The 70,836-nt window shown below is 46.1% G+C and overlaps 2 protein-coding genes and 1 long non-coding RNA gene across 4 annotated transcripts; 1 reads left to right on the forward strand and 2 right to left on the reverse strand.

Moving 5' to 3' along the window:
• Positions 1-201: 201 nt before the first annotated feature.
• On the reverse strand, positions 202-5,297 carry LOC138417594 (uncharacterized). 2 transcript variants are annotated; one of them, XR_011248217.1, is made up of 4 exons: positions 4,968-5,297; positions 4,373-4,565; positions 3,007-3,148; positions 202-2,336 (listed from the first exon to the last, which is right to left on the reverse strand). It is a non-coding gene; the product is annotated as an uncharacterized lncRNA (long non-coding RNA). The 2 variants fall into 2 exon arrangements; XR_011248216.1 differs by lacking the exon at positions 202-2,336 and having other exon boundaries at positions 2,751-3,148; positions 4,968-5,288.
• Positions 5,298-6,846: 1,549 nt separating this feature from the next.
• Positions 6,847-17,658, forward strand: CTSZ (cathepsin Z). Its single transcript, XM_069548200.1, has 6 exons — positions 6,847-8,452; positions 8,897-9,060; positions 13,086-13,265; positions 14,998-15,148; positions 15,761-15,923; positions 17,119-17,658. Exons 1-6 carry the CDS (start codon positions 8,307-8,309, stop codon positions 17,227-17,229), a joined length of 915 nt encoding a protein of 304 aa, XP_069404301.1. The 5' UTR covers positions 6,847-8,306; the 3' UTR covers positions 17,230-17,658.
• A 4-nt stretch (positions 17,659-17,662) lies between these two features.
• On the reverse strand, positions 17,663-28,243 carry NELFCD (negative elongation factor complex member C/D). Its single transcript, XM_069548199.1, has 15 exons — positions 28,033-28,243; positions 25,095-25,207; positions 24,764-24,873; positions 23,296-23,405; positions 22,809-22,916; positions 22,164-22,316; positions 21,830-21,960; positions 21,035-21,200; positions 20,612-20,746; positions 20,063-20,202; positions 19,307-19,421; positions 18,883-18,978; positions 18,669-18,809; positions 18,279-18,408; positions 17,663-18,190 (listed from the first exon to the last, which is right to left on the reverse strand). The coding sequence occupies exons 1-15, from the start codon at positions 28,117-28,119 to the stop codon at positions 18,156-18,158; spliced, it is 1,770 nt and encodes a 589-aa protein (XP_069404300.1). The 5' UTR covers positions 28,120-28,243; the 3' UTR covers positions 17,663-18,155.
• Positions 28,244-70,836: the final 42,593 nt, after the last annotated feature.

Raw genomic sequence — 70,836 nt, forward strand, 5'->3', positions numbered from 1 at the left:
TTTCCCTGAGCAGAGAGTGAACTCAGGTCCCCTGCATTGGGAGAGTGGAGTCTTAGCCACTGGACCATCAGGAAAGTCCCAGAGGGTTGGGATTAACAGATAAACACTACTATATATAAAATAAATAACCAACAAGGACCTACTGCACAGCACAGGGAACTCTACTCAATAGTTTGTAAAAAACTTTACAGGAAAATAATCTGAAAAAGAATAGATATTTATTTAAAAAAAAAAGAATCACTGTGCTAAACACCTGAAACTAACACAATATAGTTAAATATATATTATGAAATACACACACACACACACAGAATGAGCCTTTCAGCACCCACGGATGTCACCCCACTTGCTTTTACTCCTTTCTCTTCCCTTGGTGCCCCCACCTGCCCTCCCCGCCCTCCCCCGGCCTGGCAGGCCCCTGCGTCTCTGAGGCCAGGGCAGGAGACAGACCCTGGGGGGTCAGGGACACCCCCCTCCTCCGGTGGCCCCAGAGCTTTGGTGGCACTTTCCAGTGCTCAGCCTTGTTTGCTCATCACTTATATTCCTGCCTTATCTCCCCAACAGCCTGAGACTTGCTGCATCGCTTCACCTTCAAGTCCCCAAAGTGCCTCAGTCAATGTTTGCTGAGTGCAGACCAACAGCTGGGCGAGGGTGAGCAGCCCCACTCAGAAAGGCAAGCTTCCCCAGAGCCAATAATGTGTTTACTCAGGAGTGTGTCCTAACGGGCGGGGCGGGACTCCTCCTTCCCTAGGAAGTGGTCCAGGCTGACTGTTTGAACGGTTCCAGGGAACAGGGATGGTATGTCAAGTCAGCACAGACCTACTTTGGAAAGTTACAGGGGGCAGTGGGGGGCAGAGCTGCTGGGAGGGTCTGAGGGGTGTCCTCCACCTGTGTTTTCACTCCATGCCAGAGGAATGTGGGCGCCCCCAGCCTCCACCCTGGAGCCACCCTCCTTGGGTCACCTGAGTTTGCCAGCATTTCAGATGAGCGCTTAAAAAGTTTTTCTGTTAATGGTGGCAAAAAGGGGGAAGAAGAGGAACCCTGTTTGCTCTGATTCCAGTGGGGCCAGTGATGTTTACTCAGCCTGGGCGGCATGCGCTGTCAGGGGTGGGGGCTAATGGTGAGGGGGTGCAGATTCCAGGCAGGGAGGCTGGGACTGGGGGCCTACCTCCCTCAAACCTGGAAAGCCCAATAGTGGTCCCAAGGCCCAAGTCTGAGGTAAGGACTGAGCAGCGCTCAACCATTGCACCGGCAGTGTTTTTCAAGTCAGCTTCACATGATGGAAGGCAGCGATGCAACTGACTGTGTAGATGCCACTGTCTCCCGGGCCTGGGTCCTGAGCGCCTACTGTGTGTCTGGCCTGAGCTGCTGCTGGCACAGGAGTTAGCATGTCGGGTAGCACCAGGACATGCGGCGGGGCTGACACCAACCTGTCTCTGCCCCTTTGTCCTTATTTATGAAGGTACCCGCTCCCCTGGGGAACACGCAGCCCTCTGGCTGCCAGGTTATCAAGAGCCAGTGAGGCGGTGAAGACACAATGGCTTTCTCAGGCCCCTAGGAGTGCCCCCTTCCTGACACACAGGTGAACAGGCCCCCCTGGGAGACCAAAGGTCTGCGCTCCTGCCAGGCAGAAGGTGACCCCTTGCCCTGAAGCACAGCAAGGGGTTTAAAGCGGCCATCCGTGATGAGTGACAAAGCCATCTTCTCCCCCGAGAAGGGCTGTGACAAAGGCAGGTGACAGTGATAGGGCCTGAACTGAGCTCCAGGGGGGCAGAGGGCAGGAGTCCCCTGCATGCCGGGGGCGACCCCATGCACCTGAGAACCCTGGAGATGATTAAGCACCCTCAGGCCAGCCCTTCATTGTGAGGAGCAGCCCTTGGCAAGATGCTATGGCAGTAAGCCCCTTCCTGGATGACACTCGGGTCTATTATGGGAACAGGACCAAGATGATAAGGAAAACCAGTGTCATCAAGAAACCCCACATCAGCTGCTCCCAGACTTCCTGCAGAGGTGACTCCCGTGGTCAGACAGAGCTCTCCGCATCCTCCACTTGGAAAATGAACTTCAAGTAGGAGAAAAACAAAGTTCTCAGAGAATTCATTGATTTCATCCCCCCCGAGCTTCTACTTCTGAGCACATCAAAGTTCCTTGCATAACTTAGAGAAGACTGGTGAATTGCAATGTTTGCTTGTGATTCAGAGGCAGAAATTTTTCCAAATGTCTTAGTAAGAAAATGACATCGGAGGGGCCATTAGGAGTGACTCAGCGGATGTGGGCAGATCATCAGATGAACTGAGTTCCACTTGCTTGTACTCTCCTCCTCGTGCATTCTCCTACTGTAAAAGAAAGTTCTGGGAGAATGATTAAGTAACTGAAAGGAGAGAAAAAGTAACCAAGAAACTAGTTACTGTTTTTCTTTAAGCCAGGCTGCCCAGCTCCACGGAGGAGTTTGAGACCTTCTCTCCCTTGGGTGCCCCATGCCGACGGCTCCCCATCCCTCTCCAGCCTCACGTCCAAAGTGGGGATGATATGCCGTCTCTTGGGTACATTGAGAATCAGCGTCCTGGGCTGTGGCACCTCTTATTTGCAGGAGGAAACACACATACACACACACTTCCCGTGACCCACCATGATTCTGAGGTGTACGGAAATATTAACCTTCTCGCTCATATCTCTCCCATCTCCCAAGGTGTGCAGCTCCTGATAAGCCATGTTCAGTGGCAGAAAGAGAGATAAGCACAACACGGATGAAATCAAACAAAAATATATATTTCCTCAAGCCCAGTGTTTGTCCAAGCAACCTCCGTTGTACAAGCCTCAGAAATCTATTTGTTTAACCGCCAAATGTTGGCTGAGTACTCTTTGAGGAACTCAGAAGAGCTTGAAGGACCTCAGAAATGCAGGAAATGTGGTTCCTGGCCTCCAGGCAGGAGAGACTCACGTGCCAAACCTCCCTTCTCTGTCCTTTACCGAGTGCTCTGCCACCATCTCTCCTGCTGCACCCACCTCCAGTCAAAGGTCTGTAGAGTCAAAGCTGTGGTTTTTCCAGTAGTCATGTATGGATATCACAGTTGAACCATAAAGAAGGCTGAGTGCCAAAGAGTTGATGCTTTCGAGTTGTGGTGTTGGAGAAGACTCTTCAGAGTCCCTTGGACAACAAGGAGATCAAACCAGTCAGCCCTAAAGGAAATCAACCCTGAATATTTGTTGGAAGGACTGATGCTGAAGCTCCAATACTTTGGCTACCTGGTGCAAAGGGCCGACTCACTGGAATAACCCCTGATGCTGGAAAAGATTGAGGGCAGGAGGGGAAGCGGGGGGACAGAGGATGAGATGGTCAGAAGGCATCACCGACTCAATGGACATGAATCTGAGCAAGTTCCTGGAGATAGTGAAGGACAGAGGAGCCTGGCGTGCTGCAGTCCATGGGGTCACAAAGAGTCGGACGCAACTCAGTGACTGAACAACAAGTCAGGGGATGGTTCTTTCATTTGGTGGAAGAGACTGAAGCTCAGAGAGGGACCTGACAGGTTAACACATGTCCCAGGATGACATGGCAGAACCAGAGATGGTTCTAAAAAGATGACTCCAGGTGTGGAGAGGCAGATCGGCCAGACAGCCTTTAGCCAGGCCTCCTCACCTCTGGTCCATAACTGGGTCCTGCCAGCGCTGCCACCCATCTCAGCATCTCTCCAGCAGAATCAGTGACCCACCACCAGCAGCAGCTCTCTCGCCCACAACCGCAATAGCCTCTAACTGACCACCACCCCCCAGCCTTCCATCCTTCCATCCTTCCTCCCAGAGGGAGCTCATAGAACATAAAGACCTCACCACTGCTCCCCAGGAAACTAGCGGCCACCGGGTTAAAACCACCCCTTTTACCGCAGCTGATATATTGTTCCGATTGATGGGGAAACCCCTGGGGTGAGTGGGAAGCAGGGAGGGAGCCAAAGGAGGCGGAGACACAGGCCTGACCCAAGGAGGGAGGGACCAGGGAGGGCTGGGTGGGACCTGGTGGCGGAGGAGGAGCCCTGCACTTGAAGACAGTGGCCTTTGGGAAGCAGAAAGCTGGCCTTAGATCCCAGAGCGCAGCAGCTGAGAGGTGCGTTTACAACCCAGGGACCTCGCCCAGCCTCCTTCTTCTCCAGCCATCTCTGAGGCCACTTGGCCACGCCTACCCAGAGTGCCCGCCTTTCGAGGTCCTTGCACATGCTTGAAAAGTCCAGCACTTTTCATAGCGGCATCCTCGTCAGTCAATCCCAACTCACAGGATGGCTAAGAGAACCACCCCAGAGCAAACTCCCAGAGGCCCCGTCTCTGAATCCAGCTCTTTCTACTTGGACACCCTTCCTGTTTCCACGTGGCCCCTTACCAGAATGTCCACTCCTGGCAGGCAGGGACTGACACTCCTGTGTCCCCAGGGCTGGGACAATGACGTGGCACATCCTAGGTTCTCAGTGTGCTTGCCAACTTCCCTTCTGGGTCCCAGAAGACTGGATCCGGTGCAAGAGGCAGGCCACGCTCCAAGGGCTCCTGGGCAGGCTCCTGGGTGGGCCTGATGGGACCTGCCGGGTGGACAGTGGGAGGCATGCTCTCAGGGTGAGACTGACAGGCCGGTCTCACAAATGTGACCCCCAGGAGGCGAGTCCCCTCCCAAGCCAGCCTGTGTGACCAGGATGTGGTGTCAATGGCATTTGGGGACCACATTCACAGCACAGGGTCATCTAACTGAGTGACTGTGTGGACAGAGGAACAGCTGGTGAGGGACCCATGCTGCCCACGAGCCAGACATGCCTCCCAGCACACCAGCACCCATCACAATAAAGGCAGTATCCAAGACCTGGCTCAGCCTGGGAAGGTGAGAGAATAGGAAGTGTCTGCCGTCTGCCGTGGAGGGCAGGCAGCATGGTATGAGCCAAGAAGGAGGAGAGGGCTCAGAGGCAGGTCCACAGTAAGTGAAAACTCACCTGTGTTCTTCCTGTGCAAGTGGGCAGGCTGGGTCGGCCCCAGCCTGGCTGTAAAGTGCAAGATTTCTTTATCAGGACAAGGGGACAAATCAACCTTATTTTTAGAAATGAATAGGCTTTTGTGTCATGGCGTTGCATCACGTGTTTGCCAGGAGACTTTATGGGGCAATAAAAAAGAACAGCCTAGATTCAAACTTGCCACCCATGAACCTCAGTCTGAGTATAGGTCTCTCGTCCTCTTTGGAGCCTCAGTCTCCCCACCTGTAAAATGGGTGATAGCATCTGATTCCCACCTCACAGGCTTGTGCCAAGGATCAAAGGAGAGAAGACTTTCCCAGACAGGAGTTTTCTAGACTGACTTTGTATCTGCCTTCAAGCACGTCTGAGCGGCAGGGACGAATCAGTTACTCAGTTACAGGCCGGCTCCCTGAGCCTCTGTCCCAGGCAGATAAGACAAGTCATTATCCACAAAACACCCTCCCAAACACGCAGAGCACTGGTGGCATCAGGAAGAGACAGAGCTTTCATATCCGCAGGGTCCCCAAACCTGCAACTCAGGTGCACCTGCTCTGGGGAGAGACAAGCAGATGGGTGGGGCGGCCAGTCCAGCAACTCCTTCCTCTCTGCAGTCCCAGCAGGTTTTGAGTTTCATCGGTGCACCTTCAGAGAGCTCCTGGAGTCAAATGCCCTCCCCTCACAGCAGTGGCCAGAGGTAGGGCCCCTCCCTCAAGAGACCACAGCACTGAGGGACTCCCAAAGTGACGCGGCCAGCTCATCCCTCAGAGCTGGGAGCCAGGCAGACGTATATCTGTGGACCAGAGCCAACTTCATGGGGAAGAAACGGCCCAGAGGCTTGACTCCACGTGGTGCACGCATCACAGGTGCTGAAGAGGCAGAGCGGGTCACAGGAGAACTCACTCGCTTCTTCTTGCCTTGCAAGTTGTGGTTTCAAATGTCTGGCCTCCCTCCCCGCTCCACCTGCTAGATTTTCCCATCATCCTCTGAGTCTGCATAGCTTCCAGGGCAAGGAAACCCTGGTACACTACCTGTCAGCCTGAGAATGTCACTGTCCCTCCCTTTAACCTGCCTTCTCCAGGGCCCAGTGCGTGACCACTGCCCCACTCTGACTCTTCTTCAGACCCTGGCCTATGGAGGTTGTATCATCAGGCAGGCCCAGCTCCAGAATGTGCAGCTCAAAATGAAAATGGGGGCCTTGGCAGACCAGCATCTCACCAAGTGCTCAGGGCCCTGTTGAAGTCAGGTGTCACACGCCCACGACACCAGCCCTGACCATCATAATACGGATGCACGTGGGCCTCCTACGAGAAGCCCAGAACACCTTCAGAGCATCCAGGTCCCCCAACACTGCAGGAACAGAAGAGCTTATAACCTGGCACATTTCCACCCAGCGTCAGGGATGCAGCCCCAGACCTCATAGCACTCCCCTGAGGTGGGGCCGAGGGGCCATCTGTGTCCCGTGTTGCACTTCTTGGGCCCTGACCATCTGTTGGCACTCGGGAGGTCCCCACAATATTCATCACCCTACAATGACCACTGTGGTCATTCTTCAACAACTATGAGCGTTTATGATTTTTTTTCATGTTTATTTATTTATTTATTTTTGACTGTGCTGGGTCTTTGTGTCGGCTCAGGCTTTTCTCTAGTTGTGGCGAGTGGGGCCTGCTCTCCAGCACATGAGCTTCTCACTTCTTCTTCTCACTTCTTCTCTTGTTGAGGAGCATGGGCTCTGGAGCACAGGCTCAGTAGTTGCCCCTCATGGGCTTAGCTGCCCCAAGGCATGCGGGCTCTTCCTAGGTCAGGGATCAAAACCATGTCTTCCGCATTGTCAGGCAGATTCTTTAACACTGCATTACCTGAGAAGCTCATATTTTTATTTAAAGGAGACCCAAAACCCACCTCTTAGGAAGACCCCCACCTGGATGGTAGATGTCACCGGGGTCACTCAGGGACAACCCCGCTGGCTTGTTTCCTCCTACGGATGGAGGACCCATTGGCTGGTTCACCTTGGCTGTGGAGGAGAGAGGTGAGAGATGGGGAAACACCGACTGGAAACTCCCTTCCCACACCTGCTGCACCCAGGGAAAGGGAAAGGCTTTGGGACCAGGCCCAGGACACATGCTAGGGCAAGCACCAAGGAGCCAGCTATCCAAGAAGATAAAGGACACCTCAGTGGATAGAGGCCGTGTCTACATGTCGCCTCAGAGACTGCCTCTCGGGAGCGGGGACCAAGCCCTACTGGGATTCCATGGGCACCTCAGGGCTTCCAAGGGCGGCCACAGAAATGGCTGGAGGTCCGCAAGGCAGCTACTGTGATTTCTGTGGGCAGGCTTGGTGCCAGCAGAGCAAAAGACAGGGATCAGGGGGAGGTGTCCATGTGGTAAGAGCAGGGTGCCCACATCGGAGGACCCTACGCCAACACTGGACTCTAGGACAAAAAGCCTGGACCCTTTTCTCCCAAGACCAGGGAGGCCCTTCTGTGGCCAGCTCAGGTCACGAGGAGTCACGAGGAGCCGGAGGATGAGGGAACTCCTGAGTTATGAAACCCAGGCCCCTGGGGTCGAACTTCTGCTTTCGGTTGTTTGAAGATGAAATGCTTTGTTAGCAGAAACCTCCCCAGGCAGCTTTGGGAGTTGCCAGGGAGAAAGAAGATTCAGGCTCCACGTGAGACTTTCCTTGAGGGGCCTTTTCTAGAAGGATTCAGTCTTCCTTCTCTATGTAGGAGCAACGTCTCTCCAGAATGGGTCTTAGCCTCATGGAAAGCTAGGGTGCTCAGGTGCCTGGTCATGTCTGACTCTTTTGCAACCCCTGGGACTGTAGCCTGCTAAGCTCCTCTGTCCATGGGATTCTCCAGGGAAGAATACTGGAGTGGGTTGCCATGCCCTCCTCCATCAGGAAGCTAGAATAGGGCGCGGTTCTGCCGGGAGACCCCTGCCCATCATCCCTGGAGGCTGGACCCAGGCGGGATGCGGGGATCCGGGGCATCTCTCCTGACCGAAGGGTCCCAAGACGCCAAGGCTGGGGGCGGGGGGCCCTAAGAATGAATGAGATCTGATAGATCAGAGGCAAGAGGCAAGTGGCGGGGTCGGGGCGGGGTCCGCGGAGGCCTGGCGCGTGACCCGAGCCCGGACGGGCAGGGCGGCCGGGCGGGGCGGGGCCGGGTCACCGGGGGCAGCAGCGCGCCCCGCCCCGGGGGAGTGTCCCGCCGGGCGCAGACACCTTAAGGGCCTGCGGGCCGGGGAGGAAGCCTGCGGAGGGGTGACCGGCGCGAGGTCTGAGTTAGGATTCGATTCGGGGTCCGATAGCACCGGCGAGGGAGCCATGGCGTCGTCCGGGCCGCTGGTGCCGCCGCTGCTGCTGCTGCTCGTGCTGCTGGCGGGCGCGGCGCGGGCCGGCCTCCACTTCCGCCCGGGCCGCGGCTGCTACCGGCCTCTGCGGGGGGACCGGCTCACCCAACTGGGGCGCAGGTCGGGGCGGCTGGTGGGGGGGCTGCCCATCTCCCGGGGCTGCGCGCGCTCTGCCGCCTGGGGAACCCTGCCGCCTCCTTGGGTGCCAGCAACCAGGGCGCCCTGCCTCCCTTGACCTCTGCGGGTCAGGGCCAGCCCCTAGGCTTTGGGAGCGCTTTCTTTCACTTGTGCGGGGTTGGACGGGCCTCACCCGTGCTGGAAGCAGGCCAGACTCACCGACCTGCATTTGGGGCGTTGCTGGCCAGAGCAGTCTTGTTCCTGCATTGGGGGTGGGGGTAGGGGCCAGCTTCAGAGTCTGAGAGGGCGGGGATCTCCCGGTGTGAGATGGGTCGCCCCCATTCCCTCTCACCCTTCCACTGGGGAAGATGTCGGGGCCCCCCACCCCCACCCCTGGAGAGGGGAGAGGTGCCCAGCGCTGATTCTGTTGGTGGTGTCTGTTCCCAGGACGTACCCCCGGCCTCATGAGTACCTGTCCCCGTCGGATCTCCCCAAGAGCTGGGACTGGCGCAACGTGAATGGGGTCAACTACGCCAGTGTCACCAGAAACCAGCACATCCCCCAGTACTGCGGCTCCTGCTGGGCGCATGGCAGCACCAGTGCCATGGCGGGTAGGTCAAGGGCCAGCGAGGCCCATCCAGCTGCGCTTCCTGTCAGCATGGGTCCCGGGGATTCAACCTGGGATGGGGAGGGGGGGTGTCTGTGTCAGGCCTCGGGGAGCGGATCTGGGGCCTTGTGCATGCCCAGCGTTCACAGAACTGAAGCCCCAGGACCCTTATCTGTCTCAAAGCTTGTGACCTGGGCCACTGGGGCCCAAACCACAGACTCACCCAACCCCCTGCTGGAGTTGGGCATGTGAATGTAATGCTGCTTTTCAGGGTAGTTAATATTTGAAATGAATGCTTGACCCAGGCTGGGGCTATTGAGAAAGGCCAGCTTTCTTCTCATCTGGACCTTAGCCACCTGGCCACAGTGAGGGCTGGAAGGCTTGAGGCCTGGAAGGAGGGGACATCAGAGGTTCACATCACTTGAGCAGGCTGCTGGGCCTGCCTGGGAGGGTGGGTTGCAGACTTCACACCAGCCTGGGTCTTCTGGCAACCCAGATGTTCCACAGTAGAATCTATGAAACTCCTGCCCTGAGGCTCTGTGCTAGGCAGACTGACCACACTGTGGCTACTGCCTCTGGCCAACGTTCCATGTATCATTGAAGTTCCTGACTGCCCTGTGATTGCTCCCACTTTGTAGATGAGGAAACCAAGGCTCCTGGCTGAGCGGTCAGGAGACTAGGCCTTTGTGTGAGCGTAAGTGACAGCCGGGACCTGAGCCCAGAAGCTGGGCTGCCTTGAGGGTGAAGAGTTGGGTGGAGGGGTGGGATCTGGACCCCAGGGTCCACCACTGTAGCAGGGGCACCTGGTGGGTCTCCGAGGTGGCCCTGCCCCATCTCTCCTGGGGGCTGGATGGTACTTCTGACTCTTCAGGAAGGAGGAGGGAAGGGGTTGGTAGGCTGAGCCCCATTTTTAGCTGGGGAGGCCCCCGCTGACTGGAATGGAGATGGACAGGGCCCCCTGGAGAATGTGGAGCCAGAGGCTTAATCAAGGAGCTACTGGGAGACGTCTGGGCTGGGCAAGCAGGCAGGGTGTGGGCGGCCTTGAGCTCAAAGCTCATGGCAAAGGCCTGGCAAGAATGGCGCTCACTGGCCTAGAGGAACTGAGAGGGCCTTTGTGGCGGGGGCCTGAGGGTGTGGTAGGGGAAGCTGAAAAGGTCACCAGGGGCCCTGCGCCCAGGGGAGGGGCCTGGCAGAAGCCTGAGGGATCTCAGGAGGGATTTACAAGCCAAAGTTTGTATCTGTAAAGGAACACGGTGCCTGGAAGGGCTGTCTGGTCCATTGACCTTTCCCTGATCAGAGGTCAACCCTCCACTGACCGGAGTGGACCCTCCTGGGCAGACAAACAATGGCTTCCCCCTCCTGACCCTCAAACGTACTCCCTAGCAGCGGACATCCTCTTCCTCTTTCGCTGAGAAAAGAGAAGCCCCCAAAAGGGGACTTCCAGTGTGCTGGCCCAGCTGCCACCTACCACAGCTGGTCATAGTTCGCCTGCCCTCCCCATCCCTGTGTGTCTAGCATCTGAGCCCCTGGACGAGGCCACCCCTGCCAATGCCCACCCCTGCCCATCGCTGAACCCCACTCTGCCTCCAGCTGCTACCCCACTTCTGGGCTCTCAGAGGTGCCTGCAGCCCCCACTTCTTCTCTTACCTCCTCAAACACCTCCAGCCGCACCTCCAGCTCCTTGCCAAGGTTTCCAGCCTGGGGCCGCCATGGGCAGGCCAGGTGGTCGCCGCCTGGCCTCGCCCTGCCTGATTGTGCTTGATCCGTGACCCCCAACCCCAGTGCTTTCCTGGCCTTCAGTCACAGTGGACCCCTGATCTCTGCCTCCCTGGCCCCCATCCTCCTAACTTAACTTCTGAACGTTGGGTCCCCAGGACCCTAGATCTGGACTTGGCCTTCACGTCCACCTGATGCTCTCCCTGTCACTTGGACGCCTGACACCTCAAACCTCACCTGCTTCTCCTTTTCACCACCACCCTCACCCCCAAACCTGTTCTTCCCCAGCCTCCTGATCACTCCAGGAGAACGCCTTCCTTCCCTCACTCTGGCTGAAGTCCAGAAGCACGCCAGCCACCTGCTTTTTACCTTCAGACAATCAGGCCATAGGGCTGGGCTCTCCCTTCAAGGTATATCGAGGATTCTGCTGGAACTGGGCCCTGGCCTCGCTGCTGGAGCTGCCTGACTGGTCCACCTGCTGCTCCCCTGCCGCCCCACCTCAGAAACAGCTCCGACCCAGGCTGTCCTAGGCCCCTTTCTGTCCTGCTTGAAACTATTTTAAGACTTCAGGCAGTTTAGTCAAAACCCTGACTTGCCTGCAGACCCTATGTTAGCTGACTCCTTATTTGGTATTGGGACCCAATTTGGATGTCAAGAGCTGAAGAACGGGAGGGTGCCCTCAGGCCTGGCCCTTGCCCCCTCCCATGGGTGCCCCCCACTGTCTGTCTGTACCCCCATCCTCTCCCCTCTTTTCCTGGCAGCACTGCATCTACTGCTGCCGTGGCCCATCTCCCCAACCACAGGAAGCTCACAGGGTGGGAGCTTTGTTTTGCTCACTGAACAGGGCCTGGCGCACAGCAGGTGACGAGGCGGCCGTGGATGAGTGGGGAAGATGAGGGGTGGAAAGGGGAAGTGCCGAGGGCAACCCTCCAGGGGTGGGTCAGGTGCAGACTGGTTGGGAAACAGCAGTGGGGGTGAAGGGGGCCCTCATCCCACCTTGCCCAGCGTGCGGCCAGGGTGGAGAACCTCCGCGTTCATGGCAAGGGGGCTTCCAGGGTGAGGCTGCAATCAGTAAAACCTCAGTGAGTTCATTTAGGCAGCTGGTATTTACTGAGCAGGCTTCCCAGGTGATGCAGTGGTAAAGAACCCACCTGCCAGTGCAGCAGACACAAGGGACGTAGGTTCGATCCCTGGGTCAGGAAGATCACCTGGAGTAGGAAATGGCAACCCACTCCAGTATTCTTGCCTGGAGAATTCTGTGGACAGAGGAGCCTGGCTGGCTACAGTCCATGGGGTCGCAAAGAGTCGGACACGACTAAACGCATTTATTTACTGAGCACCAACAATGTGCCAGGCAGCTTAGGAACTACGCTATGCCAGCACTGCAGGATGGAGATGGTCCATTAACAAGGGGACTAAGGGGTAGGGCTAATGGCTGAAATGATGTCAGCTGGAGGGCCATCAAGGCTGGGGAGGGATTGTGAGGGTTGAGAGCAGATGGCTGTGGGAGGCTGCTGAGAAGGGGCTTGGGGAGACCTGTGGTGGGGAGGGGTTGGCCACACAGGGCTCTGTAGAGGTGTCTGCAGTAGGGCCCTGGGGGAGTGTGGCCCAGGCACTGGGGAAAGAGCTGGGACACTGCTGGTAACTGGCTGTGGGTTCCAGGAGGTCGAGGGCAGGTTACAGGGGCGGATGTAGAGGCCTGTGGGCCCAGAGCCTGGGAGGTGACCCCAGCGATGTAGGGGGGCATGGGACTGTGGGAGGGAAGGAAGGAAGCGCCTGGAGGGGGCTGCTGGGGGGTGGAGGACCTGGCTGCTTGCTCACTGTAATCAGGGAAAGAATAGGCTTGGTGAGTTCCGACTTGGAGGTGGGATCTCAAGATGTGGGCCGGCGTGGATGGTTGTGGGATCATCACCTCAGGAGGTGGCAAGTGAGGTGGCCAGCTAGGGTAGGACTGGCTGGGGGACCCCAGGACTCTGCGTGTGCAAGGAAAGGGGCATGGCCACCCTCAGCTGCCTGTGGGGTGTATGGGCCTAGGCGCGTGGGGAATGAGAGGGGTCACCCCACCGGCCCCTGGTTTGGACTCCCCAGTGCCCTAGAGGGGGCTGGTCACTAGCAGCCTTCAGGCAGGATACCCCTGGAGCTGTCCTGGTAGTTGGCGGTGGGGGTCGGCATCAGTGTTGAGGGGGGCATGAGGAGAGAGAGCAGAGGCCCCGCGGGAGGAGGGGAGCGTGCTGTGGAGCGGGATGCAGGGGGCCCCCCCAGAACAGCAGGAAAGGGGGTGGGCGCCGACCCATGCGGCTGTTGCCCCTGCAGACCGGATCAACATCAAGAGGAAGGGGGCGTGGCCGTCCACACTGCTGTCGGTGCAGCACGTGATCGACTGCGGCGACGCGGGCTCTTGTGAGGGGGGCAATGACCTGCCGGTGTGGGAGTACGCCCACCGGCACGGCATCCCCGACGAGACCTGCAACAACTACCAGGCCAAGGACCAAGGTAGGCGCCGCCCACCCCACGCACATGGGCGCACGCACGCCTCCCTCTTCCCAGGGCAGGGATGGTCCAGAGCCCAGGCCCACGCACTTCTCAGGTCCTGTGGCCGGCCCTGGGGGAGGATGGGATGGAGCCCCCTGGGTGGGGCTGGGGGATCAGGAAATGGGGGCCTGGTGTCCTTGTTGAGAAAGGACTTGGGGCGGGGTTCTCCAGCCTGCACGTACCGTGGCCAGGCCAGGCCCTGGTGTTTGGATCTGGCATTTTAGTGGTTTCACAGCCTTTGTAAGGGGAACGTGGGTCTAGGGAAGAGTGTTTCCAGGAGCCGGGTGGGGAGAGCCAGCAGGCAGCAGGAGGGCCTGGCCTGAATCACAACCCTGGGCCGAGGGCACTGCATGGACCAGAGGACACAAGCTGGCCTGCTTGTGCCTCCAGTCCCTGGAGCTGGCACGTTCCTTTCAACCTGCTCCCCTTGGAAACCAAAGGAGAGAAAGAGTCCAAACCCCAGACCCACAGTGGGTAGTTTTAAGTGTCCTGTCTGAGCTCCCTCGTAACCAGAGCACAGAGCTGGGGCCAACTCAAAAGGCCTTCTGAGACAGGAAAGGGGAGGATGGGGATGAACAGGGGCCCAGGGAGGGTACTTTTCTGCCGCCCCCAACCCCATCTATAAAACGTGTGCTCCCACCCCTGAGCCTTCTGAAGGCGCCATCCCACGCCCACGGGTGCCCCCACCTTGCCTCCCAGCCATACTCCCAGCCAGAAAGCATCCCCCCAAACTGGTTGAGTGAGTCTTGTTGAAGCGGTAGATGCCACAGGGGTCAGAGGATCAGGGAGAGGTGCCCAGGGTGAAAAGGAGAAGGGGGGCCCCTGAGGGCTCAGAATTGGGGACCCAGGTGGTCTTGCGGCCTCTTGGGGCCACGCTCTGCCCAGAGCTGGTCATGTCCGTCCTCAACCAGGCCCTCGAGCCCACCTAGAACAATAGGGCCAGATGGAATTCACCGGCCCCTGGTTGTTTGCAGTGTGTTGCCTTTGTGTTAGCAAATGTGGCCACAGATCCACCATGTTTCAGGGTGTCCTGGGCATTTGGTGTCCAAGGGGTGAATTAAACCAACAGTTTAATCCTCAAAAGAGTTTACTGTCCTGGGGGGGAGGAATCTGGACAGACATGAAAATTATGGCAGAAATAGGTAACATGAAAGCAGTAAAGAGGGGGCTGCGGGCTCGAGACGGTGTGGAATCTTCCAGATCTAACAGCTGCACTTTGTTTTGAACCCTAATTCTTGATGCCTCCTCAAATGAAGAAAATGCTTACTTTCCCCCTAGATGTGTTGACCTATTCACTAGCCAACAATATAATCTTATTAAAAGACTACTCCCCTTGGAAATCAAAGGAAATTACTAAAAATTATTAAAAAGAATTTAATTACCCTCTATTCTCAGCTATAGGGTATTATGCAAAGGCCTTTCTCCTGGCTTTCAGGAAAAGTCGAGCTTTTGAACGCCTACTTTGTGCTAATTAGTGTTGTCTTTTTGCTGAGAGCTGGGGAAGGAATGGTTATCCTTACTCCTGTAGCTGAAGGAAGAGGGTAATTAAACACCTGAGCATAAGGTGATTTATGTTATTAGCTAGTGGACGGAGCACTCAGCTAGAAAAGTGAAGACTGGGGTCTGGGCGCGCTGCTTTGTTTGCGTGTTAACGAGGAAAAGGTCTCACGCTGCCTCTCCGTTCGGTCCCCAGAGTGTGACAAGTTTAACCAGTGTGGGACGTGCACTGAATTCAAAGAGTGCCACGTCATCCAGAACTACACCCTCTGGAAGGTCGGTGACTACGGCTCCCTTTCAGGGAGGGAGAAGATGATGGCGGAAATCTACGCCAATGGCCCCATCAGGTATGGAGCTGAGACCCCTGCCCTAGTTGGGCGCGCAGGCTTCAGGTCGAGGGGACCCAAGTCATTTTCATCCCTTTTCTTCTGGCCAACTTGACCCACAAGGCTAGAAACAGCTGCCATGGGAGTTTTCTCAAAATTAAGCTCAGGGCTCTCCCAGTGGCTCAGTGGTAATGAACCTGCCTGCCAATGCAGGAGACATGGGTTTGATCCTTGGGCTGGGAGGATCCCCTGGAGAAGGAAATGGCAACCCATTCCAGTGTTCTTGCCTGAAAATCCCATGGACAGAGGAGCCTGGCGGGCTACAGTCCACGGGGTCACAAAAGAGCCTGACACAACTTAGCGGCTAATCAAAAGTAAAGCTCAACAGTCTGTGTGCCCCTGGTAGGATTATTGGGAAGGGGGCACACGTGTGTGGGAAGGTCCCAGGGCACGGCCCATGCTGTGGGGCTGCCAGTAGAGCAACCATAGGGGGGACGCCAGGTGAGTAACAACAGAAGTTTGGACAGAACCATCAGGTGTGAATTATGTGATTTGTTCCTAACCGTGGTGAACAGTGGCTGCCGAAAGTATGCATTCTCTAAAAGTGCGCATTCTCTCCCTGCTTGCTCTCAGCTGTGGCATAATGGCAACTGAAAAGATGTCTAACTACACTGGTGGCATCTACTCCGAATACAACAACCAGGCCTACATAAACCACATCGTCTCTGTGGCCGGGTGGGGTGTCAGCGATGGCATGGAGTACTGGATTGTCCGGAACTCGTGGGGAGAACCATGGGTAAGACAAATCTACTGGGACTGCTCTCACCTGGATGGTTTTGGGGGTTTGTAGCTGAGAACTGCAGCCCTGAGCAGTGGGGCTTCAGGCTCCAGATGTGGGGCTGGGGGGATTCTGTACTGCGTGGTGGGGGCAGGGGGCTTGTTCTGGGCATCTCAGTGTGTTCAGCAGCCTCTCTGGCCCTTACTCATTTGATGCCAGATGCTCCTTCTTTTCCCAGCTGTGACCACCACAGCATCCCCACACATCTCATGGGGGTGGGGAAGACCCTGGCTGAGGAGCCCTGCTTTAAACGTTTCCATTTAGCTTGCTTTATTCCTTTACAACCATCTCATGCTTTCTCTTGTTATATTTTCTGGTCTTCTAAGTAATAACCACAGTTTCCTCAAAAATACCTTTTTTTAAAAAAATTTTGGCTGTGCTGGATCTCTGTTACTGCACGGGCTTTCTCTAGTTGCAGTGAGCAGGGGGTACTCTTCATTGCAGTGACTTTTCTTTTGGAACCCGGGTTCTGGGCACTCGGGCTTTACCGTAGTTGTGGCGCGTGGGCTCCGTAGTTGTAGCTCCCAGGCTCTAGAGCTGACTCAGTAGTTCTGGCACACAGACCTAGTTGCTTTTCAGTGTATGCAATCTTCCCAGACCAGGAATTGAACCTGCATCCCCTTCATTGGCAGGGGATCTGCTCTACCACCAGGGAAGTTCAAAACACTATTTGAGTTGGGTTAAAAAACCCAGGGGAGTTAACAACAACTGCCAGAATTTTCATTTCTGAGATCTCATGTTGATTACAGCTTCAGACACTAATTCATTATGATGAAATCCAGGGAAGATGATTTATGTCAAAGTGATGAAACATCAGTACTTTTTATTCAGTGACTATAAAGGGGAGGTGTTAATAGGTAGCCCAGACATCTGGCTCACGAGAGTCAACATTTTAGCTACATTAATTAGCTCTTGGTATACAGACCCACATACCCTTTGTGTTAAGAATTAACCAAGTTTAAATATTTCACGAAAGTGCTATCTGAATGGGGGTCCTAGGAAAGGGGAGGGGCAGCTAAGCGGGTGCCTTGGACACTGCAGGTTCCCTGAGCGCAAGGTGGATTGAAGAGGGAGGAGAGGGTCTGTCTGCTAGGTAGGAGATGCAAGGTGTGGGGGGGTCCCCAGTCCTCACGCATAGTCCCACTCCTCACAGGGCGAGCACGGCTGGATGCGGATTGTGACCAGCACCTACAAAGGTGGGGAGGGCGCCCATTACAACCTGGCCATCGAGGAGAGCTGCACATTTGGGGACCCCATCGTTTAAGGCAGAGCAGCTCTTACAGAAAGGATCTCGGGAGCCGGAACCAGAGGGGATCCCATTGTCACAGGCACCGGGGTGGCGCTGCCATGCTTTGAAGGAACTGGGGGTTGACGTTCACATGATGTGACAGCCAGTGATGGCCCTGAGCACCGAGGACAGGCACGGTGGAAATGACAGAGGGGCGAGCTGGGGAGTGGCCTGCTCCACGCCTGCACTGGATGGCTTCCTGCCACCAGAGCCTGGAGAAGCAGGATCCGAGGGGCAGTGAACAATGTGACCTCCGTAACAGATGACTTGGCAGCTGTGGTCTGGGAGGAAAAACAGCTCGCACTCACCACCAGTTCCTTTGTCACCTTGAAACCAATGGGGCGCACGGGGGAGATGGCAATTTCGAGTTGCCCAACTGATGAATAAAATGCACACTTCACACCAGAACTGAATCTGAATGCTTTATTTACACATAAGAACGACATGACATCAGGATCCACACCTTCCCACCACAGAAAAGCTTTCATATTTCTTGGGAAATAAAAGTAATCATAATAATATGAACTAACCAATCAGATCTTGTGCAAAAACAAAAATCAACTTTGAAAACAGTTCATCTGAGTGTCTCAGTCTCTGAATTCTACCACCCCAAGGCTGACGGCTGGCTACATCCTAAGGGGTCTTGGGAGCCCAGTCCACTACCAGGGGAAGTGACGCTAGACGGGATCCAGGGGGCAGTCCTGGACTTACAAGGAGAGGGCCCATTCCCAAGTTTTCCCCTTATACTGCTAACATTTTCCTTTACACAGAAGTCCTTCACCTCCTCCCATCAGAGCCCATTTCCAAGACGCTGACAGGGCCTCTTCAACAACAGCTTCTGCAAAGGGTTATTCCACAGAGGTCTCCCCGAGGGCCCGGCTCCACTCTGGGGATGCTCTGAATCAGTTCACCAGGATGAAGTTAGACTTGCAGTGAGCTGTAACAACAGAAGGGACCTGGGTTAGAAACAAGAGGGAAACGATGACATCAAAACTGCAGCCCAGAGATGCTCACGCCAGCCTTACCTATGAACTCTGTCACGGGGTCATGTTCACCTTCGGTTTTAATGGTGCCAGCAATGCTATCATTTTCCAGGATGGGGAGGAAAAGCTGCACAAAGTCAGAGGTGTAGGGGGGCGCAATGACATCCAGCACCTGTAAGGAGCACACCCTGTGAGCTGGTCAGATGGCAGCAGTGCGGAGGGACCCTCACCCCTGTCCCCACTCCCACCCTCTTCTTCCTGGAGACCATCCCAAACTCCAACATGAAGATGGTCAGGGGTCATAAAGGTATAACAGCTCCTGCAGATAGGAGGTGCCTGATAGACAAGCATCCAAATCACTGTCGTCACCATGACTATTGTTGGGTGCAAGGTGACAACATCAAGCCCACAGAGCACTGCCAGGACACTGACCTCGGTCACAAAGTGGCGAATGAGGGAAATGTCAGTGTCCAGCTTCTCCAGACACTTGCGGATGTAACTGACCACGGGAAGCACGTAGCCCCGGCTCAGCAGGTGCACCATCCTGTCCAGGAGTGTCTTCTTCAACTCAAGCTGCGGGTGTGGGGTGACAAGTTTGAGAAGGGCCGTCTCCCCGCTGCCCAGCTCACCCCAGGCCACCACTCACCTGCTCCATCACGTCCAGCTGCGAGTGCTCTGTCTCGAAGAGCTTCACCAGCAGCTGCAGGACCTGGGGATGCAGGAGCTGATGGCAGGTGCTAATCTACAGAGAGGCCAGAGGGAGCCACCCTGAGCCACATGGCCGCGGCTCTGGGCTCCCCATAGGCCTCAGGGGAGCGCCTCCAAACACGGCTCGTGGCGGAAGACAGTGGTTCCCGGGGCCAGTCAACTTCTGTCCCATTTCCTCATCCTCTCAAGAACACTTGATAGAAACTGCGAAGTCTACAGAGTCAACGAAACTAGTTTCTTAAAAGGAAACTCCTCATTTGGAGAGAAATAACTAGCTTTGAAAAGACTGTCTTCTGAAGGCACGGAACAGACACGTGGGAGGTGAGGACGCAGAGCTGCTCCGAGCACCTCGCAGCCCCTACCTCATCCAGCAGCGCCAGATGCACCGGGGTGTGGTCGGTCTGCAGCTGGAAATACCTCGGCTCCGACACAGTCCAGTCCACCCACTTCAGCACCCCCATGGCCACCACTGGAAACCTACCGGGAAACAAGGCAGAATGCAAACACCAAAACCAAACACCTCAGTCCAGCCTATCACTTCACTCTTCGACGTGCTCTGCCAGGGAGACGCCATAAGTGCAGAGTCTGATGCGAGCGGCACCTCTCAGACTCAGGTGCCAGAACCCGAAACCCATGCTCTGCTGACTTTAGACTAACTTCGCTGGTTTAGAAGAAAGCCATTATTGCAGCACTCTGAGAGCTTTGTGGACTGGGATGAAGCAAGCTCTCAGTCTCTAGTACAAATTAACAGACGAAAATTCACATGCCTAAAAGGAGAGCTGTGAGTGCTCATAGAACTGGCATAGCACACATCTGTCCAGGCAAAACTCTGTTGGTCTAACTTTTACTTTCAACAGATCCTCTTCTTCAAGTCAATTTTTGTAATTCTGGTTGGTCTTCCTTCTTCTTAGTCTAATTTGTGAACAGATTTCTGGCAGGTAAATATCTGAAAATTACTCATGCTGCTAAAACAAAGTTCTCTCTATGTATTTACAGAAAAGAAAACAAATTAAATGAATAAGTACCTCAATCTTTTGTGATATATTTTGAGTTGTTAATATGAAAATTCAAACCAGCTCCTCCCCAAATAATTACATCTAGAACCTTCATCTGCTCACCGGATACACTGATAGAGGGTGCTCAGCTCAGCCACAAGCTCCGACGCCCCCTTGTTCTCGTTGCAACACAGGTTGTGAACAGTCTCAACAGCTTTTGACGTGGACTTCAGCTCGTCTTTATTGATGCTGACACGCTTGTTCTGAAAACACAGCAAGTTGGTAAATCCTGATGGCATCCGTGTCCTTGAAGTTGGGGTAACCCAAGACTCCACCCTTCCCTCTGCAAACCCCTGTCTCTGAAGTCAAGGGTCCCTGTCACACAGCAAACACACACTGCAGACCAGGGGCACCTGTGTCTGTCGGTGTCTTAGGGAATCAGTTTCATTTCTTTAGTCACACTTCAGATTACAGTTTGAATTAGTATCACAGATGCGATACACATTTCCTTAAGACACTGAGCACTTTGGCTGTTTTATGCAGAAACACCAGAAAAGACATTTCAGACACTAGTTGGGCCTGTGACTCTCTACAGCCAAAATCCACACATAACACCAAACAGAGGTGGTTCATGTCTCCCTAAAGCCCGTGTGCTCTCAGCATAGACACTACCTTCTTCCAGGTCTCCACCACGCTCGCTGCATAGGCCAAAATGTGGATATACTTGTGCTTGTGGTCCTGGTTGATCCTGGCCCCGGGTTTAAAGAGTGACTGCATAAACAGATCTAGGAAGGCGGGTACCCGGATCTGAAAAGAAACACAACTCAGTGAAAGGAGAGCAGGAACGAGAAGGGGGTGAGTCCACACACGCCCACGCAGGAGTGCCAGCTCAGGTCCTTTGCCGAGAGTGCTCCAGGGGGCTTGAGGACCGAGGACGTGATAAGGAAGGACCAGGGAGAGGACAGCAACATTTCAACAGGCATGTGCGCTCCCTAACTTGAAAGAACTAAGAGGAGCACCAACATTCCAAAAGAATATACTTCCAGTTGGCATTGAGGGTGTCTCACCTTATGGTTAAAATGAAAGGCCACTCACGAGTTCAACAGGGGGCGGGTCCATGCTTGTAAACATCTTGAACAGGACTGTGATGTCGGCCGGGTTCAGGGCTCCCTTGGACAGCATGGCCCCAAGGGCCTGGCACGCCCGGGGGTAGGAGGCAGCTGTGCCCAGTGCCAGTGTGATTTGACTGGCGTCGTGGCCTCTTGATGAAACAATATCACATATCCCATCATCGATAAGGTGGCTCCCTGCCCAGCCCTCTCCTGCCTTCTCTCCCTCCCGCCTTTCACATTTATGCTTTGAATTGTTGGAGTCTCTTTGTTTTTTCATATTTCTCTCATCCACTGGTATTTTTTTACCTACTGACCCATGAAAACATTTGGAGCTAACTGGGAAAGAAGGATCCAGTGCAGCTTACGAGCTTCCTAAAAGGAACCATGCACTTTTCAGTATCTTAAGACTCCATGAGTAGAAAATAAAGCTAATTAGTAAAAATAAACTTTTATTAGTTAATAAAGCTAATAATTCTGTTCCGTAAAAGATGGACCACAATCTAACAATCGGACTACTGAAGAATTGTTTCAAGACTACTGTCATTTGCTACTGATGAATCCCAATATATTGGGAATAAATAAATTCATAAATACAGTGAATTAAACTGTAAGCAAATCCTTTACAAAACATTCATCAAAGCAAAACTTCAGAACGCAAGCTCTCTTTCCCAGCTCTATGGATAAGAGGAAGTTATATCAAAACAGGAGGACCTAGGGTCTTCAGTTGTGGACACTGGGCAATGGTGTGGGGTGAGAGAGCAGAGACAGTGCCTCTCACCTCTCCTGGGCAAAGCGCTGAACCTCTTGTGCAATCCTGCGCACAGCCGAGCCCCCCTGCTCCTCCTGGGCCAGCACAGACATCAGGGCCTGTGCGAACAGGTACGTGTGCTCCCCGTGGCACACCATCTTCTACAGAATGGAGAGAAGAGCGTGTTTGGGCTTTGTGACCACAGCAACAGCAAAGGCAGATGGGAGTCAGATGCCAAAAGTTCAGCACCTTCTGGGGAGGTGACCTCTGATCCAGACATTCTCCACAGTAAAGAACATTTTGCTTTTGAAAACACATGACCTCAAATGGCCCACTTCTAATCTGAGCCACATAAAGAACTTACTGCAAACTCAGGGAGATTTTTTTCAAGGTTTTCTTCTCCTCCATCCAAAATTGTAGCTAGAGAAGTACGGAGCACTCTAGAAAACACCTCCAGCTGCTGGCAGGCTGTGGACACACTGGTGATCTCCCCTTGGTATCCTGCGTCAGAAATAAGCTACAACACGGAAATAAGAAGCCAAACACACGAGCCATGCTCACAGGTCCACAGGAAGGTGGCTGACGGCGGGGTCTGGGGTGAGAAGGGACATGCACTGGTTTTGGGTCTCAAACTTTTACTCGGGTGCCCATTTCACCACTAACTAGGCTGGTGGCCCCAGCCAACTCCCCACCCCTAACCCGTCACACTTAATCTGTGAGACAGAGGAGACTGACCAGACATTCGTAAAGGCTCCTCTCAGAACACATTGGGTTCTCTAACACGTTCCTGCCAAACTCTAAAACACAGTCCACATCAACCCCAAAACACATATTCTGTGCTTTTCTTTCTCAACATTTAACAAGACTTACTAAAGTGAAGCAATGAAGACCTTTACCAAAAAAGCACATAGGACCTTTTCAGAGGGAACAGACCACCAACCAACCAACTCAAAGTGACCCTCATTCATAAGTAGTTTTATCTTTTCTCTGACTCCAGGATCCTTCCTACCTTAACAGTGAAGTTAAGCATCAAACAGTCTGGGTGGGCTTCAGCCAGCTTGTAAAAAAGGTCTCTCCAGGTGGTGTGTGCAATCATTTGTTCAAGCCAAGCAGGGGTCTGACAACAAACAAACAGCAAGGTAAGAGGCCTGGCTCTAGCTTAAGATTACATTGTGCCAACAATCACAGAGGAGTCCCTGGGCTCCTGGCTTCCGCTGCGGTGTCCTGTGCAGGAGGAAGCAGGCCCAGGGCTGGTGAGGTCATATGGGGCCGAGTGGTAGAGCCAGGGGATGCCCTCCACTCCCCCCACCCCGATTTTTAGACGCTCCAGCCTCCTGCACCCCAAGCAGGGGCATTTAGCAGGCAATTCAAAAGCTGGGCCTCCCAGCCTGACTTCAGCCCCCAGCTCTCTCATGACTGGCATGCCAGGTGCGGGTGGGCATGCGGAGCCAGCAACGTGCGCCAGGAGCTGGGGTAGAGGGGGGGACGTTCCTCACCTCTCCTTCTTCAGTAAAGATAGAGTCTGCTTTGCGGGGGTCGAAATGTTTGATCAGTAAACTCTTCAGGTGATTTTCCACAGTTTCCTGAACCTGCACTGGCTCAACACCTGGAAGAGAATGAAAGCAACAAGATAGAAAATGGCTACTTCTCAGTTCGTGTTACTTCAGAGAAAGTAGATCAAAAGTCCATGTGCAAATTATGTATTATAAAACTGCTTCTAACCACTTAGGATTTGGAGTTTCTTATTAAAATTAATATTACACATATTTAACATATTGGTAAGACCCCAAAAGGAGACCAGGGTGAAACAGACACGGATGCTTGTTTACGTGTAAAGCACGGTGACGTCTTCTGAGGCTTGCAGGGAACAAGGACAGACTGCCAAAACAGACAGGGAGGATGACAGAATAGCCCCCACAGCAGAACAGATGCCGGCCAAGAGGCACTCCTATGTGATCACCATGACAGCAGCAGGTCAACTTGCTTCTGGGCAGCACTTACCCCACCATGTCATCCCTACTCAAAGGAGCCGATTTCCAGTAAGGCCCTACTTTGATCGTATTAGCTAAAAGCAATAATCATACCTGGTCCTCACTTACCCATCATCCACTGCTCGCTCTAATAGACTTCTTAAAAATGACACATTGAACATACACCCTTTAATTCTACAACATGGCAGGAAACAGCTCAATGAGAATTACATTCGCAAGCTCTCTGTAAACCTCAATTATTGAATCAAGCAGATGAAAATGGGTAAGAAGTTCAATTCTTACTTAGAGAAGTCTTTATTTATTTAAATTTATTTATTTGTTGCACTGAATCTTAGTTATAACACATGACATGTTTTGTTGAGTCATGTGGATCTAGTTCCTGGACGAAGAATTGAACCCAGGTCCTCTGCACTGGGAGCATGGAATCTTACCCACTGGACCACCAGGGAAGTCCCTCTTACTTATAGAAGTCTTAAAACCAGAAAAAGAAACAAAAGCTTTCCAATTTATCAGCATTAAAATGATCCATATTTGCAGCAACATGAATGGACCTAGAGACTCGTCTACTGAGCGAACTAAGTCAGAGAGACAAGTATCATATGAAAAATAAATGATACAAATGAACTTATTTACAAAGCAGACTCACAGACTTGAGAGAATGGGAAGGGTGGGAGAAGGGACAGTTAGGGAGTTTGGGATCAACATGTACACACTGTTATATTTAAAATGGATAACCAACAAGGACCTACTGTACAGCACAGGGAACTCTGCTCAATATTATGTAACAACCTAAATGGGAAAAAATTTGAAAAAGATACATGTATAGGTATAACTGAATCTGCTGTACACCTGAAAACAACAGAACATTGTTAATCAACTATACTCCAATATAAAATAAAGTTTAAAAAAGAAATGATCCAGTTGGAAAGATGGGGGCGGGGAACAGGCAGGCCCTAGGCCCCCCACAAAGCACCTGTCTGGATGAGCCACTCGGCCAGGAGGTTGACAGTCTGCGCCACAGCCGTGTAGTTCTCTGACAAGAGCTGGATAACGTTTTCTGGAGATCCTCCTGCCTGAAAATACCTAGAAAAGTGACAGACAAGCTGTGGCACTTGAATGGACGCAGAGGGCATGCGGACAGACAGCGACCGCAGAGGGAGGAGGAAGACAGGTTGTTCATGCTTTTAAAGTGGGGGCCCCTGGAAGCCTTCCACTCATGCATCATGTCCCTCTGACTTTACATGTCATCTTTGGGTCTGTTATGCAGCTTTCTCTTCCCAACGCAGCCAGACTTTCTCACGTACCTCTTCAAAGTGTTAAAGATGGACGGCTCCATTATATAATCCCGGGTAGAAAATTTATGTAGGCACTCCTGCTGGACCTCGGCGTCGTCTTCTCCCTCTCCATAGTCATCCTCCTGTGGTTGGCAGAAACAGCCAGGTTATTCTTTCATTACCACAGACACCCTGAAATTTCACCTTAAGACCATGTAACGCTGTCCACGTCAAGCATTCCACATTTATCATTTCATTTGACTTTTGAGTAACAAGTGACCAAGAGAACGGAATTGAGAATCATAACCAAGTGGGCCTGCAGCATGACTCCACGCTTGCGTAACGTGTACGGTGGTCACAGAAGTTACTGCATCTCATAGAGGACACCTCATCCAGCACCTGCTTCTCTTTTCCTGAACAAAGGTAAGAGCAGTGCCCTTACCAGTGGGCTGCTGTGAGATCCCACGACCTGATTTCTGGAAAAGCCATGCCTAGTACCTGACATTTAGTAAGAGTTCAGCATATTTCAGCTACGATTACTGTCTTCACTATTACTCTCTCTTATGTGCCACGGAAAGCTTCACAACAAAGACTGATGAAGCAGTTCTTGAAGACACAAGCCACCCATTTGCTGTTTGGACTTTAGTCCCCGTTCTGCACAGAAGTTACCTTAGGCCAGTCACTGAATCTAAGGGCAAAGCAGGATGAGGATGTGGAGGCGATGGACTCAATGACCCCAAGGTCTGTCCAGCTTTAACACTGTCATACCAACAAGCAGATGCTCTTTGAACATTCACTCTGTACTGAGCACTGTACTTGTCACTAGGAAAATTAAGAAAATGAAAGACAACAGACAGTTTTTTTCTGCTGAAGGAGTTTACAAACTAGTAGGAGAGACCAACCTCAGTGCAACTGACCCTTACGCACTGCGGTAAGAGATGGGCCAGGGATCAGCAAACTGGTGACTTTCTCTCCCTACTCCACAAAGTCATGGTTAGAGTGAACGTGAAATGAACATCTAGTCCACCCCTCCATCGTGGGAGCCTAGCGGGGCCAGATCAGGATTGTGCTTCAAGTTTCCAAAAAGTCGCCTCCCTCGTCTATGGGGTCTAGGCTTGGCTCTGCTATTCAAAACAGCATAAACCCTCAATTTACAAAATGAGGGCACTGACGGGACAGCCCCCAGACATGCCCCAGGTGTATCACTATGACTGGAAGGCTTAATGTGACAAATACTAGGGCATTTTGAACAAACGCTTGAACCACCCACCACTGAACTGACTGATACCCTACGTGTCTCTCTTCTGGATCTCCTTGGTGGTCCAGCATCTGCTACAGTGGTGATGGAGACAAAGGATGTAGGTGGGATCCCCTTCCTTCATGTATTACTTTCCTGACTATGGGCAGGACCAGGTCCTCCTGTCTCACTTCATTTACAAAATGAGCAGAGTAATACCCAACTCAGTATCTTGTCTGTGGAATGAGATAATGCATGAAAGCATCTGACCAGCCCAGATTTTCGGTTAGCTAAATCTGACTCTATCCTTCCACTCTAAGCCTCCAACACCATGGAGTGAGCCAACACTCGAATCTTGGAGTGTCACTCCCTGCTCCAACTCTTGAACAAGTCATGCTTTTCAGCAGCTCTCAAAGGCCCTTTAGAACCCACTGCTTCCACCAGACAACTAAGCACACAGGCCTCCTTTCAGGTCCTGGAAAACAGTGCCCACCTTTGCACCCTGCACCCTGGCTTCGATGTCTTCCCATGCCCCACCTGCCTCTTTCAAGGGAGAACATGCCGCTGCAGGCTTTTTTCCTTCAAAACATAACTTCGATTGTCCCCCACACACCTAACCTTGACTCCTGTTCAAAGGTAGGTTCCACCCTAGAAACTAGCACAACACTGTAAAAAAAAACTAGACCACCCCCCCCACCCCCACCCCCGCCCCCGCCCCCGCCGCATTAAAAGTTACTTCAGTTGTGTCTGACTCTTTGTAACCCTGTGGACTGTAGCCCCTAGGCTCCTCTGTCCATGGGATTACCCAAGCAAGAATACTGGACTGGGTAGCCATACCCTCCTCCAGGGAATCTTCCAGACCCAGGGATCCAATCTGCATCTCCTGCATTGCAGGCAGATTCTTTACCGTTGACCCACCATGGAAGCAACTATACTCCAATAAAGATTAAATAAACAGATAAATAAAAGGCAGGTTCCTCGCTTCCTGCCCTCTAAACCGCTTTCCAGTGCCCAAGGGAGGAGCCTGAGAAGCTGGGATTCAAACATCACTTCTGGAGGGTCTTCGGATCAGAATCAGGTCAGGGTCCCCTGACAGAGCGAGAGCGCCCAGTTTGGGACCTGCAACCCTGACTTCAGAAGAGAAGCTTGTGACCACCCCCTCACCATCCACAGCAAACTTTTGAAGGTCAAGGATAGACAATCCTTTTGTCGTTACTTAGGCCAAGGACAGTCTGAATCAGCCAGAACGCCGAGTGTGGTTTTCAAACAGTAAAGCACGTGTGAGAAAGTCCAAAGTTGCACTTTTCCCCACTCCTGACTCTGCGTTGGATTTTTTTTTTTTTTTTTAAGTACGACTACTTTTTAAACTGTCTGAGCCCCATCCTTCACTTTGGAGCTTGTGTCCGCCCCGCCCCGGGGGCTAAGAATTCCTAGGACCCGCCTCCGAGGCCGCCCCACGGTGGTCCGAGGGCCAGCTCGGGTGACGACTCGGGGGCGGCGCCCGTGCCTGTCCCTGCGGGGACCAGGTCATCGCCCCGCGTCCCCGCCCCCCAGAGGCCGCGCGGTGGGTCCCGGCGGCGGCAACAAGAGGGGCGGGCTCGAGGCAGGGGCGAAGCGCGCGGCGGGAGGGGGCGGGGCGGGCTGTGCTTGGATCACGCGGCGGGGGCAGGGGCGGCCAGCCGGGGTCGGTGACCAACATTCCTCGTCGGGGGCGCCCGGTGCCCCCCTCACCTGGCCGCCTTCCGCCTCGTCGCCCCACTCGGCCGCGTTCCCGAAGTAGTCCTCGTCCATGATGGCGCCCGGCGCGGCCCCCGCCATCCTCTCTCGCGAGCGCGCGCGAAAACACTGAGCATGCGCACAGTGGACCGGCGAGCGCACGCGCGGCCCCGAGGCCCCGCCCCCTACGGACGCGCGCCTCGTCCCCAGGCGGGAAGCGCAGGGTCCCGGCGAAGAGGCGGGGCCAGGTGGAGGGGCGTGGTCGGAGCGAAGGGGCGGGGCGCAGAGGGCGGCCTATACGCTGCAGAGGGAACCGCTGGAGTTGATCCCCCAAGGCAACCTGGCTGGGCTCCAGGGATGTTGGCTCCAGATAGGTAAAAGTTTCAAACCAGACTCATACAGGGCCTGGTTTCTGGTCCCATGTCTTTCTCACCAGGACTTTTGGTCCTCTGAGCATCACTTTCCTCACGTGACCCCTGGGCTCAAGAGAAGGGCAACAATGGTTTATGATATCACTTATATGTGGAATCTAAAATAATGATACAAATGGACTTACTTACAAGGCAGAAATAGACTCACAGACATAAAATATAAACATGGGGAAAGGGAGGGAACAAATTAGGAGTTTGGGATTAACATACACATTCGGTTCAGTTCAGTTCAGTTCAGTCTCTCAGTCATGTCCGACTCTGCAACCCCATGGACTGCAGCACACCAGGCTTCCCTGTCCATCACCAACTCCTGGAGTTTGCTCAGACTCATGTCCATCGAGTCGACGATGCCATCCAACCATCTCATCCTCCGTCATCCCCTTCTCCTCCCACTTTCAGTCTTTCCCAGCATCAGGGTCTTTTCCAATGAGTGAAGCTGAAGTGCCTTTGGAAAATGATCTGATTAGTCTGCTGCAAGTCACACGCCCACAGCAGAGTGATGGGTATCAGGGTCTTTTCCAATGAGTCACCTCTTCACATGAGATGGCCAAAGAATTGGAGGTTCAGCTTCAACATCAGTCCTTCCAATGAACACCCAGGATTGATCTCCTTTAGGATGGACTGGCTGGATCTCCTTGTAGTCCAAGGAACTCTCAAGAGTATTCTCCAACACCACAGCTCAAAGGCATCACTTCTTTGGCGCTCAGCTTTCCTTATAGTCCGACTCTCACATCCATACATGACCACAGAAAAAACCATAGCCTTGACTAGATGGACCTTTGTCGCCAAAGTAATGTCTCTACTTTTTAATAAACTGTCTAGGTTGGTCATAGCTTTTCTTTCAAGGAGAAAGCGTCTTAATTTCATGGCTGCCATCACCATCTGCAGTGATTTTGGAGCCCAGAAAAATAAAGTCTGACACTGTTTCCATTGTTTCCCCATCTATTTGCCATGAAGTGATGGGACCAGATGCCATGATCTTCGTTTTCTGAATGTTGAGCTTTAAGCCAACTTTTTCACTCTCCTCTTTCACTTTCATCAAGAGGCTCATTAGTTCTTCGCTTTCTGCCATAAGGCTGGTGTCATCTGCATATCTGAGGTTCTTGATGTTTCTTCCAGTAATCTTGATTCCAGCTTGTGCTTCCTCCAGCCCAGCGTTTCTCATGATGTACTCTGCATAGAAGTTAAATAAGCAGAGTGACAATATACAGCCTTGACGTACTCCTTCTCCTATTTGAAACCAGTCTGTTGTTCCATGTCCAGTTCTGTTGCTTCCTGACCTGCATACAGATTTCTCAAGAGGCAGGTCAGGTGGTCTGATATTCCCATCTCTTTCAGAATTTTCCGCAGTTTATTGTGATCCACACAGTCAAAGGCTTTGGCATAAGCAACAAAGCAGAAATAGATGTTTTTCTGGAACTCTCTTGCTTTTTTGATGATCCAGCAGATGTTGGCAATTTGATCTCTGGTTCCTCTGCCTTTTCTAAAACCAGCCTGAACATCAGGAAGTTCACAGTTCACATATTGTTGAAGCCTGGCTTGGAGAATTTTGAGCATTATTTTACTAGCATGTGAGATGAGTGAAATTGTGCGGTAGTTTGAACATTCTTTGACATTGCCTTTCTTTGGGATTGGAATGAAAATTGAACTTTTCTTTCTTGTGGCCACTGCTGAGTCTTCCAAATTTGCTGGCGTATTAAGTGCAGCACTTTCACAGCATCATCTTTTAGGATTTGAACTAGCTCAACTGGAATTCCATCACCTCCACTAGCTTTGTTTGTAGTGATGCTTCCTAAGGCCCACTTGACTTCACATTGCATGATGTCTGGCTCTAGGTGAATGATCACACCATCGTGATTATCTGGGTCATGAAGACCTTTTTTGTACAGTTCTTCTGTGTATTCTTGCCACTTCTTCTTAATATATTCTGCTTCTGTTAGGTCCATACCATTTCTGTCCTTTATTGAGCCCATCTTTGCATGAAGTGTTCCCTTGGTATCTCTAATTTTCTTGAAGAGATCTCTAGTCTTTTCCATTCTATTGTTTTCTTCTATTTCTTTGCACTGATCACTGAGGAAGGCTTTCTTATCTCTCCTTGCTATTCTTTGGAATTCTGCATTCAAATTACACATTACTATATATAAAATATATAGCTCCAATATGAAGTCCAATACTTTGGCCACCTGATGCAAAGAACTGACTCATTAGAAAAGACCCCGATGCTGGGAAAGATTGAGGGAAAAAGGAGAAGGGGGTGGCAGAGGATGAGATGTTGGATGGCATCACTGACTTGATGGGCATGAGTTTGAGCAAGCTCCAGGAGTTGGTGATGGACGGGGAAGCCTGGAATGCTGCAGTCTATGAGGTTACAAAGAGTCGGACATGACTTAGTGGCCGAACAACAACAACAATATATAAAATAGATAAACGACAAGGACCTACTATATAGCACAGGGTTAAGTCCTGAGGATTCGGCAGCTTTGGGAATGGCCAAGGAGCCTGCCCAGGAAGATGCTGCTGAGACCTGAAGCCTTGTGCCAGGCATGGAGCACCACAGAGGTAGGGAGTCCAGGGTTTGGCCAGGTTTTGCAGGGGACCCTCACGAATCCAATACTGAGTTCAGATTGTGTCGTGCTGATTGGAGATGCAGTCAGAAAATAACTCATGCCTGGGTGTCTTGCAGGCATCCAGATCTGGGAGTGTGCAGTTCTTGATTCAGTGACTCGGATTCAGCTTCTGTTCACAAGATTAAAGCATATCAAGTTAACAAGTGTCCCTGCAGTTGGCTTGTTTCAGGGATTATTTTCATTTGCTTTCTGAAAATGTCACAAAGAATAGATGGCTGTTAAACTCCCACTACTTCTCCTGTTGTATTTTTTTTTAATAGTACCTGAGTTGAAAGCAGGCAAATTAATGTATGTATAACTAATTACTTCTATAGAATCAGGGATTATTTAACTTACCTCTCTCTCAACCAAAAGGCTACTTACTATTAAGCAGATTAACAAACAACCCGTAATGAAAGCATTACATTCAGTGTATAAGTAGTGATGAGTTAGAAAAATTGAGTCTGTAGGTCTTACCTCCTAAGATATTGTTGACCCGTTGTTTTTGAAAAGCCTCGTCTAAAATGTTCAAATTAGCTTACATTACTGAAAATAAGGGCTCTAAAGTCTTTAAAGAGATTTTCCTATTTCAGAAAAATCCTGGTGGAGAATTTCCTTAGAAATGAGAATGTGGTTTCACTTAATCTATTAAAGAAATATTTACTGAGTGCCTACTCAGTTTCATGGACTGTGATGTAGCTATAAATTGTGGAAACAGTTTATCTAACGCTAATGGTGGAAAAGAGAAAAGAAATGTCATTTGTGACAATAGAAGTGTGGAGAGGAGAGGGTCTAACCTCGTAGAGGTCAAGGGAAGCCCTTCTAGGGCAATGACGTCTAATCTGAGACTTCAGACTTGAACCTGGAGGACAAAGAGAGTAGGGCACAGTAGAGAAAATACAAGATGACAGTAAAAGAAAATGATCGAAGAGCAGAGATGAAGTGCAAAGAGACAAAGACAGAGAAATACTGAGAGATACTGAGATCTAGGCAGGAGCCAGATGACCTAAAACCTTACAAGTGGTTTGGACTTTATCCCCGGGTCATGGGTAGCCATCAAAAGTGTCTAAACACAAGAGTGGCATGATCAAAGGTAGGGTCTTCAGAAGGTTCTTCTAGCCCCATAGAGAAAGGGCTTAAAGGGAGCAAAGTAGAGGCTGGGTATCAGTTAGGATGTTGTGGACTAAATGTCCAGGTGAGGCTTGATGGTAACTGAGAATGAGGCGGGCAGGGGGATGAAGTAAGTACACTTGGAAAAGGCTTAGGAAGCTGGACAGGTAGAGAGTGAATGGTCTTATCCAGTGAGTGTATATATTAAACACCCCAATATTTAAATTTTTTATCTTCTAGTCATGCTTCAGCCCTCTCCTCTGTCTTCCTTTTTTAATGTGAGCTTTTAAATTCATTAATTTGGCCATGTCAGTTCTTAGATGTGGTATGCTAGATCTTCCTTGTGACACACAGGATCTTTTGTTGTGGTCCACAGTCTCTAATGGTGGTGCACAGGCCTAGTTGTGCCACACAACTAGGCCTGTGGGATCTTAGTTGTCCAACTAGGGATCAAACTCTCATCCCTGCATTGCGAGGCAGGTTCTTAACCACTGGACCACCAGGGAAGTCCCCTCTCTGTCTTCCCATCTTCTTCATGCCGCTGAACTACACCTGCCAATGGCAACCCTCCTTTCCCACCCAAAGAACACTTCTGCGACTTTATTTGTTTGATCTGTTGACAGTAATTGGCAGGGGCAGCTCTGACCTTGAAATGCTGTTCTTCCTCGGCTCTGGCGGCCCCTTGCTTTCCTGGTTTTCCTCCTCCTCCTCAGCTGCTCTGTCTCAGACTTCCTCCCCTGTGGTCCCTCTACTAGTTCTCTAGGCACCATGGAGCCTCAGGACCCAGGCCTGGACTCTTTCCTTCCTCACTTTCCCCAAGGGATTCTTTTCCACCCCCAATCTTTGAAGCCATCTGTGCTCTCAAATTTGTACTTGCAGCCCTTGTGTCTTCTCTCATCTCCAGACTCATGTATCTACCCACCCAATTGCCCCCTGACTTCACCATTAGGCTTCCCCATGGGTACCTCAGCATCTCCATGAGCACCCCAAACCTGGTGCTTTTGCCTCCATCCCCTCTCAAGAAATGGGGCCACCGGCTCCAGTTACCAACCCCAAGTACCTACAAGTCATCCTTAACTTCTTTCCCCTCCCCCATCCAATCCAAAGGCAAATCCTCTATCAGTCCCACTTTATTACTTTTTATTTGCTCGTTTATTTATGTTTGGCTGTGCTGGGTCTTTGTTGCTGTAAGGGCTTTCTTTGGTTTCAGCAAGCAGGGGCTACTCTTCATTGCAGTGTATGGGCTTCTCCTTGAGGTGGGTTCTCTTGTTGCAGAGCATGGGCTCTAGACAAGTGGGCTTCAATAGTGGTAGCACATAGGCCCAGTAGTTGTGGAGCAAGGGCTTAGTTGCTCCGCGGCTCGTGGGATCTTGGCAGACCAGGGATCAAACCCGTCTCCCCTGCATTGGCAGGAGGATGCTTAACCACTGCACTGCCAGGGAAAGTCCCTCATTCCCACTTGAAAAATACACTTCACATCTCTTACTTCTGTCCACCTCCGCTGCCACCCACTGTCCAGGTTTCCACTCTCACCTAGATACTACAGGAGCCTCACATAGTCTATTCTCCAAACATCCACAATGTTTCTTCTTTTTAACTTTGCTGAATCACTTTACCATAAAGAAAAGAATCCAAAGATTGCAAGATGTTCATTTTTTCTTATAATTTGTACCCTATGATGCAGCCAAAATGAACAAATACTTACTGAACTTCTGGATGCAAGGTTACACACCACAGAGGAAGCAAGGTGACCAAGGTGACTATGACGCATGCCATCAAGAAGCTGAAAATCCACTAAGGAGAGAGATTATTTAAATATGAAGATGAAACTGACATTTTCTGTGACAGAAGTGCTGATAAAGTTCTCTTGAAATTCAAAACAGGAAGATTTTATTTACTTTTTTCTATGCTCATATTTCTTTTTTTTTTATTAAATTTTTCTTTCATTTTGTATTGGAATATAGTTGATTTAGGGCTTCTGTGATGACTCAGACAATAAAGAATCCACCTGCAATGCAGGAGACCTGGGTTCAATCCTTGGGTCAGGAAGAGCCTCTGAAGGAGGAAATGGCAACCCTCTCCAGTATTCTTTCTTGCCTGGAGAATCCTATGAACAAAGGAGCCTGTCCATGGGGTCGCAAAGAATCAGACACAACTGAGCAACTAACACACACACACACCAAAGTTCAGGTAAGAACAGTATGAAAATCAGATATATATATATTTTTTGCCTGAGAAGACTTCTATGCCCGAAAGCAACAAGGGGAATACAGTTCATGATTAACTTCTCATCAGAAACAATGGCGATGAAAGGCACCAGAATGACATACTCGAAATGCTGAAATAAAACACATTATCAAACAAGAATTCTCTATTTAGCAAATATAAAGCATGAAGGTGAAATGAATACATTCTCAGATAAACAAAGACTGAGAGAATTTGTTGCTAGCAGACTTGCCTTATGAGAAATACTATAGGAAGTTCTTCAGGCTGAAATTGATGCTAGACCATAACTTGAATTCACAAGAAGAATGGAAGAAAACCAGGAATGGCAAATATAAAGGGTTCTTTAAATAGATTCCATTTCTTCTCTTGCCTTTTAAAAAATATATGATTGGACAAAGCAATATTTATAACACTGTATGGCTGGGTTTACAATAGCACAAAAGAGGGAGGTTGAGACATATTGAAGCAAAGTTTCCAGATTTTGCTGAAATGAAGTTAATATTATTTTGAAGCAGATTATGCTAAATTAAGATGCAGGTTATAATCCCTCAGAGCAATCACTAAAAAAAATAACTTTTAAAAAGTAGAAAAGAATGAAGTGATAAATTAAAGTAGTTCATGAAAACACATTTAATGTAAAATAAGGCAGTAAAGGAGACAAAAAGAGACATAAGACAAATAGAAAACAAATAGCAAAATAATAGGCATAAATCCAATCATATCAGGAATGCCATTAAATATGCAAAGACTGAAAACCTCTAAAGATAGAGACTGTCAGACTGAATGAAAAAGCAAGACTGTACCATGTGCTGTTTTTAACAGAAACACTCTGATTCAAAGACACAAATAGGTTGAAAGTAAAAGGATAGAAAAAGGATACCATGCAAACAGTAACCAAAGAAAGCTGGAGTTACTTTATCAGTATCAGATGAAGAGACTTTAAGTCTTACAGATAAATCTAATGATAAATGAGCCAATACAAGAGTTAGCTGTAACCATTATAAATATATATATATGTGTCAACTTCTATCGGTTAACCCAAAGTAAATGAAGGAAAGACTGACTGAATTGAAAGGAAAAATAGAAAATTCAACAATCACTGGAAAATTCAGTACCTCACTCTTGACAATTGGTGGACAAGTGGACCAAAAAAAAAAAGTCAACAAGGGTAGCATTGTAAAGTGCAGCAACATCTATGGAAAACAGTATGGCAGTTCCTCAAAGAATTAAAAATAGAATTACCATATGATCTAACCTGGTGGCTCAGAGCGTAAAGTGTCTGCCTGCAATGCGGGAGACCCGGGTTTGATCCCTGGGTCAGGAAGATCCCCTGGAGAAGGAAATGACAACCCACTCCAGTAATCTTGTCTGGAAAATCCCATGGACTGAGAAGTCTGATAGGCTACAGTCCATGGGGTCACAAAGAGTCGGACACAACTGAGCAACTTCACTTTCCCTTTCACCATATGATCCAGAAATTCCACTTCTGAGTATATATCTCAAAGAACTGAAAGATATATTTGTACACTCATGTTTGTAGCAACATGATTCACGATAGTGAAGAATAGAAGTGGATGCAGCCCAAGTGTCCACTGATGGATGACTGAATAAGCAAAATGTGGTCTACACAACAACGGGATATTACTCAGCCTTTACAAGGAAGGGGGTCTGATCACCTGCTATAACATAGATGAAATTGAGGACATTATGGCAGATTCTTTACCATCTGAGCTACCAGCGAAGCACTTACATGAACTAAGCCAGTCACAAAAAGACAAACAATAATTCCACTTATAGGAGATAACTAAAGTAATTGACAAATAGATGACAAAGGTCTGTCTAGTCAAAGCTATGGTTTTTCCAGTAGTCATGTATGGATATGAGAATTGGACCCTAAAGAAACCTGAATGCCAAAGAATTTATGCTTTTGAACTGTGGTGTTGGAGAAGACTTCTGAGAGTCCCTTGGACTGCAAGGAGATCCGACCAGTCCATCCTAAAGGAAATCAGTCCTGAACATTCATTGGAAAGACTGATGCTGAAGCTGAGGCTCCGATACGTTGGCCACCTGATGCAAAGAACTGACTCATTGGAAAAGACCCTGAGGCTGGGAAAGATTGGGGGCAGGAGGAGAAGGGGACCACAGAGGATGAGATGGTTGGATAGCATCACCGACTCGAAGGGCATGAGTTTGAGCAAACTCTAGGAGTTGGTGATGGACAGGGAAGCCTGGTGTGCTGCAGTCCATGGGGTAGCAGAGTCAGACACTACTGAGTGACTGAACTGAACTGAATCAAATCCTTTCCTGTTTTACAAAATAAAGTTGGAAAGTTTTATTAATAAACATGCAATAAATATTGGAAAACAGCCATACTTATTAATTTTCATCTTGTCTATGGCTGCTTTCACAAACAACAGCAAAGTTGAATAATTGCAACAGACACTGCATAGCCCACAAAGCTGAAAATATATACAATGGTCATTGATAGAGAATACTTGACAATCCCTGATGTAAAGCATAATTCATGAATTCTCACTGATGAGGTCCTTAGAGCTGCTCTGGATGGACCTCTCTAAAGCCAGCTTGTCTATTTCTTGTCAACTTTGTGACTGCAGCAGTATTCCAATAACCCTCTTTTTCCTACTTCCTTTCTTGGCTTTGTTCAGCCAGAGTAGATTTCATATGCCACTTAAGGAGCCTTAACTAACACAGCAACTCTACAGATGTGTGTTATATAGCTTAACATCGCTGTAGGTTGAGTGGTGGCCCCCGAAACCCTAGGTCCATGTCGTAATCCCCAGAATCTGTGAATGTGACCTTATTTGCAAAAGAGGTCTTGAAGATACAACTAAGTTAAGGATCTTAACTTAATCCAGGAGATCATCCTGGATTAGCTGGATGGGCCGTAAATCCAATGACAAGTTTCCTTATCCACAGAGAAGAAGGCCGGGTGAAGACAGAAACAGAGATGGAGAGATTTGTTGGTAGACACAGCCGAGGAATACTGGAACCAGGCAAAGATGGAAGGGGCCAAAAAAAAATCCCCTAGAGTCTTCAAAGGAGGCATAGGACTGCCCCTACCTTGATTTTGCACTTTTGCCCTTTAGAACTATGAGAGGACAGATTTCTCTTAAGTCCCCAGGTTGTGGTCGTTTGTTACAGAAGTCATAGGAAACTAACACAACATCCACCAGCCATTTTTTAATGTTCTGAGGATAAGATCTGTGGTGTGGAACAACTAAGCTTGTGTACGGCAACTATTGAGTCTGTAGTGTAAAGCCTGGGAGCTGCAACTACTGAGACCTGAGTGGCCTAGAGCCCATGTTCCTCAACAAGAGAAGCCCATGCACCACAACCAAAGAGGAGCCCCTCTCGCTGCAACTAGAGAAAGCCCATGAGCAGCCAAAGATTCATTCAATCATTCATTCATTTTTTTAAAATTGAATGGGAGGTACAGAGATTTCCCATTTCTCCTGCCTTCACCTGTGTGTAGACTCCCCCAATATCAATATCCTCCATTAAAGTGGCACTTTATTAAAATTGATGATTCCACCCTGACACATCCTCATCATCCAAAGGTTGACACTTGCTGACACATTGTAGGTTGACACTTGCTGTTGTATACTCTATTGGTTTGAACAAATTTATAATTACATACCCACCTTTTCAGTATCATGCACGGTAGTTTCACTGCCCTAAAAGTCATTTGTGCTTTACTTACTTTTCTCTTCATCTCCCTTTAGCCCTGATAGCTTCTGACCTTTATACTGTCTCCATGGGTTTGTGCGTGCTAAGTCACATCAGTCATGACCAACTCTTTGTGACCCTATGGACTGTAGCCCACCAGGCTTCTCTGTCCACGGGATTCTCCAGGCAAGAATACTGGAGTGGGTTGCCATGCCCTCCTCTTAGTGTTTCCACAGTCTTATCCTTTTCCAGAATGTCATGTATTTGGAATCATACAATATGTAGCCTTTTCAGACTGGCATCTTACACTTAGTAATATGCATTTAAATCTCCTCCATGTTGTTTCATGGCTAGATAGCTCATTTCTTTTTAGCACTGAATACATTCTGTTGTTGAAATGTACTCCAGGTGATTTATCCATGTGTCTACTGAAGGACATCTTGGTTGCTTCCAAGTTTTGGCAATTACTGATAAGGCTGCTTAAACAACTGTATGCAGGTTTTTGTGTATACATAAGTTTTCAACTTCTTTGAGTAAATAATAAGTAGTTTGATTGCCGACCCTGGAAATGGCAACCCATTCCAGTATTCTTTCCTGGAAAAACCCATGGACGGAGGAGCCTGGCAGATTTCAGTCCATGGGGTCGTAAAAAGTTGGACACAACTCAGTAACACTAACACTTGGTTGCTGAAATGTATGGTAAGTGTATGTTTAGTTTTGTAAGAAACCACCAAACTGTCTTCCAAAGAAGCGGTATCATTTAATATCCCCCTCAGCAGTTAATGGGGCTTCCCATGTGGCTCAGTGGTAAAGAATCTGCCCGCTAATGCAGGAGATGAGGGTTCAGTCTCTGGGTCGGGAAGATCCCCTGGAGAAGGAAATGGCAACCCGTTCCAGTATTCCTGCCTGGGAAATCCCACGGACAGAGGAGCGTGACAGGCTACAGTCTGTGAGGTCACGAAGAGTCAGACAGGACTTAGCAACTCCGCGTGCAGCAGTTAATGGCAGTTTCTGTTCTCCACATCCTCATCGATAGTTGTCATTGCCAGTGTGTGGAACTGTGGCCTTTCTAATAGGCGTGTAGTGGTACCGCCTTGTTGTCTTAGTTTACATTTCTCTAATGGCATACGACCTGGGCCATCTTTCATATGCTGATTTGCCATCTCTACATTTCCTTTAGTGGGAAGTTTGTTAAAGTCATTGTCCCAATTTATAACTGGGCTTTTTGTTTGTTTGTTTTCTTACTGTTGAATTTTAAGAGTTTCTTCCATATTTTGGAAGTCCTTATCAGATATGTCTTTTACAAAGATTTTCTACTGGTCTGTGGCATGTCTTTTTATTCTCTTGACACCTTCTATTGCAGAGCAGAAATCTTCATTTTAATAAAGTCCAGCTTATCAATTATTTCTTTCACATCACTGAACTCAACGTCATTTGGATTTTTTTTTTCTTTGCCACACCATGTAGTATGTGGAATCTTAGTTCCCAAAGGACTGAATTTGTATTCCCTGCATTGAGAGCACGAAATCCTAACCACTGGATGCACGAGGAAATCTCTGGACTTTCTCTTATGTTATTTTCTAGGAATTTTATAGTTTTGTGTTTTACATCAAAGTCTATGACCCATTTTGGGTTAATTTTTGTGAAGGGTATAAAGGCTGTGTCTAGACTGTTGTTGGTGTTTTTTTTTGCATGTACCAACCACTTGTTACAAGCATTCTCTTTTCTCCATTATATTGCTCTTCATCCTTTGTTAAAAATCAAGTGACACATTTATGTGGGTATATTTCTGCTCTGTCTATTCATTTCCATCACCTTGCTTGTCTATTCTTTTGCCAATATCACACTGCATGATTATCATAGCTTTTTTGTAAGTCTTAAAGTCGGCTAATGTCAGTCTTCTGACTTATTTATCTCCCTCAATACTGAGCTGCCTCTTCTGGGTCTTTTCTTTCTTTACATGAACTCTGGAGTCAGTTTGTCAATATCTACAAACTGAATTATTGGGATTTTGATCAAAATCGCAATGAATCTTTCAAACAAGTTGGAGAGAATTGATATCTTGACCTTATTCAATCTTCCAATCCATAAACATGGAATATCTCTCCATATTTAATTCTTTGATTTTGATCATCATAGTCTTTAGTTTTCCTTATATAGATCTTGTACATATTTTTTTTGGTTTGTTTTATACCAAAGCTCATCTCTTTTTTTTGGTCTTACTGCAAATGGTATTGTGTTTTTAATTTCGAAATCCATTCATTCATTGCTGGTATATAGGAAAGCAATTGCTTTTTGAACATTGAATTCTGCAATATTGCTATAATCACTTTTTATTAATAGTTTTGGGAGTTTTTTGTCGATTCTTTTATAGACAATCATGTCATCTGCAAATAGTGACAGTTTTATTTTTTCCTTCACAATCTGTATACCTTTATACTTTATATTTGTGTGTGATAACCTTAGCTAGGAGTTGCGGATGTTGAAAAACAGAGGAGTTATGTTTGCCTAGAATCTGATCTTAGTGCTGTGCTGTGCTCATTCATGTCCAACTCTTTGTGACTGGACTACAGCCCACCAGGCTCCTCTGTCCATGGAGTTTTCCAGGCAAGAATACTGGAGTAGGCTGTCGTTTCCTACTCCTGGGGATCTTCCCCACAGAGATCGAACCCACATCTCTTGTATCTCCTGCATTTGCTGGCAGATTCTTTCTTTACCACTGTGCCACCTGGTTAGCCCTGATCTTAGCGAGAAAGTTTCAAGTTTCTCACCGTTAAGTATGATATTAGCTGTAGAGGGTTTTGGTTTTTTTTTTTGGTAGATATTCTTTGCCAAATTGAGTAAGCTCAATTTCTATTCCTAATTTACTGAGAGTTTTTATTATGAATTGGTTTTGGATTTTATCACCTGCTCTCTCTGCATCTGTTGATATAGTCACATGATTTTTCTTTTTTAGCTTGTTGATGATGTTGTTTTTTCAGTCCGACCCTCTTTGACCCCCATGGGCTGCAGCACACTAGGCTTCCCTGTCCTTCACCACTGATACAATTGAGTACATTCGTTTTTGAATGTTGAACCAAAATTTGCAGACTTGGCATAATCTCGCATGGTCATGATTCAGAATTCTTTTTATACATTGTTAGGTTTGATGTCTTAATGTTCTGTTGGTGATTTTTACATCGATATTTATGGGAGATATAGATCTGTAGTTCTCTTTTTATTCTTTTGGCCATGTGGCATGTGGGGTCTTTGGTCCTGAACAGGGATTGAACTCATGTTCCCTGAAGTGGAAGCATAGAGTCTTAATCATTGGACCACCAGGGAAGTCCCTAGATGATTGATTTTAGATCTTTCTTCTCTTCAAATATATCTAGTCAATGCTGTAAGTTTTTCTCTAAGCTCTGCGTTCATTTCATCCCACAAATTTTGAAAAGTTGTATTTCATTTAGGCCAAAATTAAAATTTTTTCTTTTAAGATTTTTTTATCAGGTCCTAGTGTTATTTACCATCTGAACTGCCAGGGTTGGGAAGATCACCTGGAGGAGGCAATGGCAATCCATTCTAGTATTCTTGCCTGGGAAATCCCAGGGACAGAGGAGCCTGGTGGGCTATGGTCCATAGGATGCCAAATAGTTGAACATGACTGAAGCGACTTAGCACTAGCACTAACGTTCTCTTTATCTGTGGTAACCTTCCTTACTCTGAAGTCTGCCTTGTCTGAAATTAATATAGCTGCCCCCATTTTGTAAATTAGCATTAGCAGGCTATAGCTTTCTCTATTGATCTACTTTTTAAAAAATATTTACTTGGCCATGTTAGATCTTAGAGCATGCAGGATCTAGTTCCCTGATTAGGGATCAAACCCAGGCCCCCTGCATTAGGAGCATGGAGTCTTAACCACTGAACCATCAGAGAAGTCCCTCTAACTACTTACTTTTAATCTATATGTCTTTATGTTTAAAATGGGTTTCTTGCAGACAACATAAAGATAAGTAATGTTTTTAATCCACTGTGACTAGTTCTTTTAATTGGCATATTTAGACCATTGCTATTTAATGTGACTATTGATATTGTTGGATTAATTAAGGTCAATTGGATTAATCATTTGGATTCATTAGATCAATAAAAAATATGAAAAATAAAAGTTTGGATTTTTCACCTTTACTTGTTTATTCTCCAGTGCTGTTCCTTTCTGTATGTGTGTCCAAGTTTCTGACCTCTATTACTTTTCTTCTCTCTAAAGAACTTTTAACATTTCTTATGAGGCAGGTCTACTGGATCTACAAATATCTTCAATTTTTGTTTTTCTGAGAAAGTCTTCATTTCTCCTTCACTTCTGAAGGATCATTTCTGAGGGTACAGAATTCTAGGTTTGTGTTTCTTTTTCTCTAAACACACATATTTTATTCCACTCTCTTCTTGCTTGCATGGTTTCTGAGAAGAAGGTGAATGGAAATCTTTGGTCTTCTATAGATAATGTGGTTTCATTCCTCTGGCTTCTTTCCAACTTTTTAAAAAAAATTTTTTTTGCCCTCAGCTTGTGGGGTCTTATTTCCCCAACCAGAGACTGAACCCTGGTCCCAGGAGTGAAAGCGCCAAGTCCTAACCGCTGGACCACAGGGAATTCCCTCTTTCTTTATTTTTATTTTCTTAAGTTTCAGTATGATATACCTAGGGTCGTCATGTTGTTTTTATTGTGTTTGGTGGTCTCTGAGCTTCCTGGACGGAGAAGGCAATGGCGCCCCATTCCAGTACTCTTGTCTGGAGAATCCCATGGATGGAGGAGCCTGGAAGGCTGCAGTCCATGGGGTCGCTAAGAGTCGGACACGACTAAAGCGACTTAGCAGCAGCAGCAGCAGAGCTTCCTGGATCTGTGCTTTTTTGTCTAACTTGGGGAAATTGTCATCATTCTTTAAAGTATCTCTTCTGTTTCTTTCCTCTCCTGGCTTTCCCATTAATGACTATGTTATACCTTTCATAGGTGTCTCACAGTTCATAGATACTCTGTTCTTTTTTTTTTTTTCAGTGTTTTTTCTTTGCTTTTCAGTTTTGGAAGTTTCTATTGTCATAACCCCAGGTTCAGAGAGTCTCTCCTCAGCTATGTCCAGTGTACTAATGATTTCATCAAAAGCATTCTTCCTTTCTGTTGTGGGGTGTTTTTTTTTTAATAATTTCCATCATTTCTCTTTTACTCTTTGAGTGTCCATCTCTCTGCTTATGCTATTCTTATATTCTTGCATGCTGTCTACTTTTTTCATTAAAGCCTTTAGCCTATTTTTAAATTTTTAATATTTTTAAAAATTGAAATATAGTTCATTTACAATGTTGTTCATTTCTACGGTACAGCAAAATGATTCCATTGTACATATATATATGTTTTTAAATATCCTTTTTCTTTATGGTTTCTCATAGGATATTGGATATAGTTCTCTATGCTATATAGTGTATGTTAGTCCTTCAGTCGTCTCTGACTCTTTGCAACCCCATGGACTGTAGCCCCCCAGGGTCCTCTGTCTATGGGATTCTCCAGGTATACCTATATAGTAGGATTCTCCAAGAATACCTATATAGTAGCACCCTACTATAGGTACTATACATATATATACCCATATAGGTATATATACTACTATAGGTACTACAGATATATATACTATATAGTAGGACCCTACTATGCTATATAGTACGACCCTGTTGTTTATCTAGTCCATATATAATAGCTTATATCTGCTAATCCCAATCCTCCCCCAACCCCCTCCCCCTTGGCAACCACAAATCTGTTCTCTATGTCCATGATTCTAATCCATAGATAGGTTCATCTCTGTCATATTTTAGATTCCACATGTAAGTAATATCATATGGTATTTGTATTTGTCCTTCTGGCTTAGTACAATAATCTCTAGGTGCATCCATGTTGCTGCAAATGACATTATTTCGTTCTTTTTTTATGAAAGCCTTTAGCAGATTAAAAAAAAAAAAAGAAAAAACCTCCTGATATGATAATTCCAACCTCCCTGCCATCTCTCTTGTTCTGATGTCTACTCTGTTTCCTTAAAATTGCATTTTTTACCTTTTAGTATGCCTTTTCATTTTTTGTTGAAAGCCAGCTTTCCGGGAACTTCCCTATGGTTCAATGGTTAAGACTCTACACTTTCAATGCGTTGGGGGTGTGTGTGGCTGTTTGATGCCTGGTCTGTGGGTTTGATCCCTGGTTCTTGAGCTAAGATCCCATGCTGCCTGGTGTGGTTAAAAAAAAAAAAAGCAAGTCAACTTTCAACTTGCTGTCCTGGGTAAGGGACTTGCACGTCCTTCAGTGCTGAGGTATGACGTGGGGGTAAAGGAAGGGTTCTCCAGTCCTAGGTCTGGTCTTGGTCTTTGGTGAGCCTCTGTCCCTGGCTTAAGAGCTCTACCACTGCCTCCAGGCGCTCCCCACCTCCGCCGGCTCTTAGGTGGGCTGGGAGGGCTGGAGGGGGCTGGAGTTGTGTATTTCCACCTCCCGCCCCCTGTAGCCTACGCCTGGTAAAAGCCTAGTAAGTTGGGCTCTGCTAAAGTAGTTTCTTGGCATCCGGTCCCATCGCTTCATGGGAAATAGATGGGGAAACAGTGGAAACAGTGTCAGACTTTATTTTGGGGGCTCCAAAATCACTGCAGATGGTGAAATCACTGCAGCCATGAAATTAAAAGACGCTTACTCCTTGGAAGAAAAGTTATGACCAACCTAGATAGCATATTCAAAAGCAGAGAAGTTACTTTGCCGACTAAGGTCCGTCTAGTCAAGGCTATGCTTTTCCCAGTGGTCATGTATGGATGTGAGAGTTGGACTGTGAAGAAGGCTGAGTGCCGAAGAATTGATGCTTTTGAGCTGCGGTGTTGGAGAAGACTCTTGAGAGTCCCTTGGACTGCAAGGAGATCCAATCAGTCCATTCTGAAGATCAGTCCTGGGTGTTCTTTGGAAGGAATGATGCTAGAGCTGAAACTCCAGTACTTAGGCCACCTCATGCGAAGAGTTGACTCATTGGAAAAGACTCTGATGCTGGGAGGGATTGGGGGCAGGAGGAGAAGGGGACAACAGAGGATGAGATGGCTGGATGGCATCACTGGCTCGATGGACGTGAGTCTGAGTGAACTCCGGGAGATGGCGATGGACAGGGAGGCCTGGGGTGCTGTGATTCATGAGGTCGCAAAGAGTCGGGCACGACTGAGCGACTGAACTGAACTGAAAGTGGTTTCTCCTGAGGGCATGCCTTGTTAAATACCGGATGCTCTGGAATATTCAAACCTGGCTCCTCGCCTCTGCTTGCGAATGGAAGGCGGAGGGAGCTTTTCTCTGGTGGTCACTGGGAGGACCGCAGTGTGAAGCTCCTGGAGGCAGAACCACGAAAGCTTGGGTGTTCTCATATCACTGGGTCCCCCTGAAGTCTTTAACTCAGAACTGTCTATACTGAGACTCCAGCAATTTGTCCAAAAAAGATGAGATTTTCCGAACTCGACTTTACTTGCCTAGGCGCTGGTTTCCGTGGAGGTTTCTGCTCAGGTAAGTTGTGATTCTGTCAGCCTGTGTGTCTTTCTAATCTGGGAGCCAAGACTGGTTGATTTTTCAGTTTGTTCAGTTTTTTCCTTGTTCAGGATGGAATGGTGACTTCTAAGCTTCTTACGTGCCAGACAGGAAACCAGGAGTCCCATATTTTTTCTTCAAAAAATTATTTTGGCACTTATAGTTCCTTTGCCTTTACCAATAAAATTTTAGAGTCAGCATATATATTCCTACAAAAATCATTCTAGGATTTTGCTTGGTGTTTTAAAGAATTTATAGATAAATTTTGGTGGAATTACATCTTAATAATATTGAGTCTTCCAACCCATGAAGGCAAAAAATATCTCTTTGTTTACTTAGGTCTTATTTCTTTCATCAGGGTTTGGTATTTTTCAGCATGCAGGTCTTACACATATTTTGTTAGATTTTAGCCTGTACATTTCATGATTTTTTGTGTGTCCTTGTAAATGGTACTTTAAAAATATCCATTTTGTAATTGTTCATTGCTAGTGTCTAGAAATTTAATTGATTAAATTGACCTTGTAATATTGTGACCTTGCTAAATGCATTTATTAGTTCTAAGGTTTTTAAAAACAGAATCTTTATATTTTCCACATAGACAATCATGTAATCTGTAACTCAGTTTTATTTTTTATCACCAACCTACATGACCTTTATTTCCACTGGCTGTAGCCTCCAAAATGATGTTGAATAGAAGTGATGAGAGTGAATATTTTTGCATTGTTCTTGTTTTTAGGAGAAAAGCGTAAGTCTTTCACAGTTAAATGTAACATTACCTGTTGGTTTTCTGTAATTGCTTTCAGTGGTTTAAGGAAATTCATTGTATTCCTAGTTTGTGGAAAGATTTTTTTTATGACAAATTAATGTTGAATTCTGTTAAATGGTTAAAAAACTTGTTTTTCACTTGCATTGAGATGTTCATATGGATTTTCTTCCTTGCTTTATTGAATTCCATATTAAATTAATCCATCTTTGAGTATGGAACCAATTTTGCATTCCCTGGGTAATCTAATCTCCTTTTCTTTTTCAGGATACATTATTCCTTTTATCTATTGATGGATTCAATTTGGTGATGTTTTGTTTACAATTTTTGTATCCATGTTCTTGAGCGATATGGTCTGAAGGTTATTTTTTCTTGTAATATTTATCTTAGGTTTTGACAGTTAAGTAGGGCCCTCAGAAATGAGTTAGAAAGCAATTGCTTCTCTTCCATTTTCTGAGAGATTTTGTGAGAACGTGTATTATTTCTCTCTTAAATGTTTGGTAGAATTCACCTCTGAATACATTTAGGCCTGGACTTCTGGTTTGGTTTGATGTAGGGTTTTGAGGGGAAGGTTTTAAACTATAATGCAATTTATAGATTATATAGTGGACCATCTAGATCACCTGTTTCCTCTTTAGTGAGCTGAGGAAGTTTATATCTTTCAAAGAATCTGTCCATTTTATCTAATTATCAAATTTGTAGGTATGATGTTTAAAATACTTCCTTATCCTTTTAATGCCTAAGCTCTATAGTGTAAGATCTTTCATTCTTTTATTTTTTCATTCTTTATTATGTTGGTAATTTATATCCTCTCTCTGCCTTTTTATTTTCCTTAGTTAGGCTAGAGGTTTATAAATTGTATTGCTCTAAAGAACTAGTTTCTGGTTTAATTGACTTTATAATTTTCCTGTTTTCAATTTCATTGGTTTCTACTTTTATCTGTCTTATTTGCTTCTTTCTGCTTACTGTGTGTTTAAAGTTACTCTTTTTATTGCTTCTTAAGGTGATAGATCACTGACTCCTTTTTCCTGATATAAGTATTTAATGCTATCATTTTTTTTCTCGAGGCACTATCTAGCTTCATTTTACTTTTGATTAGTTGTGTGTTCATTCTCATTGAATTAAAAAAATATTTTCCATTGCCCTTGAGACTTTTCCTTGACTTGTGGGTTATTTAGAAGTGTATTATTTAATTTCCAAATATTTGAGGGTATTAATACTTTTTGCTCTTGGTTTCTAGTTTAATTCCTTTGTGGCCAGAGAATATACTTTGTATGATTCCAGCTCTTCCAAATTTGTTGAGATTTGCTTTATTTCCCACGATATGGTCTAGCTTGGTGAGTGTTCCACGTGTCCTTGAAATAAACGTGTTCTGCTCTTGCTGTGTAGAGTGTTCTATCAACACCCCTTAGTTTTTCTTCTTTCAAAAGCATGTTAGTTGGGTTTTCTGTGTATTGACACTTACAGTGTTCCTACCAATACAGAATTATGGTTGGCCTGAGTGACTTTCCAGGCCTGGTTAGAACACAGAATGAGGTCCTCTGATTGGCACCCGTTTCACACCACTGGATGGAGCTGAAGATAACTTCCCTAAAGGCATCAGGGTACCTGGCCAAACCAGTCATTGCTGACTGCTTCCACCTCTTAGTTTTCATGTGTGCATGTACACCTGTGTGTTTGCATAGACACTTGCTCATAATCCCGTATAAGGTTTAAAATTCCTCTATGTCCATCTCCTAGATAATTCCAGAATCTTGCTTACTTTCCAAATGAAGATAACGCAAAGTCGTAGCCAATTAAAACACAGCTGCCTGCCTGGGTTCTCTGGGTGAGATACACACATAGCTTTTTGTTGTTGTTCAGTTACTGAGTCATGTCTGACTCTTTACAGCTCCATGGACTGCAGCACGCCAAGCTTCCCTGTCCTTTGCTGTCTCCTGGAGTTTGCTCAAATTCATGTCCATTGAGTCGGTAATGCCATCCAACCATTTCACCCTCTGTTGCCCCCTTCTCCTCCTACCCTCAATCTTTCCCAACATCAGAGGGGTTTTTTTCCCAGTGAGTCGGCTGTTCGAATCAGATGGCCAAAGTATTGGAGCTTCAGCTTCAGCATCAGTCCTTCCAATGAATATTCAGGATTGGTTCCTTTAGGACTGACTGATTTGATCCTGTCTGAATAATAATCATCCTGCTGAAGAAACCAAGGTACTACGTGACGAATGAACATACTCCTGCCCCTGCAAGGATCTCTTGGTGCAGAAAAACTCTAAAGAAATTTTCATGGCAGCTGTTACTTCTTACCTTCATTGTTTATCAGACACGAGGCTTTTGGGAATTCCCTGACAGTCCAGGGGAATTTTCACTGCTGAGGGTGAGGGTTCAATCCCTGGGCAGGGAAATGAGATCCTGCAAGCCACATGGCACAGGCAAAACAAACCAAAAAATGATGCTTTCAGTGTAACTGACCAGCTAGTGTAAGGTGTTTATTTAATGGGACCAATTTAAGCCCTAGAGTGAGAGAGGGCTTTGAGGAAGGACTGTAGAGGAGTTAAGAAAACATTTGCTAAATCAAAGTACAGCACCAGTTTCCAGACAACATTGTTGTTTTTGTCGGGTAAGGAGAATCCACTTGATGAAGTTTGTGTTAATTCACTGACATCTTATGCGATGGGCTGTGTGGATTCAGTGGGGATGTCAATGAGAACCACCAAACATGCCCCTTTTAAATACCAAACATACCCCTTTTAAATATTTGATGGTTATAACAATCCACATTTTTTATTCAAGAGGTGATACTGCTTTTTGACTGCTATTTTGAAAGGAAGGAGTTCCGGTGTTTTCCTCTTGACCCTGCATACCATGGAGACACTCCATGCCTTAGGAAGCCAGTCCAGGCTTTCTCCCTGAGGCTGACAGTCCATCTCAGCTGTTTCTGTTTGAACAGAAAATAGCCTTTGGATGAACTTGCCATAATGCAGGAGACTGGGTTTGATCCCTCGGTTAGGAAAATCTCCTGGAGAAGGAAATGGCAACCCACTCCAGTAATCTTGCCTGGGAAATCCCATGGGCAGAGGGGCCTGGTGGGCTACAGTCCATGGAGTTGCAAAGAGTCGGACATGACTTAGCGACTAAACAACAACGAACTTGCCATAGGCACACCTGGTCCGTTTATCTCTAGATCCACGTAGCCCTCACTCCAGAAGGCAGACAATAGTGCTGCTCAAGGTTTATAGGATCCCAATAATTAGCATTAACTTGGAATAAATATCCAGCAGACCAAAGATCTGAGTATGTTCATTCCTCTGGAGCACATTTCTTTTCAGGGAACACGAGGAAGCAGACTTATAATTTGCTATGATGCTTCGGTAGGTCTCAAGGCTACCTGACATCTACTTGAGTATAGATGGAGATTGAATCAGTGAAAGGACGCAGCATTAAGAATTACGTATAATTTGTTGGTTTTCTTAAGTTGGGCATAGTCCCATTAGAGCTGGACTTATTTTATGGGGGAAAAAATGAGTCATCTGTCACTTTAATTCCTGAGAACTTTATAATGAATTAATCACAGCTAAGATTGCTGGGCACCACACCAGTTCGTAAAGTTAAATAAACATACCTGTTCTGTTGCCAGTTACGATAACTAGGTCCACTTTAGTTCTGGCAGGTAACACCTGGATCAGCCACCCTTGGTTCCACCCATCCCTGCTGCAATTGATCAGGAAGGCCCATTGCAGCCCCCACCACCAGCAGCCTTCCCTAGTTAGGAAAACAGTCAATTAAAGCCCATTTTAAAAGACTAACATCTTTCTCCCCAGACGATTCCTCAAGGTGAAGGAACACATGGTCTTTCCAGGTCTAATGGGGGACGGAGAGGGGGTGGGAGATGGGGGCACTGGGGGAGTTCATTCAAGTTTCAGCATTCCTCTCTCCTGAAGTCTTTGAATCCTTTTCTCTATCTGATGCCAAAGCGTTACTGGCCTCCCCGTGTCACTTTGCACGGAGGAGTGTCCAGAACATTAGCTAAAACAGCAAACCGCAGAAGCAGCTGTCACGCCTTCCTAAAGAATGCACTCAAACCCCTAATCTCATTCCAATGGAAAAGAGAACCCCACCTTCCCTCTCCATGCACCCCAAGTCCATTCTCACCGGCACCTCCAAGGTGTGTACCTCTATGTGCTAGCCAGTTCCTGCCCCTCTTCCACAGTGTAATGCATTTTTCTTGTTCTGCATTTCACTCCCATGCCACACTGGATTTGGATGCTGTTTCCCAGCCAAGCACACCTTGGAGAGAGGAGGATGGGGGATGGTGTCTTTCCTGGGAAGGGGAAGGTCTTAGGGAGAAGACCCTAAATAGTGAGGGGTGTTTCAGGATGATGGGGTCTCAGGGAATCACAGACTATTCCTGCATGTTTTAATTTCATTTTCAGTTTGTTGGCCTTTCTCAACTACTGCTGTAACTTTCAGTTAAATGTACTGTAGACAGTGAAGTCGACAGAGTATACTCTGCAAGCCACAAGATCCATCTGTGACGGTTTGGTTTTCAGTGGTGTTGGGCCTTCTTATAGTCAGTTCAAAGGTCTTTGAACATAGTAGAGAGGCTCTGAGATTCTATTCCCTTCCTCAAGATTTGGGCTACTGGTTATTTAAAGTTTGCTGATGCCGAGAGAGGCAGCCACTCTATTTCCCAGCTTCTGCATTTCTCACCCCCTTTAAATTGGCCTCTGGACACTGTTGGGCTTCCCTGGTGGCTCAACTGGTGAAGAATCTGCCTGCAATGCGGGAGACCAGGGTTCGATCCCTGGGTTGGGAAGATCCCCTGGAGAAGGGAACGGCTACCCACTCCAGCATTCTGGTCTGGAGAATCCCACGGACTGTGTAGTCCACGGGGTCGCACTGGATACTGTTAAGGGAAAAGGGTGTGTGTATAGGATGCTGCCTTAATTTATGGAGAAATAATGCTCACACCATATGATTTACCTTTTCAAAGTGTATGATTCAGTGGTTTTTGGTATATTCACAATGCTGTACCACCATCACCACTGTTTAGTTCCAGAACATTCTCAGACCCCAAGAAGAAACCCTGTTGCCATTAGCAGCCACTTCCTTGTCTTCCCGCTTCCCAGCCTCCAGCAACCACTAACTTACTTTCTCTATGGATTTTCCTTTTATGAACTTTTCCTGTAGATGGAATCATATAGTATGCGGCCTCGTGACTGGCTTCTTTCAGTTACCGTGATATTTTCAAGGTTCAGCCATGTTGTATTGTATATCAGTACTTCATTTCCTTTTCATGATTGAAAGATATTTTATCATATGAATAGACCACATTTTGTTTATTCACTAGGTGATGGTTATTTGTTTCCACTTTGGGGCTATTATCAGTAATGCTGGTAAGAACATTCGTGTATAAATGTTTGTGTTAACATGTTTTTATTTCTCTTGGGTCTATGTTCAGGGGCAGAATTTCTGGGTTGTATATAAACTCTTTGTTTAACTTTTTGAGGAATTGCCGATCTGCTTTCCAAAGCAGTTGCAGCATTTGCCATTCCCACGAACAACGTGTGAAGGTTTCGGTTTCTCTGCATCCTTGTCAGCACTTGTTATTGTCTACGTTTGACTGTTGCCATATCAGTGGGTGCGGAGTATGTTGCCTTTTATGTAAAGATGAAGAGGAAAGAAGAGTATAAACGTGTGTAATTACTTATTATTTTACAGAATAGCTCTGTGACATTACATGAGAAACTAGCAACCTTGATTTTCTTCCAGGGGGATCAGGAGCTGGTGGCCGAGGTGGAAGGGAGATTTTATACTCTCTGCCTTTCATGAACTTATTCCATTTTAGGTCATGTGAAAATAATTACCTGTACAAATAATGAAAAAAAAAAACAATGAAATGAAGTTGAAGTTTAAAAAATAAAAATTACATTTATTGACATATAGCAGGGGTTGGTTTGCCTGGAGAATCCCATGGACAGAGGAGCCTGGCAGGCTATAGTCCATAGGGTTGCAAAGAGTCAGACACAACTGAATGACTGAGCACAAGCAAGGGTTGGCAACTATGGCTTGTGAACCAAATCTGACTTACCTGTTTTTGTGTTCTTACATTAAAAAAAAAATTAAAGTATAGTCAGTTTACAATGTTGTGTTAGTTTCTGCTGTACAGCAAACTGATCCAGTTATGTGTGTGTGTATACATATATATATGCACAGATTCTTTTTCATATTCTTTTCCATTATGGTTTATCACAGGATAATGAATATAGTTCCCTGTGCTATACAGTAGGATCTTAGTTGTTTATCCATCCTATAGATGCAAGTGTGCATCTGTTAATCCCATCCATCCTTCCCCCAACCCCCTCCCCCATGGCCACCACTTGTCTGTTCTCTGAGTCTGTGAGTCTGTTTCTGTTTCATAAGTAGGTTCACTTGTGTTGTATTTTAGATTCTACGTAGATGTGATATATGATCATGTGTCGCTTTCCTCTGACTTACTTCACTCAGTATGATAATCTCTAGGTCCGTTGATGTTGCTGCAGATGGCATTATTTCATTCTAAACAGTTTTAAATGGTTGAAAACAATAAAAGAAGACTCTTTGGTAGCACATGAAAATTATTTGAAACTCAGGTTTCAGTGTCCATAGACGTTTAAGGATACACAGCCATGCTCATTTGTTTACATACTTTCTGTGGGTGTTTTCCTGCTACTGAAGCAAAGGTGAGTAATTGTAGCAGAGACTGTGTGGTGCGCTTGCGATTTTATGCCAGTGGTTGGAACAATGCAAATTGCAGTCACACAGTTAGAACTCGGCGGCACTTGGAGTGCCACACATGTTGCCGTGCTGTGATTAAACAATAAGTTTCCAGCGCTCATCATTATGTCAGAACAAGAAAAGAAGACTAAAGTGCTTGTAAAGCATAATGGGGTGTGGGTTCTGTTGTTATTACATTACACGGCAAGATGTTGTGTTGTGTGATGACACTACAGCTGCGTTTAAAAACTACAGTATACATTAGTGGGCCCGCAACCACACTCAGCATTCATCCAAATATTCCCAAATCAAAGGGGAGGTTAGAAAGATTGGAAAATTTAAGATTGTCTATCTTGTGACAGAATTTCTCTTCAACGCACATAAAAAAAAAGAAAAAGGATCCAGTACCAAAATTGGTTGTCAAGGGGCTCATTTCTTAACCAAGAAAGAAGCCATTTATAAGTGGTAAGTTAATTAGATGGTGTTTGATTGCAACAGCTGAATAAATGGGTCCAGGAAACAAAATGTTTTTAAAGAATATTAGCCTCATACTGAGAATAGAAGCTTGAGGAATTTAGGACATTGGGAACAACTTAAAAACAGGGCAGATGTTACTACTCAGTTGGTGTTTATTTAAGGAGTCAGTGCTAACATAGAAGTGACGACAGAATTAGCTTCTCTAAATAGATTGAAAATAGTCTCACCTATAGTTACTCAAAGACATGGTGAGGGCTAAATCACTTCAGTCGTGTCTGACTCTCTTGTGACCCCATGGACTGTAGCCCACCAGGCTCCTCTGTCCATGGGATTCTCCAGGCAAGAATACTGGAGTGGGGAGCCACTCCCTTCTCCAGGGGATCTTCCCAACCCAGGGTTCGAATAACCTGCGTCTCTTATGTCTCCTGTGTTGGCAGGTGAGTTCTTTACTATTGGGGCCACCTGGAAGGTCTCAAAGACATTAGTAAAACACAAATTCAGCACAGCCTGAAGTAGAATCAACTAAGTTTGTGTTACAACCAGAGGTGTTAAACATCACACTGTACAAACTTCCAGTTATTTATAAGATGTGGAGTGCTGAAGGTGTGAGGCAGAAGAGGACTAGAGCTAACAGTGATATATGACACACAGGAAAGGGGAGAGTAAATCCTGAGAGTTCTCATCACAAGGAGAATTCTCCCCCTTCCTTCCTCCTTTTCTCCCTTCTTATTGTATCTGTATGAGAAGATATTCTGTTAACTGAGCTACAGTGGTCATCATTTCACAATATCTGTAAATCAAACCATCATACTGTGTATGCCTTAAATTTGTACAGATTGTGTACCAATTATTTCTCAATAAAACGGGAAAAAATATGGGTGGAACAGCAATTGGCCTGGCTGGAAAACATGCACAGCTTGTGAAAATGTAAGGTATTTTTGGTAATTCACTGTATTATCAGCAGGTACTTCAAGGGAAATATCTGAATCTATCATGTATTACTGAATCAGTATCAATAGTGAGCTACATTTCTCCTTGTGGACAGGAACATCAGATCTGGGACATTTTTGTCGGAACTCTAAGAGGGATATGCTGAACTCAGAATATTGTAACTTTGTTGTAACTCAGAAATTTGAAGGCTTATCATTAGCCAAGCTTTATCAAGATATTTTGAGCTCTGAGTCAAGACTAAAATTTTTCCGCATAAGAAGAACTTCTTTCCTTCAACCACTATTACAAATATTGAATGGCTTTGGAAACTGAATTTTGCTGTGGACTTGAACATTTTTTTTAAATGAAATCAAGCTAATATTTAAAAGGCTATACAGAGTTTATATGTAAAACATACTGTGGTTCAGTCATTTCAACTTTACTAACTAAAAGTGTTTGAATCACACATAATGTCAAATTGTTTTACCTCTCATGTTTCAAATTTGAAACAAGAGTAAAGATCTCAATTCTCAAAGGAACTCACAGTTTATTTAGTTTCTGAGTTTGAAACTGCAGTTCAAGTAGTGTCTTTTAGACTTTGATGCAAACTCAAAGGAAATCTACATATTCAAAAATCCATTTAACTCTTTAACTGAGCAGCTTCTACCCAATGTTCAATGGGAAGTGATTAACCTGTAATGCAATGATGTGCTAAATGGAAATATCAGGAGAAGAACCTACTAGAATTCTGTGATTGCCTTGTATGTGATGAAGATGCTCGATTAAAATCACATGCTTGTGCACTGATGCCAATTTTGGAGTGCCTGTCTGTGTGAAAGGGCATTTTCAAAGATGGAAAACGAAACCTCATCACAGATCAGCATTCACAGATGCATATTTGCATTTGATTATAGGGGACACTAACTTTGATCACCAACTAAGCAACCATTATCCCCCCTAAAAGTACCCCATTCTTCTCATTAGTAGGCCTATATGACAAAATTAGTTATTATATTTTGAATTTCATCAATTAAAAACTTGTTTGTTTCTTCTCTTGTTAAATAAGTATGTACATCATTGAGATTGCTCTTCCTCCACAGAACCTAAAATATTTACTATCAGATGCTTTCTTTAAAAGTTTACATGTTAGAGCAGTGAACCTTAACTTACTACAGAGCTACAGTAAATCAAAACAGTGTTTGCTAACATTGTACTAGCATGTTGAGAGACCTGTAGACCAATGAAATAGACTAGAAAGACCTGAAATAACCCACACATATATCATCAAACGATTTTTGACAAGACTATCAAGATCATTCAGTGAGGAAAAGGGTAGTTTTTAACAAATGGTGCTGGACTCTTACCTAACACCATATAAAAAATTAACACAGAATGGATCATATGTATGTAAGATATAAGAGCCAAAGCTGTAAAAATCTTGGAAAACATAGGGCAAAATTTCACAATGCTAGACTCAGCAATGATTTCTGGGACATGAACCAAAGACACAGCAATGAAAGAAAATAGAAAAATTGGACTTCCTAAAAATCTTTTAAAATTTTATGCATCAGAAGACAAAGTTCTAAAATATATATTTTTCTAAAATATATAATCTACTATAGGTTGTAGGGAATGAATATAATTTCTTCCTCAAAGATTTAGTAGAATTTACCATGCCAGTGAGCCCGTCTCAGGCTCTTGTTTTCTGTTTTGGAAGATTATTAATTCCATTTCTTTAATATAGATAGGTTCATTTAGATTGCCTATTTTTTTCAGGTTGTCTACTCTTGCATGAATTTTAGTAGATTCTGTCTTATGAGAAATTGGCCCATTTCATCATTATCAAATAATACTATTCCTTTTCTATCATTTTGATGTCTATAGAATCTATAGTGAAGTCCTTATTGCCATAATGGATCTTTTCAAAGAACCAGCATTGGGTTCATGATTTTCCCTATAGATTTCCTGTTCTCAGTTTCCTTTATTTCTGCTCAAATTCTTCATTTTCTTCTGCTCACTGTCATTTCTTTCTTTCTTTTTTTTCTCTATTTTCCTAATTTGGAAGCTAAGATGATTGATTTTAGAACTTCTGTCTTTGCTGATGTATATATTCAATGCTTTAAATTTCCCTCTGAGCTCTGCTTGTGCTGCATCCCACAGATTTTGGTAAGCTGTGTTTTCATTTTCACATATTTCAAATTACCTGTTGAGATTTGTTCTTAGTCCCGTGTGTTATTTAGAAGTGTTTTGTTCACTCACAGGGGTTTTCGAGTCATCTTTCTGTTCTTGATCTCTAGTTCAATTCCATTGGGTTCTGAATGTCTTATTGTATGATTTCTCTTCAATTTGGGAAAGTGTGTTTTATGTCCCAGAATGGGGTTTCTCTTAATGAATGTTCCGTGAGAAATTGAGAAGAAACTACTGTTGTTGGATGATGTAGTCCAAGGATGTCACTTATATCCAGCTGATGGCTAGTGTTAAGTTCAGCCGTGTCCTTTCTGATTTTCTGTTGGCTGAATCTATTTCTCATAGAGGGGTGTTACGTCTCCAACTATGATAGTGGGTTTGTCTGTTTCTCTTTGTAGTTCTATTAGTTTTTTCCTCACATTGTTTGATGCTCTGTTGTTTGATACACATGTACATTGAGGACTGTTACATCTTCTTGGAGAATTGTGTATCAGTATGTAATACCCTTCTTTATCCCTAGTTCATTTCAGTTCAGTTGCTCAGTCGTGCCCGACTCTTTGCGACCCCATGAATCGCAGCAAGCCAGGCCTCCCTGTCCATCACCAACTCCCGGAGTTTACTCAAACTCACGTCCATCGAGTCAGTGATGCCATCCAGCCATCTCATTCTCTGTCATCCCCTTCTCCTCCTGCCCCCAGTCGCTCCCAGAATCAGGGTCTTTTCCAATGAGTCAACTCTTCACATCAGGTGGCCTAAGTACTGGAGTTTCAGCTCTAGGATCATTCCTTCCAATGAATACCCAGGACTGATCTTGAGAATGGACTGGTTGGATCTCCTTGCAGTCCAAGGGACTCTCAAGAGTCTTCTACAACACCACAGTTCAAAAGCATCAATTCTTTGGCACTCAGCTTTCTTCACAGTCCAACTCTCACATCCAACCATGACTACTGGAAAAACTATAGCCTTGACTAGACGGACTTTTGTTGGCAAAGTAATGTCTGCTTTTGAATATGCTGTCTAGGTTGGTCATAACTTTTCTTCTAAGGAGTAAGCGTCTTTTAATTTCATGGCTGCAATCACCATCTGCAGTGATTTTGGAGCCCCCCAAAATAAAGTCTGACACTGTTTCCACTGTTTCCCCATCTATTTTCCATGAAGTGATGGGACCAGATGCCATGATCTTAGTTTTCTGAATGTTGAGCTTTAGGCCAGCTTTTTCACTCTCCTCTTTCACTTTCATCAAGAAGCTCTTTAGTTCCTCTTCACTTTCTACCATAAAGCTTTCTTTACAGTCAGCTCTGTCTAAAACAAATATAGCTACTCTGGCTTTCTTTTGTTTAGTGTTAGCATAGTATATTTTCCTTCATCCATTTACAGTTGACCCTTGAACAACTTGGGTATAGGGGAGCTGACCTTCTGTGCAGTCAAAAATCCAGGTACAACTTTCCAATTGACTCACCATATCGATTAATTCGAACAGCCTTGGATCATGTAGTACTGTAGTATATACTTTGTGAAAGAAATCTGCATATAGTGGACCTATGCAGTTCAAGCCCATGTTGTTCAAGGATCAACTGTACTTTAAATCTCTGTGTCTCTGTGTTTAAAGAGGATCTCCTGTAAGCAACATATACTTTGATCTTTTTGTTTGAATTTATCCACTCTGACAATCTGTTTTTTAATTGGTACAGTTAAACCACTAATGTTCAAAGTGATTATTGATATAGTTGGATTAATATTTACTATATTCCTTAATGTCTTCTTTTTGTTGCCTTTGTTTTTGTTCCTATTTTTATGTATCTTTTGTCAATTCAATTGAGTATTTAAATAATTCCATTTTCTCTATTTTCTTAGCTTATCAGTTGTACTTTTTTCCCCAACTGTTTTTGGTAGTTGTCATAGGGTTTGCAACATATGCAGGTTCGATCCCTGGGTCAGAAATGGCAACCCAGTCCAGTATTCTTGCCTGGAAATTCTTGTGGACAGAGGGGCCTGGCAGGCTACAGTTACAACCAATCCAAATTCTTTTTCAAATAACATTATACCATTTCAAAGGTAGTGTGAATGCCCTATAATAAAAAACTATTCATGATTTCCTCCTCCTACCCCTGTATTACTGCTATCATTCATTTTGTTTATACCTGATCACATATAAACAATATATGTACATTAACAGACATAGTCAAATATATTGTTGCTATTATTATTTTTAACAAAGTATTATCTGTTAGCTATACTAAGAACATGAAAAATAGGAGCTTTGTAACTTCCCTGGCAGTCCAGTAGTTAAGACCCCATTCTTCCAATACAGGAGTGAGAGTTCAATTCCTGGTTAGGAACTAAGATCCCACATGCCTCAAGGCCCAGCCAAGTTAAAAAAAATAGAAAGTATTTATTTTCACTATTTCTACTTCAATGCTCTTCCTTACTTTATGTAGACTATTTTCCTTCTTTTCAAATAACTTTTAATATTTCTTGCAAGACAGGTCTGCTGGCAACAGAGTTCCTTATTTTTTGTTTGTTTGTTTGTTTCTCTGAGAAAATCTTTTATTTCTCCTTACATTTTTAAGGACAATGTCCCAGAATAAAAAAATTGTAGGTTAGTGGGGTTTTCTCTTAACACTTTAAATAGTTCATTTTATTCTCTTCTTGCTTGTATGAGAAGTATAATTCTTACCTTTCTTTCCCTCTTTAGTTAAGATGGGCTTCTCCCCCAACCCCTTACCCACCTCTGGCTTTTTCAGGATTTTCTATGCATCTTTGATTTTCTATAGTTTGAAAATGATCTATCTTGGTGTAGGGGTTATCTGGGGATGGCGTGGGGAAAGGGGTTGGCATTTATCCTAATTGGTATTCTGAGCTTCCTGGATGGGTAGCCTGCTGACATTAATTTGGGGAAATTCTTGAAAGTATCGTTTCAAATATGTCTCTGCTCTTTTTATCTTTTTCTTCTCCTGGCATTCCATGGAGATAGGTATTCCAACTACAGTCTTTGTCCTCTTTGCTTTTCAGGTTTTCAAGATTCTATCTGTAAAAGAATCCACCAACCAATGCAGGAGACACAGGTTTGATCCTTGAGTTGGGAAGATCCTCTGGAGAAGGAAAGGGCAACCCACTCCAGTATTCTCACCTGGAAAAAATCCCATGGACAGAGGAAACTTGTGGGCTACAGTCCAGGGGGTCACAAAGAGCTGGACGTAACTTAACTACTTAATACAACAAATTGGTATATCCCACAGCTCAGAGACTCTTCCTGGAATCATGTTGTCTTCCAGAGAGCCCATCATCGAAGGTATTCTTCATTTCTGTTACGGTTTTTTTTTTCACTCTAGCATTTCTTTTTAGTTCTTTCTTAAGATTTGCATCTCTCTGTTGACATTTTCATCTGTTCTTCCCTACTGTCTACTTTATCCATTAGAGCTCTTAGTATATTAATTGTTTTACATTCCTGGTCTGATAATTCCAACATCCCTGCCATGTTTAGTTCTGATGCTTGCTCCCATCTCTTCAGATTGTGATTTTTGCCATTTGGTATGCCTTTTTAAATTTTCATCTCTGCAGGTGTTTCTTTTTTTGATAGGCAGATATGATGTACTGGGTAAAAAGAAATGCTGTAAATAGCCCTTTAGTAACATGGTGGTGAGGAGTAGGGGAGGGGAAGGGTCCTGTAGCCTGTGATTAAGTCTTTTGTGAGCTTGTGTCTCTGGACCGTGAAGTTCACCCGTGTTTCTCCATTTTTCGTCTCCACACTTGAGCTCAGTTCAGTCACTCAGTCCATGGGGTCACTCTTTGCGACAGCATGGACTGCCACATGCCAGGCTTCCCTGTCCATCACCAACTCCCGGAGCTTGCTCAAATTCATGTCCACTGAGTCAGTGATGCCATCCAACCATCTCATCCTCTTTCTTCCCCTTCTCCTGCCTTTTCATCCCAACATCAGGGTCTTTTCCAATGCGTCAGCTCTTCGCATCAGATGGCCTAAGTATTGGAGTTTCAGCTTCAGCATCAGTCCTTCCAGTGAACATTCAGGATTGATTTCGTTTAGGATTGACTGGTTTGATCTCCTTATACTTGGGCCGAACCAAATGACTCCAGTGAACCATACAGTTGGGTGTTTCCCTTCCCCAGGTGCTGGTTACTTGCTTTCCCTGAGGGTCAGGCCTTGTTAAGAAGAACAGATCATCCTGAGTATTTAAAATGGTTCCTTTCCCCCTCTCTGTGCTGGTCGCCTGAGGAGATTCTTCTCAGATACTTGTTAATACTAGGGGAAACAGGTGGAGCTACTGCTGGTAAACCTTATGATATTTGGGTCCCCCTACCACTGCTGAGCTCCTGCTGGTGAATTTCATGATATTTGGGGGTCCCTCTACCCCTGTTTGTAGTGATGCTTTCTACGGCCCACGTGACTTCATATTCCAGGATGTCTGGCTCTAGGTGAGTGATCACAACATCGTGATTATCTTGGTCGTGAAGGTCTTTTTTGTACAGTTCTGTGTATTCTTGACACCTCTTCTTAATATCTTCTGCTTCTGTTAAGTCCATACCATTTCTGTCCTTTATCGAGCCCATCTTTGCATGAAATGTTCCCTTGGTATCTCTAATTTTCTTGAAGAGATCTCTAGTCTTTCCCATTTTGTTGTTTTCCTCTATTTCTTTGCACTGATTGCTGAGGCAGGCTTTCTTATCTCTCCTTGCTATTCTTTGGAACTCTGCATTCAGATGCTTATCTTTCCTTTTCTCCTTTGCTTTTCACTTCTCTTCTTTTCACAGCTATTTGTAAGGCCTCCCCAGACAGCCATTTTGCTTTTTTGCCTTTCTTTTCCATGGGAATGGTCTTGATCCCTGTTTTCTGTACAATGTCATGAACCTCCGTCCATAGTTCACCAGGCACTCTATCAAATCTAGTCCCTTAAATCTATTTCTCACTTCCACTATATAATCATAAGGGATTTTATTTAGGTCATAACTGAATGGTCTAGTGGTTTTCCCCACTTTCTTCAATTTAAGTCTGAATTTGGCAATAAGGAGTTCATGATCTGAGCCACAGTCAGCTCCCAGTCTTGTTTTTGCTGACTGTATAGAGCTTCTCCATCTTTGGCTGCAAAGAATATAATCAATCTGATTTTGGTGTTGACCACCTGGTGATGTCCATGTGTAGAGGTTTCTCTTGTGTTGTTGGGAGAGGGTGTTTGCTATGACCAGTGCGTTCTCTTGGCAAAACTCTATTAGTCTTTGCCCTGCTTCATTCTGTATTCCAAGGCCAAATTTGCCTGTTACTCCAGGTGTTTCTTGACTTCCTACTTTTGCATTCCAGTCCCCTATAATGAAAAGGACATCTTTTTTGGGTGTTAGTTCTAAAAGATCTTGTAGGCCTTCATAGAACCGTTCAACTTCAGCTTCTTCAGCATTATTGGTCAGGGCATAGACTTGGATTACTGTCATATTGAATGGTTTGCCTTGGAAACGAACAGAGATCATTCTGTCGTTTTTGAGATTGCATGCAAGTACTGCATTTCGGACTCTTTTGTTGACCATGATGGCTACTCCATTTCTTCTAAGGGATTCCTGCCCACAGTAGTAGATATAATGGTCATCTGAGTTAAATTCACCCATTCTAGTCCATTTTAGTTCGCTGATTCCTAGAATGTTGACATTCACTCTTGCCATCTCCTGTTTGACCACTTCCAATTTGCCTTGATTCATGGACCTAACATTCCAGGTTCCTATGCAATATTGCTCTTTACAGCATTGGACCTTGCTTCTATCACCAGTCACATCCACAACTGGGTATTGTTTTTGCATTGGCTCCATCCCTTAAAGTGCTGCACTAAATATGCCAGCAAATTTGGAAAACTCAGCATTGGCCACAGGACTGGAAAAGGTCAGTTTTCATTCCAGTCCCAAAGAAAGACAATGCCAAAGAATGCTCAAAATACTGCCCAATGCACTTATCTCACACACTAGTAAAGTAACGCTCAAAATTCTCTAAGCCAGGCTTCAGCAACACGTGAACTGTGAACTTCCAGATGTTCAAGCTGGTTTTAGAAAAGGCAGAGGAACCAGAGATCAAATTGCCAACATCCGCTGGATCATGGAAAAAGCAAGAGAGTTCCAGAAAAACATCTGCTTTATTGACTATGCCAAAACTTTTGACTGTGTGGAAAATTCTGAAAGAAATGGGAATACCAGACCACCTGACGTGCCTCTTGAGAAACCTGTATGCAGGTCAGGAAGCAACAGTTAGAACTGGACATGGAAAAACAGACTGGTTCCAAATAGGAAAAGGAGTACGTCAAGGCTGTGTATTGTCACCCTGCTTATTTAACTTATATGCATAGTACATCATGAGAAATGCTGGGCTGGAAGAAGCACAAGCTGGAATCAAGACTTCCGGGAGAAATATCAGTAACCTCAGATATGCAGATGACACCACCCTTATGGCAGAAAGTGAATAGGAACTAAAAAGCCTCTTGATGAAAGTGAAAGAGGAGAGTGAAAAACTTGGCTTAAAGCTCAACATTCAGAAAACTAAGATCATGGCATCTGGCCCCATCACTTCATGGAAAATAGATGGGGAAACAGTGGAAACAGTGTCAGACTTTATTTTGGGGGCTCCAAAATCACTGCAGATGGTGATTGCAGCCATGAAATTAAAAGACACTTACTCCTTGGAAAGAAAGTTATGACCAACCTAGACAGCATATTCAAAAGCAGAGACATTACTTTGAGATCTAGTCAAGGCTATGGCTTTTCCAGTGGTCATGTATGGATGTGAGAGTTGGACTGTGAAGAAAGCTGAGTGCCGAAGAATTGATGCTTTTGAACTGTGGTGTTGGAGAAGACTCTTGAGAGTCCCTTGGACTGCAAGGAGATCCAACCAGTCCATCCTAAAGGAGATCAGTCCCGGGTGTTCTTTGGAAGGACTGATGCTAAAGCTGCAACTCCAATACTTTGGCCACCTCAACTGGAAAAGACTCTGATGCTGGGAGGGATTGGGGGCAGGAGGAGTAGGGGATGACAGAGGATGAGATGGCTGGATGGCATCACCGACTCGATGGACATCAGTTTGGGTGAACTCCAGGAGCTGGTGATAGACAGGGAGGCCTGGTGTGCTGCGATTCATGGGGTCTCAAAGAGTCAGACACAACTGAGCGACTGAACTGAACTACCCCTGTGGTCTTAGATTTTTAAGCTCAGAGTTATCCGCACCGAGCCTCCAGCAGTCTTTCAATTACAGTTCAGCTTTTCCTGCCTGACATTGGTCCCCATGGTCTTGACCTGTGAGTCTCACTCTGGTAAGTAGTGATTCCAGCATTTGCTTCTTGGTCTCTCCAGTCTCAAGGCAGCAGTTTGTTCTGTGTCCTCTTCCATCTTAGAGATCCAAGAAGAGTTGTTGGGTTTTTTTGTTTTGTTTTTAATAATCTGCCCTGCTTTTTACTTGTTAGGATGGAGTGACCCTGTTATCTTATCACGTTACGTAGGCACTTGGAAACCAGAAGTGATCCACATTTTCTCTTTTTTCGTAGTACTCTTTCTCTTTTTTGCGGGGGGAGGTGGGGTACTGTGCATCTTGTGAGTAGGAAATGGTAACCCACTCCAGTATTCTTGCCTGGGAAGTCTCATGGACAAAGGAGCCTGGTGGGGTGTAGTCCATCTGGTTTCAGAGTTGAATACCATTGAAGTGACTGAGCATGGGCATCTTATGCGATCTTTGTTCCCCAAACTGGGTTAGATCCAGGCCCACGGCAGTGAAAGCCCCGAGTCTTAACTGCTGGACACCCAGGCACAATGTTCTTTTCCACATATATCTGTAGAAGTGGAATGCTAAGTCAAAATGCCTCAGTTGCCCCAACCTGCCATAATTTCTGTCCTTCTCCAGCCTAATTTTCATGCTTCATCATGTACAATCATTCTTTTGCTAAAGCCTTGATTCCACTGCCCTGTTATCTTATCACATGTGCTTTCAGAACCTCAGCCCTGGGTGACTCTACTATGCCTGCACCTGGGTAGATAATTCCTATAGAGAAAAAAAAGCACATACCAGGGTCACCTGATTTCCTGAGATTCCTAATCACCAGCATCAAGTAAGCCATCTGTCCTCATGTCCTGCGGCTTTGTCTGGTCAACATATTCTCCCCTTCTTTGTAGAGATGTTTCCAACTTTCTTTTTTCTCCCCAAACCTCTGACTTCACCCTCCCCACTCACGTCCTCACAGAGAATAGAGCGGCTATCCCACAACTGCCCCACCACATTCTCCACGTTACAGGTATACCCTTGTGAACACACCTACAGCACACCCTTCCTACACCTGAAAACAAGGAAGTGGTCCCTCCTCACAGGTGGGCTAGCCCTCCACCTGTGTTTAGAACTGCCTTCACTCTACCGCATCAGGAACCTTATGTTATGGACACAGCTTCTTTCATCTGAATATTCAAGTCTCCTTTAAAAAATGTATTTTATTTATGTGTCTGTGCACTCTGCTTATTTAATTTATATGCAGAGTACATCATGAGGAACGCTGGGCTGGAAGAAGCACAAGCTGGAATCAAGATTGCTGGGAGAAATATCAATAACCTCAGACATGCAGATGACACCACCCTAATGGCAGAAAGTGAAGAGGAACTAAAAAGCCTCTCGATAAAAGTGAAAGTGGAGAGTGAAAAACTTGGCTTAAAGCTCAACATTCAGAAAATGAGGATCATGGCATCCGGTCCCATCACTTCATGGGAAATAGATGGGGAAACAGTGGAAACAGTGTCAGACTTTATTTTGGGGGGCTCCAAAATCACTGCAGATGGTGACTGCGGCCATGAAATTAAAAGACGCTTACTCCTTGGAAGAAAAGTTATGAATAACCTAGACAGCATATTCAAAACAGAGACATTACTTTGCCAACTAAGGTCAGTCTAGTCAAGGCTATGGTTTTTCCAGTGGTCACGTATGGATGTGAGAGTTGGACTGTGAAGAAGGCTGAGCGCCGAAGAATTGATGCTTTTGAACTGTGGTGTTGTAGAAGACTCTTGAGTGTCTCTTGGACTGCAAGGATATCCAACTAGTCCATTCTGAAGGAGATCAGCCCTGGGATTTCTTTGGAAGGAATGATGCTAAAGCTGAGACTCCAGTACTTAGGCCACCTCATGCGAAGAGCTGACTCATTGGAAAATACTCTGATGCTGGGGGGATTGGGGGCAGGAGGAGAAGGGGACGACAGAGGATGAGATGGCTGGATGGCATCACTGGCTCGATGGACGTGAGTCTGAGTGAACTCCAGGAGTTGGTGATGGACAGGGAGGCCTGGCGTGCTGCAATTCATGGGGTTGCAAAGAGTCGGACACAACTGAGCGACTGAACTGAACTGAACTGAACTGATGGGTCTCCATTGTAGCATATGAGATCTTTAGTTGTGACATGCAGGATCTAGTTCCCTGACAAGGATCAAACCCAATCCATTGAAAAACTTACCCATGGACTCGTCCTATGTCATTTGAATATTCAAGTCTCCTTTTAAAAAAATATTTGTTTGGCTGTGCTGGGTCTTAGTAGCAGCATGTAGGATCTTCAGTTTTCATTGCAGCCTGTGGGATCTAGTTCCCTCACCAGGAATTGAACCTGGGCCCCCCTGCATTCAGAGAATGAAGTCTTAAGTCACTGACCACCAGGGAAGTCACTCAAGTCTCCTCACATGGGTGTTTCTTTTCCCTCAGTTGTAAAACATACTCAGATTGCTCCCATCTTAAAGAAGCAAAACAAAGACCAGCTCTCCTTGACTTACCTTCCTTGGGTCACCCCTTTCCCTGAGTTTCCTTCTCTCCTTCACAGAGAAACTGCTCGTAAGAATTACCTACTGTCCCAGTCACTGTGGCTACATAACAAATGACCCCCAAACATAGTGACATGGATTATTCTCATGGTTTCTTTGGGTCAGGAATTCAGACCAAGCACAGTGGGGCTAGCTAGTTTCTGCTCCAGTGTCTGAGCTTTGGCCAGTGGTCTCTGGAACAGGGGCTGGGGACCCAAGTGATCTCTTCATGAACTACTTCAGGCTTCTTCCCAGTAGGGCAGCTGGGTTCTGAGGATGAGTGTACCAAAGAGAACCAGAGGTTGTTAAATGCACAGACACAGAAAATCAAATGGTGGTTGCCAGGAGCTAGGGAGCCGGGACAGTGGGGGTTAGTATTTAATGGGGACTGAGTTTTAGTTTTGCAAATTGAAAACAGCTCTGGAGATGGGTGCACCATAATGTGAAAGGAGAGACATGCAAAGGGGCCCCGGGACCCCTCGTGCAGCAAGGCCGTAGTACCTTTTCCAGCTTCTCCACGTCACAGAAGGGATCTTCAATCACACTATGTCCCTGTCACTTCAGTTCATCAGAAGAGGCCAGACTTACACCCTAACAATCAATTTAATCAATTCTCAGATGCATTTTTTTTTTACATTTTATCTGAAATCAGAACTATTCAGTCTGAATATCAATGCTTTTTCTTCCTTCTTAGTGTTATCTGAAATAATGGTAAAGCTTCCAGTAGGTGGCACCTTAGATGATGTAAAATCTAGTCTTGACGCCACGTGTCTCCTCAACCCAGCCTGTCCCCAGAGCTCTGGACCTAGTTATCCGATTGCCTGCTTGGCATCGCTGCTGGGATGTCTCAAAGGCAATGAGCTCGATGTGTCTGTGGTCTCCTCTCCCCAACCCTCCCCACCTCCCACCATAGCTGAATCTTTGTCCAGTTCCCTGTCCCAATAGACTGCACCACTCCCCACCAGTAACAGGTGACAGAAGCCTAAAAAGTGACCCCTGATCCCTTGCTCTCTCCAACTCCATAGAGCATCCATGATTGTGTTTGTTTCTTGTCCTCACTTTTTCCTGTTTTTCAAATGTAAATTGCCATCATGTCTGTTTTGAATTATGACAGCACTCTCCCAACCCTTCCCTCTTCTTCCTTTCTAATGTCACACCATTCACCCCCTTAAATCTTCTAAAAACCCGAATTTATTCTCTTTACCAAGAATCCTTTGGGGGGGCCTCCTGTTGCTCTTAGAATAATGTCCCTAATTCTAACCTGGCTCTCAAAAGCTCTGAATGATCCACCCCTTGAGCATCCAAGGGGCCCGAAGCAAGAGTACAAACAGAGGTACCTGGGTCTGCACCTTCTTCCATCCTTGTCGAGGTCCCACCCTGAAGGGACAGGACATGCAGGTGTCAACACCCCAGCCCACATCTCCAAGCTCTGTCCACCCCCTTGGTCACTCCTTGGGCTCAGAGTGTACACACCAGGACTCCATCTGCTCTTGGACGGTGGCCCTGAGGGAGACGTCTAAGCACATTCATATTTCTACCCAGAGTTGGCAATTTTTTTTAACTTTTATCTTTTTTCCTGTCTTTCAGATAGGTATTGCACTTCCACTGTCACTTTCTGAATTAATTCATGTCATTTTCTCAGCTTTCCGTGGGGTGTCCACCTTGTCTGAATCTCTGAAGCACTCTTTGGCACATATGGGATCCCAGTACTTTGACGTGTGTGTTGCAAATGTTTTCCTCTCAGTTTGTCAGTAGTCTCTTGATCTTGCCTATGGAGTGTCTGACTGTTTGGTGTGTGTTTGTACCACGGAAGTTTAGAAAGCATCAGTCTTTGTCATCATAGTGTCTGATTTTAGTGTCTTGGTTGGAAGGGCATTTGCTGAGCCCCTAATTCTTTCAGTCACCAGTATTGTATTCTCACTCTCCTGTGGTTTCTTCCCATTCGCCTCGGTCCTTGTCCATATGGAATGCATATTGATGTAAGGAATGAGGTGGAAATCTGGCCTGGATCTGGTACTTCTGGGTTCTTCTTGTCCAACATGTCTTCTCTCTCCTTCTGGCAAGAACTCTCTCCTTCTTTTCTATGGGGCACCCTCTCATTGTGGCTGAAGTGGCTTATCCATCATCTATCCTTGACCCCATGTCTGACCAATCAGGCAACTCCATCCCTCTGGCCACAGTGATTGGTTTAGAAAAGGGTGTGTCTTGTAGGTTGGACCAATCAGAATTCCTCCCTATGATGTTTTTCTACCACAGAGATAAGAAAAAACACTTTCTCTATGCTGCTGTTGTTAAGGTCCTATGTGTGTCTGTCTGGCTGTTGGAGACAGCCTACCTTGGAGAGAGTTTATCAGAGAGATGGAATCAAAGATGAGGACCTGAAGATATTATTGGAATACCTGGATCTAGCTATCCTATCCATTGGACTTTTGAGTTACTTGAACCAGTACATTTCTTTTTAAAACTTAGTTGAGTTTCTGTCATTTGCAATCAAAAGAATCCTGATGTATGTATGGCCTTCTTTTTTATATCAAATGCCAATCGAGGGATCATCTGTTGCTTTGTCTGCCCAAAAGAAGAGCATCCCTCCCTTCCTCTCCCCCTCAACCCTCCCCTTTATTCTGGGAAAATTTTTTTCTTCTGTTCAGCTTTGTGGTTCAAATAGAAGGTGTCACTGTATAAGTCTCACCTTCTCAGCCAACTTCAGTTGGCTCAGGTATGGCTTCTGATTCAAGCCTACTATATCTTCCTTTCTTTAAATTTTTTTCCCCCAAAGTTTTGGGAGATGATATGTGAGCCATTAAAATAATATGTAACTTTCTGGGGGGACAGAAGTATATTCATATTGTTTAAATCCAAAAGATATTGAAGGCCATACAGTAAAAAATTTCTACCAGAAACTTGAAAATCAACAATAGAACTATAGTAACCCTAATAGAAAAAAAAAATAAGAAAAAGGTATGAACAAGCACTTTATAGAAGAAGGCATCTAAAAGGCAGATAAGTATATGAAAAGATGCTTTAACTCATTAGAAACAAGAGACTGCATTAAGAACAATAGTAGCTATCACTTTATCCCTATTTGACTGGCAAATTTTTGAAAGGTGGTTATTTCCACCACATCGGAGGGATGTGGGGATAGATGCACTTTTGTGCCTGCTTGTAGTTCAGACTGCAACAGCCGTCTAGAGAATCACCTGGTACTCGTGAGGGAAATGAAATATGCGCTCTGCTGCCCAGCAATCCCACACCTGGGTGTATGTCTAAAACAGTGGCCATGGGCCTGTATGGAACTAATACAAGTATGTTTATCATGCCATTGTTGGGGGAAAAGGGAGTTGACGGCAGCCTGAGTGTCCCTGGTGGTCATTAGGACTGTCCACAGATATTCCAACTTTCTCTTTCCGTGACCACGTGGTGGGCCTGAACTTCCCTGCCGTGTAAGGTAGGTGGGACGATGTGAAATAAAAGTAAAAGGCCATGAGAATGTTGGCAGAGTGGATGTGTGTCACCTGCAAATGGAAGTCAAAGGTCGGTGTTTTTATCTACAGTGGACGTGCAACATCTATGAGAATAAGCCTTTGTGGTTTTAAGCTATTACACAGATATACCTCAGATGCTGCACTTTCAGTTCTAAACCACAGCAATTAAGGCAAATCAAGTTAATTTTTTTTGTTTCAGGGCGCATATAAAAATGTTTATACCATAGTCTATTTAATCTGTAATATCATTGTGTTTTATAACACAATGTACATACCTTAATTTTAAAATACTTTATTGCTGAGAAGCATTAACACCATCTGACAAGACAGAGTTGCTACAAACCTTCAATTTGTTTATTTTTAAAAATGCAGTATCCGCAAAACACAGCTAAGCAAAGTGCAATTAAACAAGATATGCCTGTAATCTGGGGAGTATTTGTTACTGCAGTGTAATCTACTCTAACTGACTGATACAGTGGCCACATGTACACAGTGGAAGCTGTGGACCAGACACATACACAGCATTGGGGATAGATCTTAAAAACAGCTGTTCAGTCATTGTTCAGTCACTAAGTCGTGTCCAACTCTTTGCATGCCCATGAACTGTAGCACGCCAGGCTTCCCTGTCCTTCACTGTACAGTCAAGACAAGGAAACAGCTTAAATGTCCTTTGACAAGATGAATGGATAAAGCACACGAGTGTTCCTGACACATTAAAAAGAATGAAATACCATCTGCTGCAACATGGATGGACCTAGAGATTATCATACTGAATGAAGTCAGAAAGAGACAAATACCATATGATGTCACTTATATGT

This window comes from Ovis canadensis, chromosome 13 (assembly GCF_042477335.2).
Source record: "Ovis canadensis isolate MfBH-ARS-UI-01 breed Bighorn chromosome 13, ARS-UI_OviCan_v2, whole genome shotgun sequence".
NCBI classification, from domain to species: Eukaryota; Metazoa; Chordata; class Mammalia; order Artiodactyla; family Bovidae; genus Ovis; species Ovis canadensis.

What these genes read in the sequence shown, in the direction of transcription:
- CTSZ (XM_069548200.1), top strand. Translation starts at nt 8,307, where the DNA reads ATGGCGTCGTCCGGGCCGCTGGTGCCGCCGCTGCTGCTGCTGCTCGTG. An exon ending in CAGCACCAGTGCCATGGCGG is followed by an intron (nt 9,061 to 13,085) that starts GTAGGTCAAGGG and finishes TTGCCCCTGCAG; the next exon opens with ACCGGATCAACATCAAGAGG. An exon ending in CTACCAGGCCAAGGACCAAG is followed by an intron (nt 13,266 to 14,997) that starts GTAGGCGCCGCC and finishes TTCGGTCCCCAG; the next exon opens with AGTGTGACAAGTTTAACCAG.
- NELFCD (XM_069548199.1), bottom strand. Translation starts at nt 28,119, where the DNA reads ATGGCGGGGGCCGCGCCGGGCGCCATCATGGACGAGGACTACTTCGGG. An exon ending in ATCTTTAACACTTTGAAGAG is followed by an intron (nt 24,874 to 25,094) that starts GTACGTGAGAAA and finishes TCACTTTTCTAG; the next exon opens with GTATTTTCAGGCAGGAGGAT. An exon ending in CCCCGTGACAGAGTTCATAG is followed by an intron (nt 18,191 to 18,278) that starts GTAAGGCTGGCG and finishes CTGTTGTTACAG; the next exon opens with CTCACTGCAAGTCTAACTTC.